The sequence below is a fragment of the Dermacentor silvarum genome, chromosome 9, assembly GCF_013339745.2.
Source record: "Dermacentor silvarum isolate Dsil-2018 chromosome 9, BIME_Dsil_1.4, whole genome shotgun sequence".
Lineage (NCBI taxonomy): Eukaryota > Metazoa > Arthropoda > Arachnida > Ixodida > Ixodidae > Dermacentor > Dermacentor silvarum.
Window position 1 is genome coordinate 10,521,118 of NC_051162.1, and position 62,888 is coordinate 10,584,005.

Genomic DNA, 62,888 nt, shown 5'->3' on the forward strand with positions numbered 1-62,888 from the left:
GCCCGGCTGGCTGTGTGGCATGGCTCATTGCCTTGGCTGCCACATAGTTTTTGCATTTTAATTGCCAGGAGACCAAAGAGCCTCTACTGACACCTGAGTGAATGGAACGTGCGACTTTAGTGGCAGAAGACAAGCAGTGCACCTTCTCGTACAGGAGCAGAAATAAAAGTTGCATGTCGAGATACGCTGGAATCATTCTCGCGAGCTTGTAAACGGCTCACCTTCGTCATTGCACATGCCGGTCTGGTAACGAGCGACAACCAGCAGTGCAAGCAGATTGGACAGTGTCCCACCTGGTTGCGCCGACAGTTGCCGTTGAAGATGAGCAACTTGCATTGCGAAGCAATCGGGTGACGCAGGCATCTGCTGCCACAGCTGACACAGCCACATGGACTACCCGGAAATTTAGCGTTGCCTCCGTTCCAACCTGCACATTTTTTTTTTGTTCTTTCAGGGGCCGGTAATGCGTAGCTCACACTTGGTGTCCCTCTATCTCTCAATATGAACTTGGTCGGTTTCGTGTGCATTACCTTCGGCAGCCACTTTTGCAGCGCCTTTCCACCCAGGTGGCTATCAACGTCACACATGTCGGACCATGTCAGCACGTATGCTGGTCTACGATTTGGGAAGTTACCGCAAAAAAACACTCCAGACATAGAAAGAGGCAACACGAAGCGGTACTGACAATGTTGATTTAATGAAGCGAACGCCAAGCTTATATAGATCAGACACACGTGTGCACCTGAAAAGCAACGAGAAGGCAATTAAAAACAGAGTGACCTTCAACTGGGGTGCGATACAAATGTTAAGATAAACGCTAATAGACTACTGAGGCACCTAAACACATGTGTCTCACGTGGAAAGCACCAAAAGTTCTTTCTGGGTAACAACAGATTATCAGGGGAAATAATGGCGAGCTGGAAAGAAGAGACATTGTAGCGGCAGTAGTCATGCAAAGGATGGTTATTGCATTAGTTCACCGGCATTTGCATTGCTGCATAGGCCGAGCGAAATCACAACGCTCATCACACCAACTTTCTGCAAATAAACAGCTTTATTATAACAGCATCGATGTTTACATGAAATAAAAGGCATGTGAATAGCACTTCATAAAATATAAAGCTGCATAACATGCATAAGTGTTCATGTGCGAAAAGATACTATGTACAGTCCCACGACACATTTCTTTTGGACACAAGCTGTGAGCCGCTGAATGAAGAAATACATCTGACCACATAGAGCCATTGCAGGCTGGCATGTTGCTAAAGTTCCTCCACTTTTGTAGCTGAAGATGTCACACCACTTCGTACACAATATTCAACAAACTGCAGCTCAATTTGAGCACAAACACGCAGCTTTCACTAGGGCGTATTCTTTTGCGACTGTTCATCTTTTTTTGGTCCAGACTGCCTACTCTCTTTCTTGCCATTACCCATTCGAGAAATTGTCATGATATAAAACAGTTTAAAATTTAACACTGAAATGTTTTTGTGTATGCATTGGTTTGAAGCGTTAGAACTAAAGTTTACAATATAAAGGCTCAGCGGCCACTTCGATTACCACTGCCGGCAGTGCGCTGTCGTCGTTTCGATGGTGGTGACGTCCCAATGCTTGGACGTGAAACACATCACAGGCTTGCTGGCTACAATGTTTCAACAAGCAAACGTATTTGTGAGGGCTGTGATGAAGACAAGTTCCCAGGCTGAAGCTTCCCTTGCTCATCCATTATTGATTGGCTTAATGTTAAACTTCACTTACTATTCTGCAAGTATATTTCAAAAACTTTGGGGAGCACACTGCGCTCAGGTTTGTCATCTGCTGTTTGAAAGGAAAGAAAGGATTGTTTTTAGTGATTCGTCATGTTTGTGGAATGTAGAGTAGGCTGGTTGTGTGATCTTGCCTTTGCTAATATCTCTTATCTTACTGTGCAGGGCTAGCCTAGTAATTGATTTCATGCCAACTGTTAATGAACCATGTAAGAGTGACTGCCAGATATTCAGTCAATACAACGTGTCATTTTCTCAAAATTGCATTGAGCCCTTTTGACCATTTTAAAATTCTTTGCATTTTCATGTAAGAAATTATCATTGTGAGGGAGCATGTGATACTTGGTGGTATTGCCCACCAAGATAATTTGCAAAGAGCAGATGACAGAGTTTGTGCATTAGCAAGTACGAGCTTGCTACCTTGTTCCTGTTCTAGTTGTATAGTTGTAATGACAAGAAAAGAAACAAGTTATGACTCAATGTGTTACTTCTCCGTTTGTAATAAAATGCCCTTAAAAGCAAGTAAGCTTGCATTTCAAATTTTAGCTTTCTCGCTCGGTATGATACAAAACTGTAGACTCCTGCTTTCCTGATAGGGCTCGCATCCCCCTATATCTGGTAAACTTGCGAACACTTCATGGTTCGAAGGACCTGTTGTCATTATGGTGACTGTTGAGCTTTTTATGCTCAACATCCGGTGAGGGCAGCTTGCAGACCAATAATCTCTTTTGTCCATCTTCCTGAAACGAGAACTTATGAAGCCATGACAAACATGCAAGCAAAAAATGGTGAAACAAAAGTTCACGGTTATAGTTGAAGTGTTCAGAAATTTACCTTGCGAGGATTCTGGCCCTTGATGTTACTTCCAGTGGTGACGCATTCACTGTTGACTTGTACATTCAGAGACAATACAGTCCAAAGAGGTAAACAAATGTGAGAAGTGTCTTGGAGGCTGGAGTCGAAGAAAAAAAGAGCCTCAATTAGTACGGTGGAAGTGTAGGTGAGCTTGTCATTGATGTCTGACCTTAAAACAGTGCTCCGTGACAGAAAAGCACACCCACACAACGCTGTTTTGCGTTTGCATTTCTTTCAATGGTGTCCTTGTGTGGGCTGTGCTTGGTCAAGCCTCAATTAGATGACAGTTGTTTCTTCCAGATACTAGTGATGAACACAGTAATTTTATTATGTCTCAAATGCAGTTAATCTAACTGTATCACCGGAAGTACATTTGCCACTAATGTGCCGTGAATTTATCACGGTGTATCATTTATGCAGATGTAGGCAAAACTATTTATTATTTATGTGGTACTTCATGTTAGGAAATTTAGCGACGTGGCAAAATAGCAAGAGCCTTGTTTGAATTGCCATTGAAGTGCAATGACTATCTAATTTTAATTATTTTCCAGTACAAGATCAATCTGTCAAAAGCACCATCCAGAAACCAGGTGCACACCGACCACTGCTATAAAGTGCAAGCACATAGCGAGCCTCGCCACTCCAATCCAAAGGGAGGAGGGGAAGAGGTATATAGACAGCAGGGCTCTACCGTTTGTTTAAGTGTGCTGAAACAATGCGTAGTTTAAAGTATGTAGACTTCTATGGAGATAGTGAATCCAAGAGCCACATGGCTGTCGAGGCTGTATGTGGAGTGAACAGCGTGCAGAAACTAAAGTGCATTAGACATGTACAGAAGTGTGTTGGATGCCACCTGTGAAAATTAAAAGACTGTTCGTGGACTTTGAGGCGAAAGAATGTTAAGGGATGGTTCGAATCAACCAACGGCATAACTATTGTGGTATTGCCACCAAATCGAATGTCACAGACCTGCAAGTGATGAAGCAAGCCACATTAGTGAGCCTGTTTCAGTGTAGTTTTACAGATGAAACTCCGAGGCATGGTTTGTACCCTCTTGGCCCAGGCCTTGGTGCAGGTTTAACCGCAGAACTGCACTTGGTAGCGGATGCTACAAGCACAAGGGAGGCCTTTCCAATGAGATGCATAATAAAGTGAAGCCTGTGTATGCTGACCTCTGAGTGCCTGCATGGGAGAACCCAAAACTCCAATCCTGTGACAGGATGATTTGGCAACAAGTCCCCAAAGACCTGAGCCTTCCCATCCTTCTGTTCGGCCTATATAATGCTGTATGTCACATCAACAAGGGGAACAGAGGTACAGCAAATACTTTGATTGAAGCAGGCATTGAACCGGGCCACCACACTATGGTAGCGTGTTGTACGAGAGACCCAGTACCATGTGAAGGCGCAGTGTCAATCAACCAGTGATGATCTCTGCAAGTAAACAAGAGCAGAAACAAAAGCAATAAGATAGCTCAGGACAGCTAAACAGGTCCCTGGTGCATTTTATCCATTCTGGGCATTGTGATCTTGCTTGCACAAGAATCGGCAAACTTTAATTTCCTTTTTCTCTAAAGTTCATTTTCTGCACCCTTTCGTGGGAACATTCATAACTTCGGAATGGAAAAAAAAATTATTAAACTTTGTATGCTCCTTCCTTTATTATTATTCTGTGCAGTGAACTAAGATTATTGAAAATAGACACAGTCGAACCCGGATATACCGAATCTGAAGAGATCACAAGAAAGTTTGATATATAGATTAATCTATATTTAAAATAATAGGCTGTGAGCCAAACGGCGGCTTACCGATTGGTGCATACGAAGGCCGCTAAGTTACTGCACGCAACTCTGAAAAAAAAAGCAACCACACTTTATTTACCTGCGAAAAAATTGCTGGATTACTTTCAACTTCATTGCAAAGTCCAAGTTCTTTTGTTTACATTTGCAGTGGCCGTTGCTTGCAGAAAATGAACTCACGAATAGGCAAGGCACTCAACCCACGTGACGACGCCACGAAAATCGGAAAGAAGGAATGTTGACATTTGAGGTAGCACGCGGGCTAGCCCAATAGCTCAACGGGGCACAACTGACGGCACATTCTCTTCTCCAGGTGCCAGAAGACCTGAAGGTGCACAAAGAAGTGCACTTTGAGGTCTTCGGCCTGGCTTTGCGTTCGATATATCGAATGTGCCAGTGAACAGGTGTTCTGTATACGCGTGCACCAGCTCTATAGATTTGCATGAGATTTTCAAGGGGATTTTATAGCAGTTCGACATACACAATAATTCGTCATATGTGGGTACGATATATCCGAGGTCAACTGTAATACGTTTTGATGCATTTTTAGTTCATTTCAGACGCTTTTTCGTTTTTTTTTTTTTTTCACTTTACCATGCTTCCCACTTATTGGATGGCAAACATCATTGCACAACTGGCCACGTTAGTGCAAAAAGGCTTCACGTTCCCACACTCCATTTGCAGGCTATGAGTAACTGCCCAGTTTGGGAAATTTCTGTCAATAAAAAAAATTAAATTATAAACTTTTTTAATGTTTAAAGCACTTGGATCTCATTTAAAACTGTCCTTTAGAAGGTAAACACGATATAATAATCTTAAGCTTAAAATTTACACACAATATCACTCTAAAGGCACTGCAAGCTGCATTTTGTTATGTTGAATAGTTTTTGCCATAAATGCTCAAGTCCGGAGGTTGGTGAAAGCAAAAATGCTGTTTTTTATTCCTAAGGTTCTGATTGCCAACAATGCTTCAAGCTAGGTGATACTACCAGATGTCATTCAAAAGTGCAGAATGTAAGTTTACTAGTGCATTATAGCTCACGTCTCTGTAGTGCGTGCAGAAAGCACAGTGCATCCGCCAACACTGTCAAAAATGTGGTGCACGCACTGCTAGAGTGGGACCACCACCTTAAGGCAAATATCCTAATCTCATCTTTCGTTATCAGTAAACATGTCATACAGTACATACCAACTAGGCCAAGTTCAAGTTCTAAACCTATTTTCCCGTCTTCCCTCATTTCACCAGTGTGCCCGCGAGGGCGTCTGTGTGAGCAGGCATTTGGTGTTGCGACACCATGGATCCGCGCACCTGGGGGTTTGACCCTTCCACGTGTAACTGTGTTCGGATTGGTCGTGTTTGTGGAAAAGGGGATCCTGGGGATTGAGCCGAAGCTGAGTGTTTGGACCTTTAAGGCCCCTCAGCGGAAGCAACACAACCCTTTGGCCTCTACTTAATGCAGACGGCACCTCTGGACTGACCCATCGGGGTGAAATCAGTAGTTGCCTCTTCCTATCCTGTTCCCGAATCTTCGTGTTGCTCTCTAACTCTCAATTTTTCCTGTCTTCTCCTCACTTCCTTTTACTTCCAATTTTGCAGGCAGAAAGGATAAACCTTGGGTGTCTAACCCCCCTTTGTTATACATATTTGGTTATAGTAGAAACATACAGTTGGTGTTTGTAGGGCCTGTCTTTGCAGGTCCGACAGTGTCCCCTTGTTGGTCTCCACGATGGGTGACCGGCATTCCTGCCGAAACAATAATGTTTTCACGGCTCGTTCACTTCCTGCATTTTTCGGTTGCCCCCAGAAAAAGGAGCACACCGAAGAAGTCTTTAAATTTTTCGGCTACCACAAGAGCAACTTGCCCGACTAGCATGTGATCCAGTGTATAACCAGACAAGGTAGTGAGAACCATTTCTCCTTTCCTCGTTGCAAAGTGCTTGACAAAGACTATAAGAACCGGTTATAAAGCTATAAAGTTGGCTAGCGGAGACTTTCTTTTTGAACTCCGAGATAAGAAACAGCATGACAAACTACAGAACCTAGTATCAATTGGAGACGTTCCTGTCACTGTGACCCCGCACCGCACTATGAACACCAGCTGTGGTGCGATTTTAGATGATGATTTGCTGGAACTAAGTGAGACTGAACTCTTAGAGGGCTGTTGTGACCAGAATGTTATTAATGTCAAATGAATTAAGATGAGGCGTGATAGAAAAGCGATTCAGACGAAGCATCTTATTTGAACCTTTGGCTCGACTGTACTGCCCGAGACTATTGAGACAGGCTGCATAAAGATGCAAGTCATCGATGCTTCAAATGCCGGAGTTTTTGCCACAGTTCACAGAATTGTTGAGGTCAACTGACTTCCGCCAAATGGGCAGAGTAAGATAAACACGAGCACCGACTCCGCTGCAGTGCGAACGCCGGGGTCCTTTGCTCTTTCCCTCCGCTCCTCTTGATGCTTTCGCAGGTGCTTCCCTTCTGCTGCCAGCCAACTACTCTCCTTGCGTAGCGCTGTCTGCCGAGGTGCGTGGCAATCACTCAACAGCTTGCTTCCATGTGCGTTGCAGAGGATGGCAACGTGGAAGGGGCAGTGCGGCATGCATAGAGCGTGTTGTCTGCTGGAAATGCAGGCCCTCAGCTATGGTACCTGAGCCGTCTCAATTTGACAGCAATCAAACACAAAAAAAATATATGTGCACCGATACTAAAGTGCAAATAAACATACGGTACCGCTTTTTCCGCACATATGCAAAACAATTTTTACATGTCTCTAGAGGAAACAGACGATAAATAATGCTGTACAAAAAGACTCAACAGCAGTACTTGTTTTTCACGCCTCAACGTCTGTGAGGGAGTGAGTGTTCGAAATTTTCGTGTTCCACGCTTTCTTTGTTTGCCATGTGTGCAGTATGTTTTTCATGCCTGACGGAACAAGGTTGTCGCAGAAACGAGACGAGACAGCTGTGTTCGATGCGAACAAAATCAAGATTCTTCTTTTTCTTTTCTTTTTATTGCTTTATTAGCGCGCGCGCCTTTGGAGCCCGCCGTCTTCTTCTTTCTCGTCTTGTCCGCTCCCATGAGTTTCAACAGCTTCCGGCCGCGAAAAGTTTCCTTCTCATCAGTAGAAGCAACCTTCGAGTGTGTAAAGGTTTTGAACAAGTCTCCGAACGAGTTTTCCTTTGGATTTTAAGAGACAGGAGCGCGGCTTCCCGTCGACTCCAGAATATACTTTAATGACCTTAGCCAGGTTCCAGAAGGATCTAGGAGTACGTGCACCGTTCAAAACGATATCTCCTTGGTTCACTGTCATTTCTTGCTTTTTGGTGTTACACTGCTCTCTCAGTTCTTTCAGATATTCCTTGTTCCATCTCTTCCACCAATCTTTCGTAATTTTTTGCTTATTTCTCCACATTTCTTCTATGCTGATCTTTTTTCACCTTCTGTACTGTCTTTGATCCTGTGCTTTCCACCTTTATATCAGCCGGCAAATTAATAGGTAGAGGCTCATCCGGTTCGCTGTATACATAGGTCAACGGTCTGTTATTAAGGACAGCTTCAACTTCAGTTGTTAGTGTTTGCATCTCTTTTCTTGATAACAGTCTTTTTCCAATAACTTTCCTCATTGTTGATTTCATGCTTATTGTTGATTTCTCCGTGTTAATCACTGCCGCATTTGAGGTGCATGTGCTAATCGCATAACTTTCACCATGCTCAGTGTCGTCTTCTGCTTCAGTTTGTTCTGTAGTTTTCTTTTTCAGAACTGACCATTTTGGACCATGCCACCATAGTTCTGAGTTTATCAGATGCTCTGCGCTTACACCTCTGGTCATCAAATCAGCTGGGTTTTCTTCACTTGCAACGTAATTCCACTCTGACAGTTTCATTTTTTCCTTTATCTCCTTCACTCTGTTTTTGACAAAATTGTTGCGTTTTATTGCGATAGCAATTATATGGACACTTCAACGGGATTTTTGCCGTCGGCGTCGCCGTCAGGTTCCGTATAGATTCCAAGGGCGATAAAATCGTCGCCGCGCGCCGTACGAGTAAAAGCGCGCGGGGGACGCGCGCTACCACGGAGAGCCAACGCACGGCGGAAAGCAAACGCGATTGTCGCCCAAAAGGCCGTGAGGGTATGGGGGCGAGGGAGGCGGGGCGACGCTGTGCTACGGCACCAAATGCTTATCTTGCAACCCAGCGCAAGGAGAACTGGCAACGCAATCTCCCACGCGAAAGCAAAAAAACTCTGCCAACAAATACGCTTGCACTGGCTGTGGTGCCGTGGCCCACACCGTCTCTTGTCTCCACACGGCTCTGACCTTTGTAAATGCCGCTCAGTTTCTGTTGAAGCGATAGACCGCACGATTCTTCGCCCGCTGCAGCGGCCGCGCCACCGTTTTGACAGTCATTGTCTGCGGTCATTCAGTGTGATCTATTCATGTTTGCTTGTGCGCGATGACACCACGCTTGTCAATTCAGTTAGAAAGCGAATGTGTCCAAGTTTATGCGGCCGATAAAACTACTCTACTATCCCTACTCCGAATAGCTCTCTACCAATTTGCTATCGCAATTGATGCTTCGCCTTTCGGGCGAAACTGCGACATTTTTTTTTCTTTCCGCTTAACCAACTGAGAACAATGGTTGAGTCTGTCCAATATCTCATTTCGTTGAGTTTTCTTACAAATCCTCTTCTGATATATTCAGAGAGGCGTGCAGATAGCATCGCAGCCATTAGCTTGAGTCTTGGCAAAGACATTTCTTTCATTAGAGCTATTCGTCCTTTTGCTATGAGTAGCTCAGACTGTTTTTGGTTTTCGTAGGTATTTATCAAGTAGGCGGCTGTTCCGTAAGTACGGGCTTGCATCGGAAAACAAATGAAGATCTGTGTGAAGAGGCTGGCTGCCTTGGTTAATATCAAACCATTTAGGTATGCTGAAGTCTTGTATGTAACAAAGGCTGGCTGCCTTGGTTAATATCAAACCATTTAGGTGTGCTGAAGTCTTGTATGCAACATAGGCCTCGTCTCGCTGTAAATCTTCGGAATGCATGTATGAATGCTTCTGTTGAATCCAGTTCCTCCACGACGCTGTTTCATCATCTGGTAGTGGATCATCCCAAGATGTTCCCTTCCTCCACATGTTTTGTATTTGTCGCTTAGCTGTCACTGTGAATGGAGTGAAGACGCCCAGAGGATCGTATATTCTTGCTGTTAGCTGTAGCATTTGCCTCTTCGTAATTGGACCTCTCGTATCGATGTCCTTTATGTCAAAAGATGGGAGGTACAATTTATCTTCCTCGTAATTCCATCTGATGCCAAGTACCTTTATCTGGGTTGAGGTTTCCATGCCTGTGTATGTTTCTCTTGTATGTTTATAGTTTGCTATAATCCAGGCTCATTCATTTTGAACTTTCTGAGTGTCATTGACGCCTCTTGAAAAATGTCTTTTGACTCTTTATAAAGTTTTTCGGCTTCTTCTGGTGAGTTGACTCCCAGTATCACGTCGTCGACGTTAATGTTGTTCTTCAGCTGCTTAATCGTTTCCGGAAAGCTATCTTCCAACTTGCTTAGGTGGTTTTGTACAGTTGCTGCAAGTAAGAAAGTACTCGGAGCTGTTCCAAACGTAACTCTGGACATTCGCCATGTCACAACTTTTACGTCACTACCACTTGGAATTCTGTCCCACCAAAGAAAACGCAATGCATCACTATCTTCTTCGTGTATTGAAATCTGCAGAAATGCTTTCTCTATATCAGCTGTCATTGCTATGTGATGGTGTCAGAAGTTCATCAGCATATGCACCAGATCACAATTGAGATTCGGTCCTGTTTCGAGGTTATCGTTTAAAGAAAACCCTTTTATTGACGATGAAGACGCATCAAATACAATTCTTATCTTTGTGGTTTGTCGATCTTCCCTTATTACTGCCTGATGCGGCATGTAGTAGCAGTGTGTCATCGGTCGACTTTTTTCGTCAACCACTTCTGCTACTCCACTATTTAAATAATCTCTGATCGCACTGTCGTAGCGCCGGAGTATGCTTTCGTCCTGTAGCCGTCTAGTGAGTTGTCGTAATCTGTTCATAGCTAAGATCTTGTTTTATTGCGATAGCAATTATATGGACACTCAAAAGCAGATTTCTGCTGTCGGCGTCGCCGTCGCCGTGAGTTTCCGTATGACGTCAATGGAGATGAAATTGTCGCCGCGCGCCGAACGCTGTATGTGCGAGTGAAAGGGCGCGAGGGACGTGCGCTTTCACGGGGATTGAACGCACGGCGGAGAACTAATGCGCGTTCTGCGCTGTGCTCCCTTAAGGGCTGCAGAAGTAGGCGTCTCTTTCCTCCTCTACAATCACCATATATGTAGAGCAAACGTGCCTTCTTCCGACGCACGAACGGCCGTGGGGGGGAGGGGGAGGGAAGGGAGGCGACGTTTAGCTGCGGCACCAAGTGCCTATTTATATCAGAGGCTCCGGCAACAGTCACCAACGCCGCACGCATTTTGAGCGAATGCGGGCAAAACGCCGACGGCGTCGACAACAGTTCTGCGTGTTGCCGGTGCTGCTGCATGTCCAAGTTTATACAGCTGATAAAGCTGCTATCATTACTCCGTATAGCTCTCTTCAAATTTGCTATCGCAATTGATGCTTCGCCTTTCAGGTGAAAGTGCGACAACTTTTTCATCAAGTTCCACGTTATCTTTCCATGGAAGTCTGGCAGAATATCGCTTCTCTTCAAATTTTAGATTCCTCTTGAAGTGCTGAATCACTTCTTCTTCTCTCCTGGTTTCTTTCTCAGGGCACTTTATGCCTAGATTTTCAATATCCCAGAAATGGCTGAGTCCTGTCTGTATGTCGCAGTTATCCACGTTGACGTTAAGTACCATTACGGTTGACTTCTCCATTATTGTTGCTGATATCCTAGCTTGACCTTGTACTGTCCAGCCGAATATGGTTTCTGCTGCTGTCAACCCTTCTTGTAGTCTTCAGATCCTACCTGTCATTACTTGCCAATACTGGTCTGATCCAATAAGTATTCCAATTCTATGCATGATGTGCCTTTACATGAACCGTCAGCCAGCTTGAATCCGTCCTCTTCATACTTCTTTTGCAGTGAGATAGGCAGGAACGGTAATCTTTCTTTTGAAATTATGTGTACCTCCAGTGCTTCCAGTACCACTTATTCACTACTGGAGGTACTTTTCAGTTTAACTTCAACTGAATTCATGACTCTTTCATTTTGACCTCCTCCGAATGAGCCTATCGCGAGTCTTGCTTTTCCTTTAACCTTACAGCCAAGTTTCTCAGATAGGCTTTTCAGTATGAATGATCTTTGGCTGCCAGTACACGACAATAACATGACTGCCTTCTACCTTCTGCTAATGCAACTGCAGTCAGCAGAAATACACTTGATGAGTTGTTCATAAACTGGCAAGTAGATGTTTTCTCTTCCTTGTTTTCACTTTCACCAAGAGTAGATGTTTTACACTGTGCTGTCAGTTCTTTGCTTCGGCACATAGATGTCGCATGCCATTTTCAACATATCTTGCACCTAATGTTTGCCTTACATATTTTAGCAGTATGGCGAGTCCTGGTACAGCAGAAACATCTGTTTGCCTCTCTGAGCTTCATTTTCTTGTCTTCATAAGGCATTGTTTTCCTACAATCATCAGTATAATCAGTGGTATTTTCGCAAAATATGCAAAACTTTGCAGCTGTACTTTGAAAATTAACAGTTCTTGTATGCTGCTTACTCTCAGTCCTGTGGCTGTAGCTTTCTCTCGTTTCTGTTGACAATTCCTCTCTGCACTCTACTTGATCTTCGATGTATTTCATCAAGCGCCTAAGAATATCTTCTTGACGTAAAGCCACATTCTGATCTCGTGATGAAGATCCACTGATCGCTTCTCTTTGTTTTAACTGGAATCCAATGTACATATCCACTGGCATAGCTCTTTTCAGGATCGGAAGCAACATCGATGCATAGGACTCGCTTTTCAATCCTAAGGATTCCAATCCACGTATGTGCACTTGCAGCTTTTGTGACAGCTTTCTTAAACCGTCATTGTCGTTGCAGCTTGCTACTGTATTCAAGTTAGTCAGTTCTTTCATGTGCATTTCTACCAGCACGTCATCTTTTCCGTACCTCTGCTTGAGTAGATCAATGGCGTTGCCATAGTTACTGTCGGAAAACTGTAGTCCCTCCACGGCAGCTGCCGCTTTTCCGGTTAGTGATGACAGAAGGTACGTAAATTTCTGATTTTCGTTCAAGTCGGTTCTTTCGTGTACAGCTGTTTCAAATTGCCACCAAAATCTCTTCCATTTCATTTTATCACCGTCAAACTTCATTAGTTCTAGCTTTGGTAGCTTCACTATTGTTGCTTGCTGCGGTTGTCTAGCTTCGGCATTAAAGTTAGGTTGCTCCCTCACTGTTTGCCGTACTTCTTGCCGAGAAAGGTACGCGTTGATGTTGTGCAGAGCACTTATTATCTTTAACTCGTACTCATTTGTTTTCCCAAACTCCGAGTCACCTGTTTCGGGTGTTATGAACTGCTCCATCTGCTCGTCCGCTTTCTTTAGCGACTCTGCAATACCTTTAATCAGGCTGGCTATCAGCGACATCCCTGTAGGATCGTGATTCTCCTCCAGTTTCTTTTCAGCATCGCTCACTAGGTTTGTTATTTGCGTCCTCAGCATTTTTCGCTTCTTCAAAATCACTTCTCTGTTCATCTTGAATAACTGAGGAAACCGCTGGTCGCTTACAGATTCTAACGGCGAGGCGTCATCCGAATCTTGGTCGCCCTCTGTGTCCGTGCCGCTCCTTGCCGTCGATGTCTCGTCTCGTTGCCGTTGGTTCGCTCCGGGGCCTCCTCTTCGTCCCTCTTCTGTGACCCTTCCGTCGTTCTGGTAGTCCGTGGCCAGTTGGAAGAGGAGTAGCCGCTAATTCCTGGTCACGGCACCATGTCGCAGAAACGAGACGAGACAGCTGCGTTCGATGCGAACGAAATCAAGATTCTTCTTTTTCTTTTCTTTTTATTGCTTTATTAGCGCGCGTGCCTTTGGAGCCCGCCGTCTTCTTCTTTCTCGTCTTGTCCGCTCCCATGAGTTTCAACAAAGGTATCTTGCTATGCCTGCAGAGACTGAGCAACAGGACAGGAAACGATGCAGTGTTTTGTTTCCGGCTTTAAATCTGGGTATGGAAAAGTACGCGACAAGTTTTCGCTCTTCGCAACGCCCTCTGATCAGCTACTGCACCATTGGTGACAAAAAATTCCTGAAAGTAAGCAAGTGCTTAAAGCAAAGGACAAAATATATGTGTGCGACACTTCGAGGAGCACCTTATTTTTGGTAGTTACTTCAGTGAACACAAAGGTGATGTCCTACTAGATGTAATGAAAATGCCTGGACTTAGAAAGGGAGCCGTTCCTTCAATTTTTGAGGGAAGTCTGGCGCAGCTCAGTGATGCTGAATGCCTGGAGAAACCAGAAGACGCCGATGCAGAAGGACGGAACGAGCTCAATTTGTCTACAACTACACAAAGTGCAGGCGCCTTTCTTTACACAGACAGGGGCCGTAATGAAAAATCTCAGCCTTGCCTTCGACAAGATTCCCGCTGTTATGGAGACGCATAATTCAAGCTTCCCTTGTGAAATTCATAAGCAGAATTTTTTCATTATTATGTTTTAATGAGAATGCAGCAATTTTGCTCGCAAGAGGACCGGGCCACATGAAAAGCATCGTGAGAAAAAAGAAGCAAGCGAAGCATCATTGCACTCAATGGATGCTCAGATAAAAAGAGTGATGAACGTCACATTTGCATTAAAAGCTTCTTTTCACTGTGGTCTGTCATTACTTTAGACCGGATGAATGGCCGTTATATCCTCTTCCCCTTTTCCAAGTTTTACTTTCCGTCTTAGTAGTTTCCATAATTCATTTATTTCCTGTTCCTGTGCCTTGTATAGTTCTATGTAGCCCACCTCACAAATGCCTTGCATTTGGCCTGTATAAAATAAATGAAATAAAATGATACATTACTTGTTCCTCCCGCTAATGTCAGTCCGTGAACCGCAAGAGCTATGTGCGCTACAGGCGTCGGGTCATGCGCAGAGCTGACGACAAAATGGATTTTGGCAAGCAGGCGCCATTGCTATAGCAATGACAGAGAAACCCGAGCTTTTTTCTTTTTTTTGCTTAGCCCGCTCGCGTCTCTGGGCCTTAGGTTTGTTGGATGACCCGCCTCCCCCTCTACAGTTTTTCCTCATTCATAGCGCCGTCTGGCAAACACCCTGTAAAGCAGGCACCAGCGTTGCGGAATGTGGCCCTTCCAGACGAGCAGAGTCAGCGCTCCTGTCTTATCTTACTTCGTGGGCAAATGCAGTGCTCATGAACACCCGTCTGAATCCTGCAAGAACACTCCACATTCTGTTAACTGTGATGGGGATCAAGCCAAGTGCTCATGGCCCTGCCCATCTTGGAAAAAGAAAGAAATTCTATCAATCAATGTGAAAGAGAATGTATCATTTAAGGAGGCACGGAGGCGGGTGTCAGTCCTGCAGAAGTGGCACGCCAGGGGCCAGTGCTGCAATGACTCCCGGCAGCTGTCCGGCCCACACGCAGTGAGCTGGCGGTGTCGTCGTCTGCGCCCCTAGTGGTTGCAGCCAGTGCTGCTCCACCGCCCCACAAAGCGCATCAACCTCCAGGTTGGTGGTCTCTAGGGTCTCATCTCTTGAGGCGAGGCCTTCAAGGGAAACAAAGCACTTGCTACAGTGCATGTCCAGCACCCCGCTAGAGACGACAGGCATATCTTCCAGCCAGACTGCACGGCCAGCAATATTTAGAGGAGTGCTACGCAGTCTAGATGATTTCAAAGAACTGTACAAACTTAATTCAAAGGTGCTGTGTATTCAGGAAACGCACCAAATATCAACACAGACAGACTTTCTCAGAAAATGCGCCACTTTTTGCAAAGATCGCGATGACGCTGTTGCTTCATTGGGCGGTGTTGCCATAATAGTCTATAAAGGTGTTACTTCCCAGCAATTGCACCTCTGAATGCCCCTTGAGGCAATTGCCATCTGAGTGGTATTGTTTGATAGACTAGTTACAATTAGTCCTCTATACATCACTTCTAGCTATCAACTTTCCAGAACAGCATTTGATAACATTATCAACGAACTTCACGAACCTTATGTAGTCATAGGAGGTTTAAATGCACACAGAACTCTATGCGAGAGGTTGCCCGATATAAAATTTTCTTAATAAAAAATGCTTAATAATAAAAACCCTACATTCTATAGCGTTGCACACAAAACATATTCTTTCATAGACCTAAGCATAGTATATAGGCTCATGCCGTACCTCACGCCGTAACTCATGCCGTACCTCGAGTGGAGTGTCATTAAGAATCCGTACGGAAGTGACCACTTACCGAAAAAAACGGGATGATTGCTGCTAACATGTTTCCCGATGGAACGTTGACTCGGACTGGTGGGAACTGTTCTGAGTACTTCCATCTTTAAGCTGGGATGACATTACCTCTGGTGATGTAGATGGTGCTGTGGCATATTTAACAGGCTTTATAATTGAGGATGCCACGAATGCATTCAGAAAACTAATGAACCAGCCTATAAATGGCACCTCCCGTGGTGCAACGACGAATGTCAAAAAGCACAGAAAAATCAAAACAAACCTTGGGGACGACTTCAAGACTCTCGAACAGCCAAAAACTTAACTAATTTGAAGCAAATTAAGTCGTAGGAAAAGAAGAACACATCGACATACAAAGCGAGAGAGCTGGGAACAGTATATCTGCTGTATTGATTCTGAGACTGATGAGAAGAAAGTGTGGAACAGGGTAAATAAATTAAATGTCCTGGAATCGCATTCCTTACCATTATTAAGTACCCAAAGCGAGAGCCTTGAAGATAAAGAAGATTTTCTAGGCGAACACCTTGAGCATATCTCTAGTGTGTTATAATACACACAAACTTTTATGCAGTTCAAAGAACATGCAGAGCAACAGCCACTCCAATGCAAGTGTGCGCAAAATGAGGCATGCTATTGTCCATTTAGTTTAGCTGAAATCCAGGCACTTTTCAATAGTTTTAACAAATTGGCACCAGGTGGCGGTTGTATTATTTATGAAATGATCAAGTACTTAAATCCAGAAACCCTGAAAGCACTCCTGTCTCTTTTCAATGCCATGTGGGTGGCTGGGCACATTACGTCTTCTTGCAAAGCAGCTATTGTAATCTCTATACTTAATTAAGGCAAGGACCTGTCCTCAGCGAGCAGTTACAGGTCAGTAGTTTTGACAAGTTGTCTGTGAAAGCTCTTTAAAAAAATGATAAACTGGCACCTAATCTATTTTCTAGAGAACAACAAAATACTAGATCCTTTTCAGTGTGTCTTCAGAGAATGGAGGTCAAATACAGACTACCTTGTCTGCTTTGAGGCATATATTAGGGCTGCCTTCATACATAAACAGATTTTCTCCTAGTATTTCTTGATTTAAAATAAAGTGCATGATACGGCATATTGCTTCAGAATTCTCCGGGACCTTTCTGCCATGGGTGTCCATGGCAACATGATAAACATAATCAAAAGCTACTTGTCAACTGCACCTTCCTTGTAAGGGTAGACCAGGAGGCTTTGTCCAGGTTCTTTAATCAGTAAACTGGTGTTCCACAAGGTGCCATCCTTAGCTGTACAGTTTATTGTTAAAATGCATTCTCTAACACGATGCAACCTTACCATCTACGAACGGCATGTCCAGGCTATATAATGTGACTAAATGGGCTGATGAAAATGGTTTTAGGTTGAGTGTACAAAAATGTGTGTACATTCTCTTCACAAATAAGAAAGGAATTGTACCACACCCTACTATTCAGCTCTCTGGAAGTACCCTGTCTGTAACCCGCCGTGGTTGCTCAGTGGCTATGGTGTTGGGCTGCTGAGCACGAGGTCGCGGGATCGAATCCCGGCCACGGCGGCCGCATTTCGATGGGGGCGAAATGCGAAAACACCCGTGTACTTAGATTTAGGTTCACGTTAAAGAACCCCAGGTGGTCCAAATTTCCGAAGTCCCCCACTATGGCGTGCCTCATAATCAGAACTGGTTTTGGCACGTAAAACCCCATAATTTAATTTTTTACCCTGTCTGTAGCCACTCAACACAAATTTTTAGGCATCATTTTAGCCTCGAAACATATTCATTCCACATACAAAATACTTGAAAGCTAGCTGCCTAAAGACAATGAACTTATTGAAACTTCTATCCCGACATCTGACTTCTTTTACAACTGATCTTCTGTCAGAGAGTTCTTCTCACTTCGTGTGAGGAAACTGAGGGAAGGGTGTTGTAAATGGGTGTCCCACTTTTAGAACATCGCCTAATGCCTCTAGCGAAGCTGCTACCACCGTGGCAGTGGCAGCTGGTTTAATGCAACCGTTGTTCGTCGAGGTCACGAAACATGCTCCACAAGCACATATCCAAGTGCACTTTTTAGAACTTTAGTCGAAATACTCATGCCTGGAGTATTGACACATCTAGGCCACACATGCCAGTGTGTCTTATGCAGCACTCGGGCTATCTTTTTTTTGATGAGATGTTCTGCACGCTGAAACGAGTATTTTAGCGGCTGAAGCATATGCAGGACTGTCGGCTGTGAGATATATCAAGAAAACAAAGTTACAAAAAGACTTTATATTCACTGTTAGATCCTTTATGTTGTTCTTTAAATGGTAAATGTCCTTTAAATGGTCTTTATTCACCCCTCTGTATGGACACAATATCTAAGCACCATGTAACAGTATGCTGAGTGCCAGAGCACAGAGGCATTCACGGCAATGTGCTAGCAGGCGAAACCGCCACATCCACAGCAACAAGAGCTTCCAATTCTTCTCTAGCTGTACCCACTATAGATTTAAAGCCCTCGTTCTTATAACCTCTTAACCTCTTACTGCTAGTAACAGTAAGAGGTACTAGCCAACATTTGTCGGATGGTGAAACCTTCTAATAAACTTTGTACAATAACGATACAGTTGGGCACTTTGACGCCCACATTAAAATCGCGACAAATTGATATGTTCTTTTGTGAAGTTATAGGGCACACATATGGCACACGCCATTACTTGCATACTGGTGGCCAACTTCCCGTTTTTGGTAGATGTGGTTGAAAGGCTGACATCCTCAATGTTCTTATGTAGCGTCGGGAGGCAGAAGCTGAACGGAAAAAGCACTTCCCTCTAGCCTACCGGCATCATCGTCATCATCAGCCTATATTTATGTCCACTGCAGGACGAAGGCCTCTCCCTGCGATCTGCAATTGCCCCTGTCTTGTGCTAGCTGATTCCAACTTGAGCCTGCAAATTTCCTAACTTCATCACCCTGCCTAGTTTTCTGCCATCCTCGACTGTACGTGCTTCTCTTCTCTTGGTATCCATTCTGTAACTCTAATGGTGCACCGCTTATCCATCCTACGCATTACATGGCCTGTCCAGCTCCATTTCTTTATCTTAATGTCAACTAGAATATCGACTATCCCCGTTTGCTCTCTGATCCACACCGCTCTCTTCCTGTCTCTTAACGTTAGGCCTAACTTGGTTCAGTCCATTGCTTTTTGTGCGGTCCTCAACGTGTTCTTGAGCTTATTTGTTAACCTCTAAGTTCTGCCCCATATGTTAGCAACGGTAGAATGCAATGATTGTACACTTTTCTTCTCAAGACAGTGGTAAGCTCCCAGTCAGGATTTGGTATACTGCCTGCCGTATGCACTGCAACCCAATTTTGTTCTATAAGTTTCCTTATCATGATCAGGGTCCCCTGTGAGTAATTGACTAGATAAGCGTACTCCTTTTCAGACTCTAGAGGCTGACTGGTGATCCTGAATTCCTGTTCCTTGCCAGGCTATTGAACATTATCTTTGTATTCTGCATATAATCTTCAACCCCACTCTTACACTTTCTTGGTTAAGGTCCTGAATCATTTGTTCTAATTCGTCCCCAGTTTTGCTAAACAGGACAATGCCATCTGCAAACCTACGGTTGCTGAGATATTCGCCGTTGATCCTCACTCCTAAGCCTTCCCAGTATCTTTGTAGATATTTGCCAAGATATTCACGTCTGCCTCCTGTACTCCTTGATTAGCAATGCCTCTATGACTGCTGGTATCTCTACTGAATCAAATGCCTTTTCATAATCTATGAAAGCCATAGAGGTTGATTGTACTCCACAGATTTCTCAATGACCTGATTGATGACATGGATATGATCCATGTAGAATATCCCTCATGAAGCCAGCCTGTTCTCTTGGTTGGCTGAAGTCAAGTGTTGCCCTGATTCTATTGGAAATTACCTTGGTGAATACTTTATACAATGAAAGCAAGCTAATGGGTCTATAATTCTTCAATTCTTCAACATTACCTCATATCCCCCTTCATTTGCCTTGTTCTTTGGCACAAAACAGTTTTTTTGAAATGGAAAAAAAAATTTCAATTTCTGCATGATGTTGTGCTACATATGTCATCAGCCCAAGACATTGTAGAGTACTGCCTCTGGGCCCTTGCATTTTAGGGCCTTGGCGAGGCTGTAATGCTACTGCCACTAACTCATTTAGTACATCGTCCCTTTGTAAACATACATATTATAGTCATAGTACAGTCATAGTATAGTAATAGTAGAGTAAAGTGCATAAAATTTAAAGTATTAAAATAATGACAATGAAGGTGGAGTCCTTTATCGTCATTATTTTAATACTTATAATATTACACACCTTAAGCGACAAATTTTAAGCTTTCTACAGCGATGTTTTCTTCTACCTATCAAAATTCATTGTTCCATCTCATGAAACCGTACTGATAACCGCTCACCACTAGCTGGTGCTGTTTGGCCATATTGGCAGTTGCACCCTAAACACTACACACATCATCATTCTTCACCAGTGTGCACTGTTGGGTGGAATAAAAATTGATTGATTAATTGGTTGGTTGATTGACAATTGTCTTCCAGCCAGTCGTGGAACCCTTGTGGCGAGAAGAATGCAGCAATTCGGTACCAGGCAGGCACGCTGGAGATTCTCGACCAGCTGGGCCCCATGAAAGCTGCTACCTAACGCTGCCCGATGCTGGCGCTGCTGGGAAGCCATCCTTCTATGAAGGTGAGCCTGTAGGGTATGTTATTATTATTATCATTTGGGGTGATTGCCACACTGATGCTTGCTCGTTCGTGCATTCCCAAGATGTCGTTTCAATAAATGTGCTCAAAGTTCCTTAAATGTAAGAACATACCGAATTAGGTGATTTTCTCACAATTTGTGCACGTCAAGGTGACTCAGGGCGGTAATTAGACCAGTAATTATGAAAATTAGAGATACCTATTACCCGAAAGTGGTACGGCTGATTCTAATGCGACTTGAAATTGCCATCAGAGGAGTTGATAACTTGCAAAAAGATGGTGCTGTGAATTTTCGCAAGGAAGTGTATTCGGTCAATTTGCAACAAAGCCTAAACTGAGCTGCCGAAGAGTTCAAGTGTCACCACGTCCTTAGCAGATGTCCTTGAGTCACATGACTGTTTACACCTTGCTCTTGGGCAAGCATGGAGTGAGCGCCTTAAGTAGCACTTTCATGATCTAGTGCTGATAGTGATGCTGTTAAATTTCACAAACAGTTACAACTTTATATGGGCTAGTGTGGTTCACAATAAAGCTTAGTGTTAACAGGAACGCAAGGAGGAGACAGGACACCCAGGGCGCTTCAAAAATGCATTTTCATGTCAACTATTTCGTATAACAATACCAATTCAATTTTGTTCGTTTCTGCACTTGTACACCTTGCTCTTTTTTCATGAAAGAATGTAAGTTTGGGCATGTTGGCATTCCATTTAGCCTTTTGGGGCACAAAAAGTACACAGGTACAGTATAAGAGTGCTTTGTGTGCGTCTTTTATACCGACCCTGTGTATTTCTTGTGTGCTGAAAGGCTAAATCTTTTTTGTGTCCTTGCTTTATGTGAACCCACTAAGGCAGCAGCAATGGAAAGACAAGAGACGAGGAACGTAAAACTGGTGCCACAGCACTCGTGGCATCGTTATTGCATTTATTGTGTCCTTGTCTTTCCTGCAGTGCTGTTTTAGTATATTGAAGCAACTAGCCAGTCAACTTGTGCTTATGTGAATGATTCTGCACTTGTCACGCAAATTGCTACTCTGGGGCCCTTAGGGTAGTATGAATAAATAAATTAATAAGTAGTCTTGCCTGATAGCTAGAGGAGTGTGGAGCAGGGAAAACTGCATATTTGGGAACCCTCATTTGCTGGGTAGGGCCCCAAAACTAGGTGAAGGGCTCTCCCTGTGATGGATGCATCCAGTCCTCACAGCTGGCTTATCGTCATGCTGTTTAGTGCACCGGCACGATCCAAAGGAAAAGACTCTTTTGGCCCAACCTTGGTCTCATGTACCGAGGCCAACAAAGGGTTGTTTGTACCAGGCATGGCAAAATAGCTTGGGTTGAGCTTAGGAATTGACATCAGCCCTACGTTGCCTGACTGCCTGGGATGCATTTGTTGCGCCAGCTACTGGCCAACTTCTGCATTGCATGGCCCGACATGAATGTTGGATGGGTCTGATCTGTCCAGTGGTTTATCTGAAATCAAGAGGGCTTTTGGGTGGACTTGGACGTTTTGTTTTGATAGACATTCAGTCCTAAAGTGGGGCACTTGCACCACGACCTACATTTGTTTTTCGAGCAGCACATATGCCGGGGACGATGCTAGTGGCTGCCACGAGACCCTTAGCTTAAACGCCATGCTCCGACTCACGCCATCTGAACAGATTTTATAGGCATACATACAGGGTATCTTTTTTTTTCGAAGGTCCAAAAATTTTTAAAATCGCCTGTGTCAGATAGCACAATTCTAATCCTTCATCGAAACTATTTAATGAGGCAGCCATTACTTCTACGAGAATTCAAAATGCCTGATTAAATAATTAACATAATTACCCTAACTTTTTATTTAATTATTTATGCCACATATTTCAATTACAAATTATAGCCAGTGAGTTTGCAAGGCGTATCCACTTAAAACAAATTTTCTGGACTGCACCAGTTTCGAGATATTCATTTTGAAAGTGTCCGACAAAATGCATTGGTGTTCCAGTTACTTTTGTGCTTCAATGCATAAAACAGAGTTTTCTTGAACTCCGCCTGCGTCACAGGCAGTCGAAAGGTTTCATTTTCACTCTGCGCCGTCCACTCTTTTGTGTTCAGTAGTTTAATCATCACATAATGCTGCGCTGGTTTTGCTGGTATGCGATGCTCACACAAACTGCAAGTAGCAGAGAATTCCACTTCCATGTGATCTCACGAGATGCCCGAATGCCACTTGACAAAAGCAGCTGCAGCAGTGAATCATCCGCTCTGTCTTGGTCAGTTTCTCCTTGGCTGCATGTTTGCATGTTGTGTAAAAAACTGTACCGCCGTCTGTCGGGCACCGTTTTACTCACCGACGGCAGCTAAGCTCGATGATGGTGTATGCAATGTCACCACTCCCCGGTTGGGTGGTGGGAGATTTCAATTGCGATAAAGGTATTCGGACCCTTCAGATGCAACTTTCTCATAAATTAAGTCTTTTCTTGGCACGAAACAAGCATTGTGAGTTTTTTTTTTAATGGTATTTAAACAGTCCATGTAGACTTGGTATCGCCCTTAGTGTCCCTTTAAGGCGATACCAAGATGGCCTCGCTGCATCAATGGAAAGCTGTGCTTGTGTGATGAGCGGTAGCGATAGCACCTCTAGAAGCCCTATTTCCTTCCCCATTTCGAGGACAACACTCCAAAAAAGTGCATTTATCTAAAATTTTGCTGTGTATGTTTTCCAAATATTTCACCATGAGATAAAGAAAGGTGTTAAGATTGTGAAAACAATTAAGTTAAATAATTTGAAATTTTGAGCAAGTCGGCTAATAATTTCCGATTTTCCTATTTCCAGATTTTTTACGTTTTTGGGGAATATGAATTTTGGGTGATATGAATTTTTTCATTGTCCCATGAGTTCATATGATCCAGATTCTACTTTAGTGATATTTCTGCTGACTCTGTTTCTTATTTATAACACTTCGGGCATCTAGAGCAGACGAAATTGCCTTTCGTCTGGACATGACGTACTTCATGCTTTTCATTTTTGAGATGAGGCATTGTTGTAGCTTGCCATTCTCATGTGAGAATTTTGCTACTCGTCCCAAATGTAGGTGTCCTTATCCATCTTTAGATTATCATGAATTAGGATGACTCTTTTTCTTTAATATTTCATGGCTTTTGCGCTGTCCCAGAGCAGTTTCAGATTTTTATAGTAGATAGTGAATAATTGTTCTTTACATAAATACTCGAGCCCTTGAGCTTCTTTGCATTTTAATATTTGTGTGTTTTTTTTTCCCAAGAATTTGCAGGTATATAATCACAGGTCGCTTCCCTTCTTGATTTCCGAGTCAGTGCATGTGCCTAATAGAATCGTATTTAACCTCGAGCTTGTCCTGCAAGACGTCCTTTACGGTATTCTTCTTTAGCTCCAACTCTGATTCTTCAGAGGCCTCAGGAATGCCATGAATGATTAGGTTTGAGCGCCTGGCTATGATCCTCAAGGTCTGTAAGTTTTTTGTTTTGGAATGACGTCACATGCTCTAATGATTTCAAATTGGTTTGGCATTTGATTAGGTTAGGTTAGGTTGGCTAGGTTAGGTTAGGTTGGTTAGCGCTGTTGGCTGTTCAGAAGCCATATTTTTCGTGGTGAGCTTGAACTCATGCATCTGTTGTTTGAGCTCAGTGAATGACGTTTTTATTTCAAGAAGTGCACTACAAATTTCGGCCTGGCCTTGAAGTAGCTGTTTGAACATTTCCTTCCGAGTATGCCTTGGGCGTTGTTTGACATCACCGCAAAGTAGTAATTTACAGACAGCAAAACAGTCATACACCATCGCAACACAACGCTGCTGGCACAGCAGGACAACAGTGCCTCTAGAACCACTTCGTGTGGAGCTAGGACTGGGACTAACCTGCAACATCTAGAAAAGTGTTTCCGTTAGCGAAACGTTAGCGCTCTTTGTCCACCGTGCCCACAGAAGTCTTGCCAGTCTTCCGTTATAGCTGCGCCAACACTGCAAAGACTGAATGTGGGAACCAGTGTGGCTGTGTCGCAGGATGACGACAGCCAGAAAGGAAGGGCCTTCAATGATGAGCTGTTTTCCTCACAGCAGCGCGGGGCCGCGCGTGTCCAGGGGCTGGTAACACAGCTAGGCCCAGAAGAGCCTGCAGCACGTAGAAAATTGTTTCCATTAGCAACACGGCCACTCTGTGGTGGCTGTGCCCACTTATAATTTAAGTATTTCAATAAATATGTCTTTCTAAATGAAAATTGAAATTTCGAGCATTACTGAATACCAAAATTCTCATACTTGTTGACCATAGAGCACAACATGTTGTTATTTAACTTCGCATTCCAGCCAGTCTGTTAGAACATTGGGAAGTGGTCTTACTGTGTTCTTGGACCCAGGTCCTTGACAAATTCCTTATCAGCGTAGTTGGCCATTAAAAATGGCTCAGCTATTGCGGACATAGGCTGGCCATGGAAATCAGCAGCTGGCTGTTTCCGAACATTTTGCCAATTGTCGGCCATCAGCCAGTTCTGCTTGGGGACGGAGCTCTCAGTGTGGTCAGGTTAGACCAAAAAAGTGAAGATTGGTCTATTTTGAGCCGCAGGCTGTATACACAAACTGACAAAGATATTGAAACAGCGTATGAGATATTTGGTTATCCATAATCAAGTGACTAACAGCACAGGAACTGATGAAGGGTAGTTAATGGGGACAGACACGTGCACTTCCAGCAAACGGTATAAAGGTAAAGGTATAGCTTAACAGATACATATTGACATGTGTTGAAACAGCATATGAACGTGTTGAAACAGCATCTGTTTCGTCATTCAAAGTTTTGCGACTGTTTTCTTCACCGTCACTACTACGTGAATATACAGAAACTCATAACCACGTGAGCGTCATGACAGAAAGAGATGCTGAATATAAATTTGACCCTCGAACCAGTGGTGCTGTGGCTAGAGTTGCTGCCAGTTTTGTTGTTTGAAATTTGTGAGCCAAGGACATTTTGGAGTAAGAGACATTGTCCCAGCACTCTATGCCACAATTGTATGCTTGAGTGAAATGAATGTGTGGATGCTGCAGGTGCGAGGTGCACCTGCCATAGCCATGGTGGCAGCTCTCGGTTTGGCTTCAGAGCTGACACGAGTCAAGCTGCCTGCGAGCCGTCTGGAGCTCGCTGCCTACATACACAGCCGGCTGGAGTACCTCAAAACATCACGCCCTACGGCTGTCAACCTGGCAAATATGGCTGCCCACTTTGGAAAGATGGCCGATACACTCAGCAAGGAAGAAGGGCTGTCTCTGGAAGCCATGCGCAATGCGTAAGCACTTTGGCATATTCCTACACATTAGCAGTGCAGAGTTTGGCACAGTGTAGTTTGACCAGAGAGAAAGAATACTCTGGCACTAAGTTATTTCAGCCATATGCAGGTGCCTTGTTTATAATTAAAAACATACATTGTTATGGCAGCCAAAGTTACAAAGAAAAGAAGTAGGGGTGTGCGAATAGTGAAATTGCCAGTGGGCAATGACGTCTGGGGGGTGAGCGCAAAACCAGTGCGTGCTTTGTGGACCAAGACTTGGTTTCTTCGCACCTGTCCGTGTCTTTCTCTTGTCCGTGTTTTTTGACCTAAAAGCATTTCTAGCTGTTACTGTGCCCTGGTGGCAAAGGGAGCCTGCCACCGGTTCGCCAAGCCAACTTGTGGCACGCTGCCAACCACTCTGCTTCCCCCTTGACGAACCAGGCCACACCACCTGCTACTGCCCTTATTGTGATGCTGTGTTGTAGCTTTTTCACACCCGGCCAGCTTCTCCACACTTGGAAGACCGACATGCCCAGGACGATGATCACATGTCAACTAAGAAAGTTGCTTTGCCATATTGCTGATAGCAGTCTTGAACACCCATGTGCTACCTTTCTCCAAACTTCCAGTTTTTGCTGATGTTGTCCGGGAGTGGTCCTCCAGCCTGCGCTGCGGAACTAACAGCAGCAACTTCTGGGGGGTACATTTCCAACTGTTGAGATGCTGAAGAGTCTCCCCAACCGCCGTGACAATACAATATGATGAATCCTTATGCCGATGATGTTGTTTTGCCGACCTTAGCGTTTCTGTTGGTGGACGTCATGTGACAGCCTTTGTGGGCACTATCACGGACTTCTTGATTCAACGTCAGGAGCTCACTGACTGCCTGAGAATAGTGAAAAAACAATGTGGACAGGATCACACTAAGGATTGCTTCACACGATAAAGGTTGCCGGCAGGCAGCTAACGACACCAAGGGTAAATGTACCACCAGCTTCCAGATCGGTGATTTCACCTTCATCGTAAAAATGGATTTTTCGCGGGATTATGCCGGCGGTTACAAATATTGTTACGGGGAGATTTACAGAAAAGGGGGTTTATTCACACTATGTACAAGAAGACTAAATGTTGGGGAACAACAACAAAGATGGCGAACCACAGTTCATCTTCCTCGTCTCTTCGGCTCTATGCTTCAGCATCTTCTTTGTCTGCCGGACAACTGGCTCATAACACTACCCTCCGGCGGCGAAAGCACCGACTCGGTGCAGGTGAACGAAGGATACATGAAAAAAAAAAAAACAAAAAAAAACTAGCACACAAAGTATTAAGGGGTCCGGGGCACGATAGGGCTTGAGACGGACAACGTGTACAATGTCCTTGCGGAGAGGAGCAGAGGATGACGAAGGCAGCAATGGAGCGATTTCATAAGTGACATCAGTCACTTGGCGGCACACGCGATATGGACGGTGTACTGGAAGAGCAGTTTTTCGGATAAGCCAACGCGTCGTGCTGGGGACCACAGGAGAACGAGCGATCCAGGGACAAAGTGGGTGGTCCTGTGGTGGCTGTTGTAGCGAGACTGCTGGAGGAGTTGGGACTCAGAAAATCGAGTGCGAGCAACTTGACGTGCAGGTCGGCACGTGCAATGGTCTCTTGAGCATATTCAGTGGGAGGGCACCCAGAAGAAGGCACCAGGGTGTCCATAGGCAATGTGGGTTGCGACCGTATAAGAGGAAGAACGCGAAAAGCCAGCGGTCTCATGCCTGGAAGTGTTGTACGCGAATTCACAAACGGTAGTGCAACGTCCCAGTCGTGGTGGTCTGCAGACACACATGGCCAACATGTCAGTAAGGGTGCGGTTCAGGCGTTCTGTCAAGCCATTCGTCTGTGGATGGTAGGCTGTAGTCAGTTTATGTTGCGTCGCGCAGGATCTTAGAATGTCATCGATCACCCTGGACAGGAACTGTCTCCCACGGTCAGTAAGCAGTTGCCGAGGAGCTCCGTGCTGGAGTATGACGTTAGGCAGCAAGAAGTCTGCAACGTCGGTGGCACAGCTAGTGGGAAGTGCCGCGTAATGGCAAACCGCGTCGCATAATCTGTGGCAACGGCGATCCACTTGTTCCCAGAGGTGGATAGGGGAAACGGACCAAGTAAAATCGAGACCGACGGTGAAAAGGCTCGTAAGGAATGTCCAGAGGCTGAAGATGTCCTGTAGGCGGCAGAGTCAACTTTTTTCGGCGCTGACAAAGGTCGCATGAGCCACGTAACGGCGCACTGAGCGGGACATCCCAGGCCAATAGAAACGGCGGCGCGCGCGGTCGTATGTGCGTGACATGCCAAGATGTCCCGCCGTTGGTGCGTCGTGGAGCTGCTCCAGGACAGTGGAACGGAGGTGAGCCGGGATGGACTACAACAACAGGTCAGGACCGTCAGGGAGTAAACTGCGACGATATAACGTGTCGTTTTGGAGTACAAAGAGGCGGAGGGAAGGATCAGGAGCGTGGGAGTGCAATTTGTCGATGATCTTGCGTAGAATCGTCAAGGCGTTGTTCGGCAGCAATGTTGAAGAGTTGAGAGATGGAAAGAACACACGGGCTGGAGTCGCTCAGGGCAGCGTCTGGTGGATCTACTGGGTATCTGGAGAGGCAGTCGGCATCCTGGTGCAGGCGGCCAGACTTGTAAACGACGGTATACGAGTATTCTTGAAGTCGCAGTGCCCATCGACCAAGGTGACCAGTGGGATCTTTGAGAGAGGACAGCCAGCATAGAGCATGGTGTCAGTAATAACGGTGAAGGGTGGCCCGTAGAGGTAAGGGCGAAACTTGGCGATGGCCCAAACTAGAGCGAGACACTCTCGCTCTGTGATAGAATAGTTTGCTCAGCCGAGGAAAGAAGGCGACTGGCATAAGCAATAACGCAGTCCTGACCATGCTGACGTTGGGCTAGAACTGCGCCGATTCCATGGCCACTGGCGTCGGTACGGACTTCTGTGGGCGCAGATTCGTCGAAGTGAGCCAACACTGGTGGTGATGTCAGTATTCCTATCAGCTGTGAGAAGGCGGACGCTTGTGCAGGACCCAAGAAAAGGTCGCGTCTTTCTTAAGCAGGCAGGTGAGGGGCCGTGCTAGTGCTGCAAAATCTTTCACAAACCGCCGAAAATAAACACGGACGTCCTGAGTAGAGAGGTGTCGGAAAGTTGGCAACGGCGCTAACTTTGGCAGGTCAGGCCGATACCTGTAGCATCGACAAGATGGCCAAGTACTGTGATCTCGCGGCGACCGAAGCGGCATTTGGCAGAGTTAAGTTGAAGGCCTGCATTGCGAAGGATGCGCAGAATAGCCGAGTCTACTTAGATGACTGGAGAACGTAGGCGAGAAAATAACGACGTCATCGAGATAGCACAGGCAGTAGACCACTTGAAACCACGAAGAAGGGAGGTCCATCATTCTTCGAATGTTGCGGGGGCATTGCACAAGCCAAATGGCATAACTTTGAACTGGTAGAGCCCATCGGGTGTTATAAAGGCGGTCTTCCCTGTCTTTTTCGTCAACGGCGATTTGCCAATAGCCGGACCGAAGGTTATAGAAGAAAAGTACTGTGCGCCATGCAAAGAGTCGAGGGGCGTCAATCGCGGCAGAGGGTACACGTCCTTTTTAGTAATCTTGTTTAGGTGGCGATAGTCGACGCAGAACCGCCAGGTGTTGCTTTTTTCCTGACCAGCACCACAGGGGACGCCCAAGGACTCGTAGATGGTTCGATGATGTCTTTGTAAGCATTTTCTCGACTTCGGATGAATTACGCGCCGTTCAGTCGCAGACACTCTGTAAGGACGTCTATGGATGGACTGGCGTTGCGGTGTCAATGCGATGAGTCACAACTTTTGTCTGGTTGAGGGGCGAAGCAAAATCGAAAAGTCGCTGTAAGCGGCTAGCAAACGACGAAGGTCGTCAGACTGAGCAGCGAAAGGTCGGGGCGATCATGGCGTCAAAATGTGCATCAATGAAGTACTAGTGTCAGGCTTCCAGAAGACAGGGGCGCATCCATAGTAAGGGCCACAGGGTGTGTGGTCTAAAGGTGCTATATGTCCCAGCGTGATACCTTCGGGAAGAAAATGTGGAGTTCCGTCCAAAGTTCAGAATAGGGAATGCCCGGTTTGCGACAACACGGCACAACAGAGGAGGGACGGGGCTACCTGCCTTGTTAAAAGAGCGTCTAGGGATTAGGGAGATGACGTAGTCGCCGTCACAAATGGCGGAATCAGAGGTCAGTGTGACATACGTCGCGGCGGCTGGTCGAAGGCGAACAAACTCGGCGACACATAAACACGGCTGTGACTCGGTGGGGAGATCGGGTACAAAAGGAAGTTCCAACTGGAGAAGGCCAGAAGAGCAGTCGATGAGGGCAGAATGGTACTCAGGAAGTCGTGGCCGAGGATGACTTCATGTGGACACTGCTGCAGAACGGCGAATAGTACTGAGGTCTGGTGACTGGCGAAGCTCACACGCGCAGTGCACATCCCAACGACGCAAGATGTGCCGCCGTCGGCTACACGAACGACAGGCGACGCCGCGGGCGTCAGAACCTTGCGGAGACGACGAGAAAGGCGAGCGCTCATAACCGATAATTGCGCCCCCGTGTCTATGAGCGCCGAAACAGGCACGCCGTCCACTTCTATGTCCAAAAGGTTTTGTCGGGTGGTCAGGGTCAACAGAGGATTTCCGGGTCGGTTGGTCAATGCAGCATCACCTCCGGGAGCTGCACCGGTCAGTTTTCCGAAGAGGGACGGCGTGCCTGTTCGGCGCTCATAGACACGGGGGCGCAATTATCGGTTATGAGCGCTCGCCTTTCTCGTCGTCTCCGCAAGGTTCCAGGCTGTTAAGTTACATTCTTCGCAAACTCAGATGTGGGCACCAGCCATGAGGGGTAGTGCAAGTGTTCATGCGTAGCCAATGATGTGACAATGCTGTCGCAATGCAACAGGCCATAGCACGACGAAAGAATGCCGCACAGATTAGCATGCTATGGCTCACACAGGGCTCGCAAGGGGCCTTCTGGCAATAACACGTGGGCTTGAAGTTTGGAGATTGTTTTCTATAACATTTGTACATAGTACTGATCAGTCCGCATAAGCACAAGTGCTTTTGTGCTGCAGATTTTGTGCTCCTCAACAGCCTTGCCAACGAAGACCACCACATTACTAAGGCACCTATAAATGTACACTGCAAATGACATAGCACAAGTAAAAGGCTGTTTTTTTTGTGCAACCTGATGAGATGACGGTTCTGGCCACGGCACCTTTGTCTGTCAATGCTAGCTCCAGCCTGTTGCCCTCGAAAGCGATAAGACAGTTCCAGGACTGTTTTAGTTGATGTTAAGTGTCAAGGCAAACACCTTTAACCAAGCACCAAATATCACAAAAGAGACCGGAAGACCCAGTCAGACAAAACACTATCACATGGCTCCAAAGGAATGCAAAGAAATACAAGAGCATGTAAACGAAATGCTTGAGTATCACATGATACAGCCTCGAAGAGGCTTGGGCATACCCTGTGGTCTTAGTTAAGAAAAAGGTAGCAGGTTGCCCTTCTGCTATGACTACCGCAAGTTAAAACTAGTAACAAAAAATTTTCACCCTGTTACCACGCATAGACGATTCATAATAGATGCACTGAGCCATGCACATTATTTTTCATCAATGTACGTATGAAGCGGATATTGGCAGATAGAAGACAATAAAAGGAATCGTGAAAAAATTGTCTTCCTGGTGCCCGATGGTCTTTATGAACTATAAGGTCATTTCAGATAGTGAAAATTGTCCAAGGCGCTGTGAGCACTTACGAAAGCAGTGTACAATTAAGTTGCACATGCAGCCATAGCTGTCTAAGTGGCTTACATCTCACTATTAGATGTGTGTTATCTTGGATGAGTTGTGCACACTGACATGCTTAAGTTGTGAATCAGGACGATGATCACTTTGGAAATGTGGCAAACGCTGTGTGTGTGGTGCATCCGAGGGCACTACCGGCATATTAAAAAAAAAAAAAAGTTAAAGTAGTCAGTGCCTGGCATTAAAGACTATCCTCCTCTAGCTATGATTCTCTTGATCAGTCCTGTACAACAAGCACAACATGTTGACATCATAACAATATGTTGTACTTGTTTATTTCGTTAGGCAATTCTTTATTGATTCTCCAGAGAAGACAAAAGCTTTTTTCACTGTGATTGTGCAGCATCTGCGCTGAGGCAGAAGGCATGCTGGCTACAGATGTGGCTGCAAATCGGGCCATTGGCCGACATGGGGCCGAACATATGGTGGCAAACTGCCAAGTACCAAATGTTAGCAAGCTTGGTGTCCTCACTCACTGCAACACGGGCAGTCTGGCCACAGCAGGCTACGGAACTGCACTTGGTAAGACGTGTTTGTCTTTGCAAGGGGGGGCACACGTTACAATTTTTGCCGCTTTCTTGCTTAAAAGAGCAATTCAGGCAGTTTTTTCAGCTGTACAAATAAAAACGAAACTTGCATCATATATTTGTAGGGAGCACATGTGCTAACATGTGGCAACCATGCCACATGTAGCACAGACAAATCGGTTTAGTCGGCTATCTTCACTCGGTGCAGCATGGCGGAAAGGTGGCTGACACGTGCAGTGTCTTGCTTTAATATCTGGAACACATCTATAGTCAAACACGTGTCTTCATTTTTGTGGATGAACAAAATTATGCGACCATCAAAATGTGTAGTCCATCTTCACTCCCTCCAGTGCAAGGACGAGGACCTGTTGGCAGGGACCAGATGCAGTGCAGTTGGTGTGGTTCATCTTTGGAGAACTCTTAGTGTACTTGCATGCGATATAATATCCCTTCCGCAAAAATAACTGACCCGCCCCAACCCCCTTATTCCGGCTTCATTTTTGGATTCACTGCTGCATGACTGCATTAGAAAAAAAACACAACATAAAGCACTCTGCCAAGTAGCATGCTATTGCAGTTAAAAATATGGCCGAGGGTCATTGAGAAGGTATGCCGTCATTGTAACTGTGCGCCTGTTGCTTTTTCAAGCTCTTCTGTCTTCCTGCTGGTTAGCAGCTTCGTGTACTTTTATTTTTGTCTGCATTATTGTGTGTCTTCACAGAGTTCTGGCAACCATGTGATTTCACGTATACCAAAACACTTTGCACAGGTGTTGTGCGGCAGCTGTACGAGAGTGGTCAGTTGGAACGTGCATACTGCACAGAGACACGCCCGTACAACCAGGGCTCCCGCCTGACGGCCTTTGAGCTGCTGCACGACCACATTCCAGCCACACTCATCTGTGACAGCATGGCTGCTGCCCTGATGGCCACAGGAAGGGTCAATGCGGTCGTGGTTGGTGCGGACCGGGTCACCGCCAATGGCGACACAGCCAACAGATCGGTATGGCTAAGCATATCCAGATCATATTACTCTGCTATATTTCCGTTTATAAATTTACTTCAACGATAATCGCCTGTTTACAAATTCCCAATTCGGTTTTAGACAAGGCTTATCTACAGAATCTGCGCTACTTAAACAAAAATAAAAAATTTGCAAAACATTGAAAATAAATTTTTAACACTGGGCATTTTTGTTGATTTCAGCAGAGCATTTGACTGTATTAATCATGACATTCTTTAGATAAACTTCATGCATACGGTGTAAGAGGCAATCCACTTGAGCTGATGAGGTCATACCTTGAAAAACGGCAGCAATCTGTATGTGTTGATCGTTGTAGCTCCAGTTTTGAATATATATATATATATAAGATGCGGAGTACCGCAGGGCAGCATCTTAGGTCTGTTTTTTTTAATGTGCATATTAACGATCTTGCCCATATCTCTAAGAAAGCTAAATTTATAATATATGTTGACGACACTAGTTTATTTTTATCTCGAAACTCATTGAATGAACTCCTGCTTGAAGCGAACATCATATTAGAAAGCCTCTATAACTGGTCACATGCAAACAGCTTAAGGAATAATTGTAATAAAACAAAGGTGGTTATTTTTCGTTCGATAAATCGGAATATTACGATATCAATCCCACTGTTTATTGGAGACTACGCCATCGAAATCATAACTAAATATAAATCTCTTGGCATAATATTGATGAACATCTTAAATGGGCTGATCACTTTTGTTATCTTTCTTTAAATTTCTCAAAATCTGTATTAGCTCTTTCACGAGGTCGTGACTTGTTTCCTGTGAAAGTCAAAAAATGAATATGTCATTCATTATTTCATTCTCAATAAGCTACTGTCATCTTGTGTGGGGAACTCCTGTTATAGGCAAAGTTTGGCTGCAGTATGTATAAATAAAAATGCGGTTCGCGTGCATCTAAATTAATTGCTACTTCTGCAAAAAAAACTATCTGCATAGTTTCTGGCTCAGATTGCGTAGCTCATACCAGACCATTGTTTATTAAACACAAAATATCTCCCATCCATCATCTGGTGACGTTTACCATACTTCGCGGTATGAGTAACTTGAGCTTACCTCGGGCTAAGTTCATAATCCAACTCTCATTGGCTATGACAAATACATCTGCACCAGATGCAAAGAGAAATGGCATCTACCCCGACTTTGCACAATGCATGGCTCCCAAATGTTGCATGAACACCCTTAATCAAACAACTGGTACACAGAAAATGTGAACCTAAACAAAAAAGTAATTGTTCAGCACTTTTTTGAGCATGTGATGGGCTCAAAACTAAGAATTTAGGGTAGTCTTTTTTTTTTTTTTTTGCAGCGGTATAAAAGGAAAAAAGTAATGCCATGTATTTTGTTTGAACTTCATTTACTATATCGTAGTGTTAAATTGCAATTATGTTTTAAACCTTCTGTTTCTTCTATACCGTCGTTATTGCTTCTCAGTGCATTGTATATTTCAATTTTGCTTTTGTTTTATTTTTAGCTTAATTCTGCACTGATGTTCGGTTCCTTGATTCATGATGTACGTGAAATTGTATTTTCTCCCCTCACTACTGCCATGTTGTAAATGGGCCCCGGACGCCGTAAGACTTGAAGGCAGCTTTTTGTCCCGGGCCTTTTTCTCTTGAAGAAATAAATGAATCTTGAATAGTCACACTTATTTGCCGATGTAATGAGGAGGTAACCTCCACTTTTCTGGGAATTTGTCCATTCTGAAAAATTCAGGGAAAAAAAAACTGAATTTCACCCTTGCCATTTTGAATCAGCACAATTTGTACCTACAGTCGTTGTGGAAATGCTAGTGGCATGCCAGAAGCAAGCCAAGTTTTCAACTGAACCTACGCAACCTGCAAATAACAGTATTCTTTACTGGTTTTGTGGGAGCTTGGCCGGTTGAAATATAACGAGACACATGATTCAGTTAAATCTGATAGTGCATTACAGCTTGCTGGTAGTAGTAGTTGAAAATTATGGGCTGGCGAAGTAACTTGGCAAGCTTAAAACCATCATTTCGTTCCTTGTGTCTGAACCTCCCACGTCATAGACTGCCAAGGAATGTTTATAAATGCAGTCGGGCAAAACCTGGGATAAGTATGGAATTTGAAAGTGCCAATGTAAGGGACACCTGGTAATTGTTCCTGCAAGAGCATTTGTAGAAATGCGCTCACACAATAATTGCAGGGCCTTGTGGGTTTAACACAACATTGCAGTTCTTCGAGACATATTAAAGATGGGTTCTCTCTTTGACTTCTTTAAATTTTGGTGTTCCTTGGTCATTACTGGCCTTTGCACTACAAAACCCTATACATAATCATCACCTCTTAAAGTTTGGTTGATATATATAGTCCAACCTTGATTTAACGAACTTTATATACCAAAATTCTCGATATAATGAAGTCTAACTTTATATATAACTTTGTTTCCATAGACCATCAGGTATTTAGAACCTCAGTATAATGAAGTGTGTTTATACGCAATTTCAATATAATAAAATTTCACTGCTGCGACGAAGGAATACTGAGACAATGAATGGGAACTTCCGTGGACGCAGATTGTCAAATGGTTATATTACAAGCAGCTGCTTTCAAATGCACCTCTGAAATTGTGCGCCCTGCAACTAAGAGCGACCGCTGAAGCAGAGTGGCGTCATGTCTGGTATAAAGTCTAAGTGCGATAAGATCTTATTGCACCCCGCGCACTGTATGCTTTGAATTTCAGTGAAAGCGTGTGAGGGTGAGCTGAGAAGGACACTGCATTGACAAGCACCGTCTTGCCACACTAGCACGGAGAAAGGGTGGAGGTGAGCGAGCTCGCAGCAATGCGATCAAGCTCATGCGAGGGGGGGAATGGGAGGTGGGTTGGCTCGGCGTCTTTTTTTCTACTGCAGCTGCGCATGGCTGTCAGCACTGCTGAGCGCATACACGGCTAGCGCACTGTTTTAGAGGTAATCTGTCGCGTGTGCAAAGAGGGGGCATGTAGAGAGGGCGTGGTCTTTCCGCCTGTTTAGTGCTGGAGGTTGCATAATCTGAACGATCGGAGAGGCGAAGTGATAGGTAGACGAAGCATTCGCTCCTCTCTGCCTACGCATGATAGCGTCGTCCCATTGCAAGTGACACTACCAGCTGCGGAGGCAGAGTGGACGCGAAAGCATGTCTGGCTTAGCTTCGTACTGCCGATGTGAAGATATCGTTGACATGGCATGAAATCGTATCTTTTGTTGCCGACTTTCAAATTCAACGAAATGAATTATTTTCTCATTCAAATTTGCTTTTTTCAGTTGTCCAACAATGCGGATAATTTTGCATCCTCTCCTGTGTAAGCAAAATCTATCGGCAGCAGTACTTAATTACAGGGTGCGTACAGGTCCTTGAAATCCTTGAAAAGCCTTGAAATTGAAAAGTGCGTTTTCAAGGCCCTTGAAAGTCCTGGAATTTTTTTCCTTCCTTGAAAATCCTTGAATTTCGTGAGCAATGCACTCTGATATCGACATTGCGACCTCCTTTCTGTGGTAGATTTGCGTCGATCTAACTCTCTATTTCAGAAACAATACGCCGGCGCGAGGGCACATGGTTCCGTTTTGCAGAACTGTGCAGAAAAAATAAAAGACTTCACCGTGTCAAACCGTGAACGAGCGAGAGACCCGTGCCGCGCTTCGGTGCTGGCTTGGATGGCAGTGGGCCTCTTCGATTATCTGTCCCTGACAGTCCCGGAGTACCCGAGGCACTGCTTTTAGCCAATGAGCGTTGCGTGTGCAGCTTCTCGGACAGTCCGGGACTGTCAGAGACAGATAATCGAAGAGGCCCACTGTTTGCACTGCTTTCCTCACCCTATCATTCGTTTAACTCCTCGCCCGTCGTTCTGCCTTGTCCCACTTTCACTCTTGCCCGCGAGGTGAAGCTAGTGAAGCTAAAGACAGCTTTAGTGGAGCAACTTTACCACTGATGCTCAGTGCCTTTGGGTGGCAGTTTGTTATATTATTTATGATAATATAAGTGTAATAACATTACCATATTTTTTGGTCTGTAAGTCGCACTTTTGTATAAGACGCACCCCCCTCAAATGGCAGTTTTTTCCGGAGAAAAAAAAGATGTATATATAAGGTGAATAAGATGCGCCTGGTCTTTCGGTAAGCGATTAAAAAAACGTTACAGTGATGTTTCACTCCGTGAACGCAGGTCACGTGCAAGCGTATGGGTGCCATATATTTCCACTCCAGGCGTATTTCTGCCGTCGTGGTTGTCGCGATGTTCCGTATAAAGTCCAAGGGCGATAACATCGTCCCCACGCGCCGCATGCTGTATGTGCGAGTGAAAGCATGCGATGGTGAGCCGAATCGCGCACAAGGGAGGAAAGCGGGAAGGCTGCCCAGAAAAGGGGGGGGGGTCTGCCTGTACCCTCGTAGCAACTGCTCAGTTTGTGCAGCGGCCCACGCGGTATCTTGACAGCGATCTGCAGACACGACGACTTCGGGGTCGATCGACTCGCGGTCGACCTACCGCTTGCGTTGCTGCTCCATCCTTATCACACGGTGCTCGGGAACTTGATCACGAGAACCCGGCACCTCAATAGCGTGCACAGAACCCGTAGCAATTAAGTCAACCGGCGCGCTTCGCGTGGCCATAACATAGGATTCGATTTTGACAGCAGTTTTCCCTGAAAAAAAAAAAAAAAAAAACGTTTACAGGTCGCGCCGTTCTGAGACGCACTGACAAAAATTCAGAAAAAAAAACGTGTCTTATACACCGGAAAATACGGTATGCTGAATGTTTTGAATATGTTTGATGAATCAAACCAGCTAATACTGCAGAAGCCTGAGCAGCTGTTGTGAGTGTTCGTTGCCGTAACTTTTAATATTGCGGAGTTGAGAAATGATCAAGACAAGACATGTTTTACAGGATTGCAATATACATCTACTTGTTATAAAGGATGTTTAGCAAGACTACACTGAATGGTTTGGAAATGTTCAGCAAACTTGCCCAGTTAATACTGGAGAAGTCAGAATAGCTGTTGGGAGCATTCATTGTGTTTTGTGAATTATTTTTTTTTGTATTGTTGTGAACTTGCAAAGTGATCAAGGCTAGACATTATTAACATAATTGGGATATACATTTATTTCTTTTTATTTTAGTGCAATAAGCCTTTGCTAAATATTTTAAATAATTTTGGTGAACTTTACCCAGCATATACTGGAGAAATGTCAGTCGCTGTTGTAAGCATTCATTTTGTGTTGTGATCTTGAGTAGTTATTAAGGCTAGACATTTATTATAGTTGTGGTATACATTTATTTATTGTAAGTGCAGTAAGTGCAGTAAAACTAGTCATTTTTGGAAATGTTTGAGTAAAGAAATCCTACTTTGGATGCCACTTTGAGACCTTGAAAAACCTGTGACATGTCCTGGAAAGTCCTGGAATACCCTTGAATTTTTGCCTTGGAAACCTGTACAAACCCTGTTAATTACAAAAAAGGTCAAATTTCAATTTAGCCTAATTTCGATATAATGAAACAAATTACCAATTTACCAACTTCGTTATGTATTTAACTGGATATGCGATGTGAATGCATATCCAGTGCTTTTCAAGACAGTGAAAGGTCAATAAGAAGAAAATTATAAATAAGTTCACAAATAATCTTCGTAAGCTTCACTCGCAGCGTTTCTACTAACTTCACGACGGGGTAATAGATGACATAATATAATCAATCCTGCCATATTTTTGTGGGGTAAATTGCAGTAGCAAAAATAACTCGAAAGAAGCTTTTCTTGTTATAAGTTGTGAAATTTTCAAGAAAACAAACAAAACAAGAACAAACTATTGCATGTTGCGTTTCTAAGGTCTCCTGAACTTTAAGCTTCACAGTCTATGTAGAGGCTGCTATAAATTTGCCACATACAAATTACATCTTTAGCTGACAAGAAATTTTTGATTCAAATACTCTTGTAATACTTAAGCATACTTAAACAAAAGAAATATATTGGTTCAAGGCATTCATTTTGGAAAAATGTGCCTTTAATTGTAGTGCCCACTCCATGTTTTTTTTATCATCATCAGTAGCAGCAGTAATGAGGCTGTCCTCGTCACTACAGTGGACTCGCTCGAGAAGCCACGCACAGTCATGTGATGGTGACGTGGCAGGTTGTTGGACAGTGCTGTAGGCTATGTTATTAATGCGATCGGCAATCCTAGGATATTTCACACGCTTTATTGTTTCTGCTGCAGAATCTCAATGATACGGTCATGCCTGATACGGATTTTGGTATGATACGAATTTTCCAGAAGTCCCGGCGCAAGTTCATTAGCTTACAACGTGCTGCATTTTGAATGTTGTGAACTGCCTTTTGCGTTGCGACAGGTGATACTGACATAGGTATAAATTATTTTTTGTTGTCGGTGAGCATTTTTCACGAGTCACCCTCTGTTACGTTGTCGCTTGGGGCAAGACTGTATTGCAAGTTCCTCAAATGTTATCGATGGTTTTATCCATTGTCTGTTGTGACCGAACCTTGTGTAATCTGATTGTATGTGACGTGAATTGTATAGTACTTTCTGGAAGGCACCAGCGATTACTCAGGAACCTTCCACGAGTCATGTATAAAAACCGACGAGCTTGACCCGCTGATCGGATTTTGACGATCGCTGACTGTGCTCACCGCTATCGTTTGCTTTGAGTGCCAATTAAGTTTTGCTGGGCACAGGTTCGCCCGATAAAGATTTAACGTTTTGAAGTCACACTTTTGACGGTGTGTTATTCTATGCCGTCACAACAATGTGACAGTATGTCTAAATAAACAATATAAATATATCAAAGTGAACGCGCTTGCCCCCCAGATCACATTTTCGACGATCGACCACTATCATTGTGCTGAGTGTTACTTTTTTGCTGGCACAGGTTTGCCCAATAAACAGTTGGTTTCTGAACTTGCGTTTTGCCACTGGGGTTGTTCGCCGTCACTACTACGTGACAGTACGAACAATCGAATAGCCACGCAACCCCTAGCGAAGCCAGCGAGGGGGCCCTGGCAGGCCAACAGAGCAGCTGCACCAATAGTGTCAGGGTGACCTACGTCACTCCGTCATGACACCACCCCGCGCGTCCCTAAAGAAAGCTTTTGCTTTGTGCAGTATTGCACATTGCCTGGTCGCCTTAGTGGACTTGGGGGAGCGGCAGCCGTGTGCGCATCATTCAAGCACCCTTTCTGCATTCTTGCGCAGCTTAGTAGTACTACGTTCTTGTACTTTAAAGAAACAAGCAATGCTTGTTTGCTGCTCCTCCCGTGTACAAAAGTTTTGCGATCAACTTTGCCTAAATTTGTATTTGTCCCGAGTAGCTTGTGGTGACGTCAAGTACAATCCTGGGCCCCCTAAGTTCGATCCAAGTACTTTTGAGCTATTGCTGCTCCTTCCTCAAAATTTGATTTGCGGCATAGGTAATTAATGGAAGCTCTTGAACTAAAAAATAACCAAGAAGCTCTTGCATCGAAGTTATCCAATTTAGCAGTTTGCCTAGCCACGGTTGAAGCATCTATTGAAGTAATAGAAGGCGAGCAGTCGTGCACTGATGTGCCATGCATTTTTGCTGAAGCAGTGAGCAAATAACAGGCCACACTGCAGTCCTACCTCAGTGATCTTTGAGGGCTGTTCAAGGCGTGAAAATCTACTATTTTATGGAATCCCCAACACTACTTCGGAAAATTGGGCACAGTCGGAAACGCAGGTGTGCAATTTCCTTTCCAGCCAGCTGAACTTGAATATGCAGGAGGGACAGATTTCGCGGGCACATAAATTGGGCAATTTCGTCGCAAGCAAAATGCGGCCTATTATCGTAAAGTTTTTGTCTTCAAAATTAAAAGACAGCATTCTTTCCCAAAGAGCAAAGTTTAAGGGTATCGGTGTATCCTTTGGTGAAGGTTTCTGCAGGGCCATGTGACAATCGTGGAAACATTTCATTAATTGAATTTGGCAAAGCAAGCCGCTATTCTTACACGCTTCGTCATAACAGGCTAGTTATGAACGGAAAAAGGTATGTGTACTGCACAACTACAAACAGGGTTTGTGAATCTGGGCCTGCTTCTGCAACACATACTCCACCTAACACATAAGCAAACTCGCCCCCCCCCCTTCCCCGCCAGCTCATCCTAGCTAATATAGCACTCTAATACCAACACCATATCGATCCTGTTCACGAATATCAGAAGTATCTTTAATAAGCGAGCCGATTTATTGTCCGTCGCCGATTTTCGTTCAGCAGACATCATTAATCTCATTGAAACGTGGCTATCGGCTAAAATAAACACATAGAAATCTTCGACTGCGAAAAATCCTACAATATTTATAGGTATGACCGTGACATTCGCTCCAGAGGGGGCATGTTGGTTGCTATTGGTGTCTCGCTTGTATCTTCACCTGTTGCTATTGTGTCCTCACTGGAATTACTTTATGTACGTGCTCAAGCTGGTGAACAAGAAATTCTGTTCTGTGCATGCTATCGACCTCCCACTGCATCCATGTCGTTTCATAATGAACTGCACAATGCACTTAACAGCATAACCATCCGATTCCCCAGCCTGCCATTGTTCCTCCTGGGTGATTTCAATTACCCTACCATTATGTGGAGCGATCAATCCACTACTCTTAAGCATAATTCTTCACAGTGTGTTCATTTCCTTAGCCTTTATAATGATTTTATCCTAATCCAACTTGTTCTTCAACCAGCCTGAACCACTGCATCTGATGTAGTTAGCCCTCTTACATACCTCCCTGGCATAAGTGATCATTCTTTGATTCACTTTAATGTCAAAGCACGGCGCTTATCTGACAAAAAGCATAGTAATTCACGATTACAGTCGGGCGTATGTAACGTCGATACAATCTCAATTGCAGTACAAATTGTCAAGCTTATTTTTCCATATTGCATTCGCTTTTGTTGCTTTTACTTTTGCATGAGAAATACAGCACTGCGGCTACTAGAATCTCCAGTCTCTCGTGCTTACGGCGATACCAAGATGGCTGTGCTGCGTCAACAATAAGCCATACTCGCACTATCAGTGGTGCGATAGCACCTCCCGAAGCCCGATTTTCGTCCCGATTTCGAAACCAACACTAAAAAAATGTGCAATTTACTCAAATTCTGTTGCGAACTTTCTTCAAATATTTTGCCATGAAAAAAAAAGGTCTTCAGATTGCGAAAAAGAAAAAGCCTGAAATTTTCAGCAAGTCGGACATTAATTTCTGATTTCCCTATTTCCTGTTTTTTTACGCTTTTGGGTGATACAAATTTTGGATTATGCATATGTTTTTGCCCTCCTGAGAGATTCATATCATCGAGATTCTCCTGTATTAATCTATGTCCGAATCTGATCATTTTCCTTTCATGGCAACTTGGACCTCGCTGGGTATGTTCCCCTCTTTTATCTGGGGAAGCGTGAGGGAGGAGCCCCGTTGTATATACGCCTGATGCATGATGAATTTCGGTGGTGGCAATAGGGTATGTTGCTACATTGCTTCAATATTAACGTTGACAGTCAAACCGAGATGCTAGAATTTTTGGCACTCTTTAGTGTCGGCATTCCTTGGTGCTGTGAAATGTGGCACTCATGGCGATCTTCTCAAAGAGCTAGTTGGTGCTGGCAGTGCGTGTAGTGTGGCCTAATGGTATCAAGCTACTGTGCCCCAGACCAAGTTGCAATCTCACCATCAGGCATGTAGCTAAATTCTTTTTTTGAAGTAGAAGCCATTCAGCAAGACAGCAGCAGCACCCTGCAGCCATGGACCAGGAAGTCTAGGAGGTTTTGCAAGGAAACCTTCAGTTTAAAATTCTGGAAAAGCATTTTGGCACTGCAGCGACAGACTCTGGCAGATATCAAAAGGAATAGGGGGGCATATAACATTTACATATTCCTGTATATAACAACAAACATTGATTTATTTTCTTTTCAACTTACATTTAGACATGTCGATACAGTTCCAAGGGCAGAAGATCAGGTGCAAGAGCAGCTTGAGGTGTAGTTTTTTTCCTTGTTTGTGTTTTTGTATGAACTTTATGCATGTTGGCTTTACAACTGCACCAACGTTTTTGGGAAACCAGCGGCCACGCCAAGAGCTGCGAATGGAATCTGTAGGTTTTGACCACGAAAATGACGAGCAATTCGATGAACAGGACTGGGCCGTAGTCCGGCATCACTTAGCGACGAGCCGAAATGTCTGAAGGAAGGAAGGTTGGTATCAGCTGAAACAGCTATCTTTCGATTTGTGGAAACGTCAACCGTGGGGGGACGTGACAGGGGGAATGACTTCGTCATTTGCATAATAAATGTCATTGATATAACGGGCAGAAATTGTCACCCCGGGAGGAACAGAATACAGTAAAAACATCTTTTTATAATGGAAATGCTGTACAGAATGCTTCTACACTCTAGAGCTGAGTAATTGGTTTTTAATTTTGATGTAGGCACTATAGAAAGATGATTTAATGATGCTGCGATACTTTTGATATCATATTAAAGAAAGTATTAATAGGATAAGCCAAGCATAATGAAAGGCCAACAGCAACGAAATTTCACTTTGACTTAATTGGTTACAAGTGAGTAGTATGTACAGTATAGACCACTTATAACGTAACCGTTTATAGTGCAGAATTGGCTACAATGCGGCCTTTTCCGACTGTCGTTTACCCTCCCATAGCACTCCATGTGCTATGGGAGGGTGTGCTATGTGCTACGCATACTGCTTACAGTGCAGCCGCGTGAGACGAAATATCGGTTATAATGCAGCTTCCGCGGGAAAATCTCGCCAACAAGGGCGGTAGCGAGCACGCTTCTCAACGAGGTGCGCCCACCGATGGGAGAGGCGATCAACGAGGGCTATGCGGAGGAGGAGCATGAGACGTGGAGCATGAGTCCAAGAGCGATAAAATCATCACTGTACGCCGTATGTGCGAGTGAAAGCGTGCGGAGGACGCGCGCCTTCACGGAGAGTGAACACACAGCGAAGAGCAAACGTGATATTCTGTCGCGCGAAAGGCCGTCGGGGTATGGGAGGGAGGGAAACGGGGCAACGCTGTGCTGCGGCACCAAATGCGTATATTGCAACCGGGCACATAGGTAACTGGCGACACAATCTCCCACGTGAAAGGAGCAAAGCGGGAGGACAGCGTGGGAGGGAAGGAGGGGGGAGCGGCTTCTACTCTGCCAACAAATGCGTTCTTGTACTTTGCGCCTGTGCCGGCTGTCAGTGTTGTCGCGCGCACCGTATCTTGAAAGCAATCTCCACACGACTCTGACCTTTGTATGCGCTGTGCTTACACCGCTCAGTTTCCGTTGAAGTGATAGACTGCAGGAACCTTTGCTTGCTGCGGCGGCCGCACTTCCCCACGCCCGCGTTTTTACAATACCAATACAGATTTATTTCCAGAAATGCAAGAGTTCCGGTGGATATCATAGGCTAAAAGCTGTTGGTAAACAGCTTGACTAGGCCTATGGTCCTTTACAAGGCATACATGGTGGTTACATCAAAAATAGCAAGTTTGTTAGACACTCAAAATAAATGAATTACATAAATGCATAGAAACAAGACAGAAAAACTAAAAAAGAGACTAAGAGAAGATATATTAGATACAACTGAAAAAAGAATGACAGTGGTTGTCTGCGATCATCGAGTCTATTCATGTTTTCTTGTGCGCATTGACACCACGCTTGTTAATTTAGTTAGTAAGTGAATGTGTCAAGTTTATGCAGCCGATAAAACTACTATCCCTACTCCTTATAGCTCTCTACTAATTTGCTATCGCAATTGATGCTTCGCCTTTCGGGCGAAACTGCGACATTTTTTTAATGATTATTTTTTTCTGCTTCATGCGAAGATCGTGGGTACTTGGACATTAACCTTTCAACGTTCGTAAAACTCCTAGTCACACGCTTCGATTATCGAATATGCACGGCTGCTTGGTCTACATGTTTTGCATAGTGCAGGGCGTGAAAATCGTTGTTTTGGTTATAGTGCGGTACCGCTTATAGTGCAGATATTCACGACTCCGGCGACTTACGTTATAAGAGGTCTACACTTTATATATGTACAAATGAAGCAATCTTGGCAAAGCCACAGGGCTGGTAATTGCACAATTTTCATATTATAAATCTCTAGACATCACCTAAGTAGATGACCTGTGCACCTGGTGCTTAGCAGCTATTATGTTAGTCGCAGTATTTTGCCTGTGCAATCTTTCAGTGCTTCGCGGGCAGCAGTGGGCATTGCCTAATCTCGGAGGTCATGCCAAGGAGCTGCTCGGTCATAGGTCACGCATAAATTCCGGCAAGCGGTAATGGTGGCGTTTTTTTGTCAGTTTTGGTATTGAAAATGGCTACTTTTGCGAGTTTCCTGTGACTGTTACACTCATATTTCAAACAAAGTTTTGCACGGAGTTTCCTCTATGTATACACTATTTCAAACTAGGCCTCTTACATGGTCCAAACTTTCGTTATGGTTGGCCTTTTATGTGACAAAAAAGGCCTGTGGCTGGTGTCTCATGTAGCTGAATGCTGCAAAGAGTTGTTCTCTTTCAGGCACTTACCAGCTGGCTATCTGTGCCAAGCATCATGGTGTGCCATTTTATGTGGCCTCGCCTACCACCACTGTGGACAGCAGTCGAGCAACCGGTAGGGAAATCCCCATCGAGGAGAGGCCAGCACAGGAGATGACGTCTATACAGGGCATCCAACTGGCACCTGCAGGTAGGCACTGAGCTTTTATTTATTTATTGTAGCAAGAGCTACATTGGCCGCCTTCTCGCGGTTCCGCTGTGGACGGTGGCTGCACCAGGAGCTGAGCCATTGCCTAGCAACTGCCGCAGCTGGCAGCGCCGCTCGCCTTGCCATCCGGCATGACATCAGAAGAGGGGCCGGTGAAACCGCGAGCTGAGCCATTGCCTAGCAACCACTGGCATTCCATCGGCATTGCATCACCGTAGGAGCCGGCGTTGCATCTAGGAGTGGCTCGGTGGGATTCGTCGGCAGATATGGAAAGAGAGTCAGAGAGACTGAAAGAAGCCAGGCTTTGTCGTCGGAACGAATCCAAGAGGAGGCAGCGAGCCGCAGAGACGGAGGAAGAGCGAGCCGCACGCCTCGAGAAGAGTTGTAAGTACGAAGCGGCCAGGCGAGTGCATTCAGATGAGGATGGCTCGTCGTCTAGTTGGGCATCTCGTGCCATGGCCACGCATCAACGACGGAATGAAACACCAAGCTAAACAATAACATTAACCGTACCTCTTGCTACGCACGCCCAGGCATAGCTGAGTTAAGCCACAGCCAATTTTTTTCAACGTGCTGCAGCCCCAAAGGGCACGAGTGAGGACTACAATATACAGATTGCACAAGATACAGCGCAAAATCGATTGTTAACAATATATAAAAGAAATTCAACAGGCGATAAAGATTTGACGTAATGAGGTAAAGCATTCCAGTGTTCTATGGCACAGACAAAAAGAAAACTACATAAATGCCTTGGTGCGGTAATATAAAGGATATGTATTCAACTCATGTTGGTGTCTAGTGAATGCATGTCTAACAGGTGTGATGTAGTTACTGAGTAGAGGAAACCGTGAAGGGTTAATCAGAGCATGAAAACTTTAGGGATTCGATATGGCAATGGGACGAGAGTGTGGCAAGCTGAAGACTGCAAAGATGGGAACTAGATGAAAAATACCTGCCATAGCCACGGTAAATGGATATTATAAGCCAATTCGTCTGTTCCACGGCCACTTTATGTGTCGTCGTCCACTCGGGGAAAAACATACCTACATGTGCAAGATGTTGCAGTGACAGTTTTATGAAAGACGAAGCAATGACAGGTTTTGTGTTGCGCTAGAACATCTCAGATGGTGTTCTAACTATGCGCGGGTGTGGCATGTTGGTGTGATCAGACTGACAGGGACTGGCAGCATTAGTCAGCACAGCCAGTGAAATGCTAGCTTGAAGTTTACTGCCCGTTCTGCTCATACACGTAGCAGCTTATCAGGAATATGCTGCTGTGCTTATAGTGTGCGTGTGCACAACAATCATGCCTGCAGCAGAAGGCAGAACACTGGCCTGACTCCAACACTACATTGATTGAGCAAAGCGTTGGCGGTATGTACACTTCGCTTGATTGTTTTTGTAGCCAAATGAACTCTGCATCTCTGGAAACTCTCTTACTCTCCATGCATGGGGCGTGCTTGTGCTGTTGGTAGCGTGACAGCACGACAGTGTTGACCTGAATGCTGTTGTCCGTATGAATATGCCGTCCGTTGAGTGTCCGTATTAATTGCCGTCGCAATAAAAACACAGCTGCTGATCTATCTCTTCCTGTGTACAGGCATTGAGTGCTGGAACCCAGCGTTCGACGTCACCCCAGCCGAGCTCATCACAGGAGGCATCATCACCGAGAAGGGCGTCTTCCCAGCATCGCGGGTGCTTGACAGTCTCGGCGCCTGAAGCGTCTAGGGCACAATATGCTTGCTGGTGCCGTCTTGGATCGATGCCCTTAAGCCTGTTGCACTTGCTGGCTTGAAAATATAAATGTGGCCAGCTCGTTGGTGCATTGTTAAAATGCTCGCAGAAAAATAAACACACCTCAAGGAGCATTGTACCGTCCCATCTCCTGCATCATTCATGCTGTGTGGCATAACAGACTGAGCTATTTGGGATTTTACCATGTGTGAAGTAGGGCGAAATTAGGTGAATATCAAAGTGATAAAGTTTCTGCTCTACAGGAAGGTTCACTCCGTTTACTCAGCTAGGTTGGTACGACAGCATAATGTGGCAAACAGCACGAAAACAGGGCTAGTGGCATCTTCGGGTGGTTGTGTTCGAGCACTTGCCCTAAGGCACTCCTGAAAGACCGATCTTGTTCGGATGGTCAGAAAGGGGCACTCTGGCTACAGTTGGATGAACCTTTCTAATTGTCCAGCTCCAGATCAGAGCGCCGATAAGAATCTGGTCGGTTTCTGGTCACATGATCCGGCCGTTTTCTATGATTGGGCTGGCTAAGGGGCACTTCCACTCCATGTAATCACGGCGATGACGATTATCATTATCACTGGTGGTGGCACTGGCTGTGTTACCGGAAGTTACACTCAGCTTTTGTTTCCTTCCATCTCACTGCTTTGAAAAGAGCAGCTGGCTGTTCGGTTGGTGCAAGATATCTCCTACTTGGAACCGGAGTACTGCCAGAATCGGTCCGCTCTCCATTCGAGAAACACCGTAAAACTGAATTTGACGCTTGTCAAGCGAGCGTTTGCGGCCGTTGCGCACGCAAAACAACACAGTATTGCCCTAAGTTCCCAGCGCCACGGCTGTGCTACAGCCGCTCGATCGAGAGGCCGTGGCTGTGCCAACGTGTTGTGTTCGGACTGATCGGACTGTTTTGCTCCAAGTGTGTTGTTTTTAACCGCTGTACGGACATGTTCTGTGGCTAGTGTCACGCCTGACTTTTTTTTTCTTTCCTCCGGCTGTGCGCACGTGGATGTTCGGACTGTTTTTTTTGCTCGCTATCTCCGAATGTTTTGTTTTTAACTGTTGTACGCACGTGTTCTGAGGCTAGTGCTAGGCCTGACTTATAAACATGCGGGTCACCAATTTGTGGGAGGCGACGCAAACAGGTAGCCGCCGTGCCCACGGTTTTTTTACACCGGCCAACCATGGTACCGCTGGATCGTGGGAGCGGGCGATACCATGGCTGCTCGCCATTCGAAGCCTAGCGGATGGACAGTCTCTCCGCGCTGATAATGCCTCTACCATAGTGACATACGGGCTTCGTTCACTTCCCACTCAACACATATTGGTTTATAAGCCGTCTTCAGACGTCTTGAGAAGATTAGCAAAATGTATTGAAAACCATTTTGAATGTTTGCAAGACGTTCTGGCAAGATATTAAAAGCTTCGTTAAGACATCTTGCCAAGACTGGTGGATGGCTTAGAACGTCTTGTAGCCATCTCTAAGATCGCCTAATGCACCGCCAAAATTGGGATATCAGACGTCTTACAGGGCGTTCTGAAGACGTCTTAAAGACATCTAGAGGACGTTTTACAACACGTCTCGTAGACGTTTTATAATTGGCTAGAAGAATTCTTGCAAGTCATCCTGGAAACATTCTAAAAACGACTACGGAACGTTCTGCTGGACATTTTGAGGATGTCTTGAAAACGTATTCAAATGCTTTAAACATCGTCTGGTAAACGAAGGCATGGCCTTTTCTAGTGACTCTTATTTAGCTAATTCAGCCCTATTTTTGATGATGACATTTGTACAAGCCATTTTAAAGCTCCAAAGCGGCAGCACAATGTCTCATTTGAGTGTTTTGACACCCATTCAACTGCCGCAGAATTTTAAAACTTACAATAGAACAAACACCTGTCAGGCATGTCAATTCATGGTGGAAGAGTCCAAGGGGAAACAAGCACGAAGGCGGCTGTTCCCGATTTGGCAGCAGCAAGAATCTAATAAGCTGAATAGGTTCCTGCCCAACAAAATGGCACTTTGCTTGCTGCCTGCAACGGCATACTCTGTACGCTGGAATCCCCCATGATCAGTTTAGTTAGTTTTTCAACAGATTACCACATTGCATATGAAATTAGAGCAGTTCACCGCACTACGCTGCTATATTTTTTCTATTTAATTTTACCATGCACACAATTGGATGAGAAACACAGAACACTGCCATTATTCCTTAGATCACATTAATTGGTAGTCTGCCAACACTGCAAAATGACCACACAAAGCAATAGGAATGCTCTCAGTTCTTGCATTCTTGAAGACGGTGTGGTCATTCCAACAGTACCAATATCCACGGTCAAATTTGTACACCTCACTGCAGCGTTGATTGTACAAAACCTTTGAAATAAACATGTGGATTCCAGGTCCACATTTGACTTAATACTTTATTGCAAAAATGAAGGGCTTTCATCAATTTTTAATAAGCCAAATTATAAAGTGAGCCACTACACAAGCAAACATTTACTAATGAACATTGCTAAAAAGTATAATGCACAAAGCAAGCAAAATGAAAAACGTAAACACGACACAGCAGCTCATTCTGACCACACAGTTACATAAGCAAGACACTGGAAAAAGCATAATGCACATATCAAGGGAAAAAACTGTCAGCTCTTCCACTGGGGTGGAGATGGAAGACCAGCGAAGCTGTACTATGGTGGGAATTATGTGTTTCCAATTATGACTATAAATTAAGATGTGCTGGTGTAATTGGTTATTTGAACTATTAAAAATGATAAATATATATGATCCGGTGGTTTTCATTTATTTAGTGACCACAGGGACCACAGGGCTGTCCAACGGGCCCGCGACGCGGCGGAGAGGCGCGGCCTCTCTGTCCCGACGTGGGAGCGGCCCGCTGCGCGCTAGCGCGCGCCCTAAAGGACACTAATAAAGTTCATCCATCCATCCATCCATCCATCCACAGGGACCATGGCCTTATGGTCGCTACGGTACACCGCCATAGGGTGTACGGCAAAGGTTGGCACGTTCTTCATATACACGTCACCAAAGCCGTGCACGTTCGGTGCTAACGCGGGCATAACACCGCCGCCGTCGACAACAGTTGTGCGCGTTGTTTGTGTGACCGCACACAACCGCTGTCTAAACGCTGGCTACGTGACGGAATGGCTAAACGCCCTTGTCGACACTGTTAGGGAGAGGCGGGCGAGAGCCCAAAAATAGTCGGCGGCACAGGCCGGCAGGGCTGCGCGCATGCGCCGCAGAGGGAGAGCGGGCACGCACACGCGAAGTCTAGGGCAACGTTTATAGATACTTACTATAAACGTTGGTTTAGGGTGCCTCGATGCCCTCCTCGGAACGCCAACTTGACCGGCGGAGCGAGCGGACGCACTCAACATCGGCTCCGTAAATTTCGACTCGGAAAGGCGGTTTAATTTTCGACCTAGAATGGTCTGACTCCAGCTGCAATCGGTCAGTGAAGGTGTTCTACACCCGTTTCCACCATTTCATGGCCAATTCTGGCCCGATCTTCAAGTCCTGAACCTGAACTCTTTCCTGCTTCGAGCCGAACGCGGACCGCTAGGCCTCGCGTTCATCGAGCGGCGGTGGCACGAGAAGGACTTCGGCCATCACCTCCAAGCGTGCGCTTGGATTCTCTGCGAGCAACGCGCTCCAGGAATTGCACATGCCCGAGTGTTTTGCAATTTACACGTGCCACGTGTTCGCCGCTGTGCGTGCGCCTTGTGTGTCAGGTGTCCACGCTCCGCGGGTGCGCGTCGTACTTGCACCCGGTGCTGTGCCACGTGCATTTTGTGCACTACGTGAGCGTCGGCCTTCTCTCGTGCACGTGCTCGCGCGGTGTTTGTGCAGCTTGCAGTAGCCCGTTCCCGTGTCCCGCGAAGCCCACGCGATATGGCGGAGTTCGCGGCAACCTACTGCCGACCTTCCCGCAAGGGACATCGGCGTTCGGCAAGTGCGACGCTCGACATGCTGCAGTCCTTGGGCCTTGAGCTTCGGCATCGCGATACCGCACGGGCAAGGCCTGCGGACATCGTCGACCAGTGGGTGGTGAAGCGCGGCGCGGCCACCCAGCGCCGATCTGCCCGGTTGCGTCTGTCGCTGATGTTCCGGTCCCATCGGGAGAGGTCCCAAATGATCTCCTCCAGACCACTCCAGCTTCCGCGACACTACAGCTCACGGATACCTTCGAGCCAGTCACGGTGGAACTCCCCGTTACCTCCGACGAGGAGGTCATGGACGAGTCAACCTCCCGGAAGCGTAGCCGAGACAGCGAGGACGAGGAGGAGGTTCCCAAGCAGTCGAAGGGCCTCGGTGCCCTTCCCGACTCAAAGCGGAAGCCTTTGACTCCTCCATCGGGCTCTGCTGCTGGCGAACGAGCTCCAGATGCAGCGACGGCGGTGACCGGCGCAGTGGGGCCTGCAGCTACCACCCCTACTGCAGAAAAGACCGCATCAACTGATGTTCCTGGGAAGTCGGCTACTACCCTCACTGGAGTTACTGCTTCCCTGGAGACGGCAGAACCTCGCCAGCCTGAGCCTCACCGAAAGGTGCCGCAACATAGTGCAACTGACTTCCTGAATAGGAATCGGCAGTAAGCCATAAACGTTGCAACGAAAAAGCAGAAGAAAAAGAAAACAGCAAAGGCCAAGCGCTCCCCTCCGGCTGGCGCACCCCTCGCTGGTTCCAGCTCTTTGTAGGATGCTTCAACGTCTACCCCAGCAACCCCACCCCCCTCTCCCACAGCAGGCTGACCACAGATAGCCGACGCCTGAGGCCATGACCAGCCGGGCGAGGGCCCACGAGCCTGCTGGCAGCACCCCTGAGGTTGCTGATGACTTCAGCCTGGAGATGTCGCGCGCATCCCGCCGTCGCACCAGAGCCACCGTGGCCCTGGCCTCAGATCCTGCCGCAGGAACGGTCTTGTTCCGGCCCTCTGAGAAGGGCGGCTTCTTCGTGAAGGAATCGCGCCTTGCACTGGCTAGTGCACTATCGTCTCTTCAGGGAGTGACTGCGGTGTGCGTAAACGCGAAAAGGGATGTGGTTGCCGCGGACGCAGCGTCAGAGCTGCCTTGATGTGCTGCTGGCCACCACCGAACTCCGTGGCATCCCTGCTGCGGCCGCTTACCCGTGGATCGCACGCGGAGCACAGGGTTTGTTCACAGAGTCAATGGAACGCACAGCGAAGCTGAGCTACTGGAGGGCATCCAGAGCAGAATTCCCGTTCTTGCTGCCACCCGACGGGAGAGCACGGTAGTCCTCCGGTTCGCCGGCCCGCTGCCTCCTGAAAGCGTCAGCATTTTCAAGCTCCGCTTCGCAGTGCGGCCAGCCCGCCCCCGGCCGCTCCAGTGCCAGCAGTGTGGACGCCTCGGTCACGTGGCAGCCACATATGTAAATGGCCCAACAGCTGCAAGAACTGCAGCAACCGGGCTAGCTGCCCCAACTGTGGAGGCAACCACCCTGCCTGTACTCCTGCCTGCCCCAGATGGCAGGAGGAACACAAGGTGGCCACCATACTGGCGGCTTCCTCAGTTCCACTGTCCAGGCCCGCAGTCCGGACGACGGTACGAGAGGGCACCCCTGCAGCCAAGCCTGCCAGCACTTATGCTCAAGTTGCTGCTGGCCCCCGGAGACCAGGCACCCCCCCCCCCCCCCGCACTCCAGTCTGCCGCGGCCCCCTCTAAGTAGCCTACCACCCCTGCTGCTCGACCACCAGCCAATGCAGTACAACCCTTGGCGACTCCTGCCGCTGACCCGAGACACGCCATCATCGCCTCCCTGCAGCTCACTCTCCGAGCAATGGGTGAGCTCCTCCCAACGGACAGCCCGCCGAAACCCTCTGCCTCCAGGCTGGGGGACTGCAGGGAGACAAGAACCACCATGGCTAGTGACCGAGGGAACAACCGACGCCCTCGAGTGCTGCAGTGGAACGCGAATTCACTGTGGTGGCGGCAGGCGGAGCTGTGTTTATAACTACTGCAGGAGGACTACGACGTGCTCGCCCTGCAGGAGGTGTACGTAACGGCTGGAGCTCTACGCTTGCCAGGGTATGTGGGTCACCTAAGTACCACATCCTGCACGCTGGACACGTGCAACGAGGCACCCTGCTGGACGGCCGGCCATGTCCAGGGAGCTGCCCGATGTGCCGTCTACATTCGGGCGAGTATCCCCCATGCTGTGCTCCCTGTGGATGATCTGGCCGGTGGCGCGATGGAGTGCTGAGCGGTCACTATCCGCATAAGCTTGTGCGGCACCACAGTGACCAGCGTATACATCCGCCCCCGTCTCGCCTGGAATGCCTCCAGCTTCCTGCCGCTGGCAAGCCGCCTCGGGAAAGACTTCCTCCTGCGTGGGGACATGAATGCCCACACACAGCCTGGGGTGGAAAACGCTGTTGCACTCGTGGTCGTGCCATCGCGGACATCAGCCTACGTGCAGGTCTCCCGACCTACGTCCGACGAGATGTGCGCACGGCAATAGACCTCAGTCTCGCGACTGAACGCAGTGCGTCCACCTGGACAGTTTGTCCAGACACCTGGGGGTCCGATCATTTCCCCGTCATCCTCTCTCATGACGCTGGTCGGGCCCCCCGGAGTAGGGTCTGTTCTATGGTGAAGTGGACCCTCTTCAGGAGACACTGCACAGGCGATCCAGCAGATGGCGACTTCCTCCAGCACATAAAAAACAGCGCCACGGCAGCCACCATAGTGACGCGAGTGCAGCCAGGACGCCCTGTTGCTGACCTCCGGCAGTTGAATCTCCGGGCCTCAAGGAGGAGGGCAGAACGTCGGGCCATCCGCACGGCCGACCAGGAGGATTGGACACACCTGTAGCGCTGCACTGCCGATCCGAGCAGCATTGCATGTGTAGCGTGCGTCGGAAAATGTCGTCCGACTATTACTAACTGAATGAACAAGCGTTGTGTGAGCGCGCACAAACAAACATGAATAGATCACACTGAATGACTGCAGACAACGACTCTAAAACGCTGGCAGCAAGCGCATACGTCGCAGCGGGCGAAGTACGTGCGGTCTATCGCTTCAACGGAAACTGAGCGGCGAATGCACAGAGCATAGAAATGTCAGAGCCGTGTGGAGATAAAAAACGGTGCGGGCGAGCGACAAGCCCCCCCCCCCCCCCCCCCCCCGCTCCCTCCGGCGCTCGCTCTCCGCTTCCTTGCTTGCGCGTGGGAGATTGAGTGCGTTCGCTCTCCGTGATAGCGTGCGTCCCCGCACGCTTCCGCTCGGGCATACGGCGCGCGGCGAAGATTTTATCTACACGGAACCTCACGGCGACGGCGACGCCGACGGCAGAAATCCGGTTGAAGGGCCCATATAATGGCTATCGCAATAAAACTTTTTATTACTCGTTACGTGGAGCGCCTTTTGTCTCTGCCTGGGCCCCTCCATGCTGGTCAAGCTCCGGACCAACCCCCCCCCCCCCCCCCCCACGCCCCCATGGTCCTGGATGCACGGTATTTAAGAACACCGAAAGCACAGTATACACGAGCGGTCAAGGATCCCTCGCCCATAAGAACGCGGCCGCGAGAATCGTACCCGCGACCTCGTGCTCATGCACAGCAGAACCCCTTGGCCACTGACAGCCACCGCGGTGGTTCATGTTTACAGCTGCTTACAGTTGCAGCAAGACAGGTGACGTTCCCTGTCACCCATTACCACACCACGAGGACAACGGACTCACATGTTCGTCTGCACCGATCCATTTTTTTGAGAGCCGTCGTAGAGCAGCGGTGGCGACCCTGCCCTTGTCCTGTTGGTCAAGTGGAGTCTGTGAAATATTTAGGTGTAGTATATGACGGTTCCCTCAGCTGGCTCGGCCATATTGACCATATAGTTAAAAAAGGAGTGAGAGCCGTTGGTATGCTTCGTAAGCTGTGCAACAGTCGGTCCGGAATGCGGAGAGATCCACTTTTAATGATATATAAAATGTATGTGCGGCCAATTTTAGAATTTGGATGTGTATTATTTTCTGGTGCGCCAGCTTATAAATTATGTCCCCTTGTTCTGCTTGAGCGGGAAGCCCTACGACTGTGTTGTGGATTACCCAAATGTGTTGCCAATAACATACTACACCAAGAAGTCAGGTTGCCCTCAATATTGTGTAGATTTCGTTTACTGACGGTGCAAACAATCTTAAAATTGTGTGAATCCCCTATTACAAGATTAGAATACTTATTCATTTCCCAGCCTGCACTATTCTTCGGAATACACTGGCCTCGTTTTCATACACCCCAGGTGGTCTTCGTACAAACATAAATCAATCCCTTAAATGTACGTATCTGGGAGGTGCCGTCTATTTGTGATGTGCGAGAAAACCTACAAATCATATATGATGACATCTACCCAAACAACGCAAAACTCCTTTCTTATAATATATTAAACGGCCTATTACAAGACCATTTATTAAGTTTATCAATAAGTACGGTCATTGCGACAGACGCCTCACAGTGTGAAGAAAAGTCTGGAATTGGCATTTTCTCTCCTGCTCTAGATTGTTCATTCGCAATCAGGATTCCGGACTTCTTTTCCGTATTTCTGGCTGAATTTCTAGCTGTAGTTCTAGCCCTACGCAAACTAAATTCATCAATATCAGCGGTAGTAATAATAACAGATTCTTTATCTTTATGTTCCTCGCTCACATCAAATAGTGTCACTAACCTTTTACGTACATTTCATTTTCTAGTGCCTGCCCACATAAGTTTAATTATATTGCTTTGGGTGCCTGGACATAAAGAATTAGTCATGAACGAAATGGCTGGCAGTCTCGCGAGAGCGGCCCTCAGTGGCCCTGTATTACGATTACTTCCTACAATAGCTTACCTAACGACTACTAGATTCAGGAGATATTCAATTATTCAAGACTTCTTGAACCCGGCTGTAGCTAATTTCTCAGAATATCGACACCTCCTATTCCCTTGGCCCAAAAATTCCTTTCACACCAGAAAAACTGAAGTCATCTTTACCCGATTACGTTGTCGGGTACCAATATTAAACTTCTATCGTCACAGGGCTGGTCTTGTGCCCTCCCCTCTGTGCCCATTCTGTGGAGAAGATGAAACAATAGATCATTTTTTCATATTCTGCCGACGTTTTTCTTCTTTAAGGAAAAATATTCTAGAATCAAAATTTACACAGCTTGGTTTAAGCTTTTCTATTCTAAACATCCTTTATTTAGGAGCCTCCTCTCTTGGAAAGTGCCACAGGGACATTTGCTCAGCCGTGGAGGAATTTATAAATGCTTCAAATAGATTTTCTTGAATTCTTAAATATTTTATTTTTGTTCATTTTCTCCATTTAGCTTTACCGATTTTAGTATTAAAAAAGATTGCCTAATCCCATCCAAATCTTGGCCAATCCCCCGCAGTGGGTATGCGCCATCAGATAAGGCATACCATACCATACCATACCATACCATACCAATCTTGGCGGCGGTCAAGCGGTTCAAGCAGGAGCAGCGTGCAGCTGTCGAGAACAGTCGCGGTCAGCCATGATTTCGCCCGCGTCCCCGACCAGCTGATCGGCTCCTGCCTCGGGAGTGGTCAAGTATCGGGCGGCAGTATTATACTGTTCGTTTAACGTCTCGGTTGTCCTTTTGACTTATTTATTGTTTTTTTCTTCACCTTTCGGTTTATTGTGTCGCCAGTGTAAGCAAGTCAGACTAACCTGATGCCTCTTTCTTCCCCCGGTCAAGGGCATCTTCTATCCCTCCCCGAGAGTGGCCGATAGACTCATTTTTACTCAGTGGCAACAAAAGTGTCCCTGTGGCTCTTGTGCCTACAAATGGGGTATCGATACAGATGAAGAATCCGAAAGCGATTCAGGTGGAGCTTCGAAAGGCCTCCTCCCAGTTCCAAAAGATCACCGAGGCCCGCCAGTTTGGTCGCGGTGGTATGCTTTTCTGTTCATCGGACCAGGAGTGCGTTCGAGACCTTCTAAACTATTCTGAATTTGCATCGAATCCGGTGAGCCCGTTTATTCCACCACACCTTGCATGCTCGAAAGGCTTAGTCCGTGAGGTCGACGCGAGCCTGGACCCCTCAGAAGTGCTAGACTTGTTTTCAGTTGCTGGAGCGGTATCCGTATAGCGGTGCAGCCGAATTATGTAGAACAAGAAGTCACCAACGGAGTCGGTGATTGTTACGTTCGCGGGAACAGTTTGTCCAACTGAAATCAAGGTATCGCCCCTGATATACAGAGTAGAGCCACTTTCCCCAAGACCACTACAGGGCTTGAAATGTTGGCGCTACGGACACACTATAAAAGGATGCAGGTCGGTTACTCGATCCCGCCTATGTGGAGAGAATCACGAAAACATAGAATGTAAGTCTCGGGAAGAAAACTGTTGCCTATGTAATGAAGCACACCCTGCAGACTATTCGAACTGTTCTGCGAAGGAACGAGAATTAAGAATACTAGAAGTGGTGGAACGCAGATGATGCTCACGTAAGGCAGCAGTTACAGAGGTTCAGGGAAGATCCCAGGCTACGCAGGCGTAACAACTCGTCGCACTGCTAGTATGGATGTTTCTCTATCCAAGGCCATAGCAGAGGCAGTAGCGGAAGCTATATATATGGAAAAGGCTATGGAACGACTTGCAACAACTCTTTTTGAGTCCTTGGCACAAATGATGTCTAGCCAGATGGCGCAGGTCATTGGTGCAGCCTCTACCCAAGCTCCTGCACCCCAGGTTACAAATGTACTAAACCTAACGCAAAAACAAACATCGTCGTCAAACTCGTTAGCTGACTCCCCGTGCGCAGGACCTCCTACTCATGTAGACCAGACGGAACCGGAACCCCTAATGGAAGATTATGAAGACTACCAGGATGTAGACATGGAACCCAAAAACATGGAACCCAAAAGTCACACCTACCGCCACTAGCTGTAGGTGTGAGGGAAAGCGTGCGAGGGTGAGCCTAGAGTGTACTAGACCATATTCTAGTAGACTCTAGGTGAGCCGAAAGGTATAGTGGCTTGCTGCGCGCCGTTTTCTCTCATGCTGAGTTGTGCGCGCATAGAGGGGAGGGAGCGGGGCGGGGACTGGGGATTGAAGGTGAGCGCGTGGTAACATGATCAAGCGCGCAACCATAGAGCGGACACTCCCATAGAGCCTAAAGTCCCTATATAGGGATTTTAATAGAGCCCAGCGGCTGAATTGATGGCAGCGCGCCAAGCGGTCGGCATCAAGCACTTCCGTTTTCGGTTTTCGGCGCGCGCATTTTGAACGCTAGCTAACACGCCGGCTGCGTTTTATTGCGATAGCAATTATATGGACACTTCAACCGGATTTCTGCCGTCGGCGTCACCGTCGCCGTCGCCGTCGCCGTGAGGTTCCGTATAGATAAAATCTTCGCCGCGCGCCGTATGCCCCAGAGGCAGCGTGCGGGGACGCGCGCTATCACGGAGAGCGAACGCACTCAATCTCCCACGCGCAAGCAAGGAAGCGGAAAGCCAGCGCCGGAGGGAGCAGGGGGGGGGGGGGGGCACTTCTCTGCCAACAACCGCGCTCGTCGCTCGTCCGCACAGTCTCTTATCTCTCCCACGCGCAAGCAAGGAAGCGGGAAGCAAGCGCCGGAAGGAGCGGGGAGGGGCGCACCTCTACGCTGCCAACAACCGCGCTCGTCGTTCGACCGCACCGTCTCTTATCTCCACACGGCTCTGACCTTTATGCGCATTCGCCGCTCAGTTTCCGTTGAAGCGATAGACCGCACGTACCTTCGCCCGCTGCCAGCGTTTTGACAGTCGTTGGCTGCAGTCATTCAGTGTGATCTATTCATGTTTGTTTGTGCGCGCTCACACCACGCTTGTTCATTCAGTTAGTAATAGTCGGGCCACATTTTCCAACGCACGCTACACATGCAATGCTGCCCAGATCGGCAGTGCAGCACTACAGGTGTGTCCCTTCGCACGCGCTGCCCACGGTAAGCGCTTCTCATCAACAGCACCGTTTCACACGCACCTTCTCGTGGTCATCGAGTCTCTCTTCATGTCGGTCTACTTACGCCGCAGCACACCTGCTTACTTAATCCAGCTCATGTTTACTACAATTCATATTGCTACCAAAGCCGCTCACCTTACTTCGTATGACATTGCTGTGTTGCTATCGCATTCATCGCTTCGCCCTTAGGGCGAAACTGTGACATTTTTTTTGTTTTTTATTTGCCCGACCGCGCACGGTCTTCGAGGGGAATCGATTTATTATTGGGTAAAAATGATTGCGAACGAACTTGGTGGGCTCGGCGGCTGTGCACAGACGCGGACCGCTAATCCTTTCACTCTTGTCATGCAGGTGTTTCATCGCGCATTCGTGCGCCTGTTGCTTCCAGCCTTAGTGACAGCTTCCCTGGCAGCCCCGCTGCAATATCGTGCTTGGTCAGGTGAACATGACAGGATTGCCTGTACCCATCCCTGATGTGCACCTCTGGATTTACACCGCATTTAAAGCCCCTGGATTTCGTCGGGAGCGGCAGATCGGCGTTTTCGATGACACCGCTACCGAAGACGGTGGTGCTCGATGCAGCGTGGACAAACCTGTCGTCATCAGCATCAACTCCCCGGTCAACTATAAAAGAGCAAGCAATACCGGTGGCGCCTTGTGGGCTCGGCGGCTGTGCACAGCCACTCTTGCCATCCAGTCACTCTTGTCATGCAGGTTAGTAAAGCTTAGTCTTTTATTGCGATAGCAATTATATGGACACTTCAACCGGATTTCTGCCGTCGGCGTCGCCGTCGTCGTCGCCGTCGTCGTCGCCGTCGCCGTCGCCGTCAGGTTCCCTATAGATAAAATCTTCACCGCGCTCCGTACGCCCGAGCGGAAGCGTGCGGGGACGCGCGCTATCACGGAGAGCGAACGCACTCATCTCCCACGCGCAAGCAAGGAAGCAGGAAGCCAGCGCCGGAGGGAGTGAGGGGGGCGCACTTCTACGCTGCCAACAACCGCGCTCGTCGTTCGTTCGACCACACCGTCGCTTATCTCCACACGGCTCTGACCTTTATGCGCCGTGCATTCGCCGCTCAGTTTCCGTTGAAGCGATAGACCGCACGTACCTTCGCCCGGCGTTTTGACAGTCGTTGGCTGCAGTCATTCAGTGTGATCTATTCATGTTTGTTTGTGCGCGCTCACACCACGCTTGTTCATTCAGTTAGTAATAGTCGGGCCACATTTTCCAACGCACGCTACACACGCAATGCTGCCCGGATCGGCAGTGCAGCGCTACAGGTGTGTCCCTTCGCACGCGCTGCCCACGGGAAGCGCTTCTCATCAATACCACCGTTTCACAAGCGCCTTCTCGTGGTCATCGAGTCTCTCTTCATGTCGGTCTACTTACGGCGCAGCACACCTGCTTACTTAATCAGCTCATGTTTACCACAATTCACATTGCTACCAAAGGCGCTCACCTTACTTCGTATGACATTGCTGTGTTGCTATCGCATTCATTGCTTCGCCCTTAGGGCGAAACTGTGACATTTTTTTTCTAAGAAGTCTAGCAATCGTTTCCTGCTTCAGCTGCCGAGCCCGCACTGCTGCCTTCTTGTCGCTCTTGAGTGTTTCATGTAATTCGTGCTTTGTTGATGGTGTCGGGTGATGTCGAAAGCAACCCGGGCCCGGACTCCGGTGCTTTACTAGCTGAATTGAAGAACTTGTCTGCTGGACAATCGCAATTAAACAGTCAGGTTCAAGACCTGAAAACTCATTTATTGTCGACGGACAAAGCTATTGGTGATATGGGCAGGCGCATGACTGATCTAGAGGGGCATTACCAAAATCTTGTCTCCCTACGCTCTGACCTCGAAACCGTGAAAACGTGTACCGCTCAAGTGGCCACCGTGGTGCACAGGCTTGAAACGCGTATTGATGACGCCGAGAACCAGTCACGACGCAATAATCTTATTTTTTATGGCCTCCCTGAATCAAATGGATCAGAGACGTTTGCCCAGACCGAGCAACTTATCATCAAGCACTGCCACGATCATTTGAATATTTCTATCGAGCCTAAAGAAATTGAGCGCGCACATTGTTTCGGTCATCGCACAGGTACTAACCGCCACCGTCCTATCATAGCGGAATTCACCTTCCATAACACAAAAGAATTGGGTCGTTCTAACAGCGGCAAGTTCAAAGGAATCAGCTTCAGCGTTGGAGAGGATTTCTCTCGTTCCGGTACAAACCGCTCGCAGGCATCTCGTTACTTTCGCTAAGAAGCAAATCATTACCTTTTTCTCTGCGATTCAAAACACTGCATATGGGCCATAAGCACCACGTCTACGACGAACAAACACAGTCTGTCAAAGAAATAATATAGGAATTTCCCCGTCGTAAAAATGTCCGTTGCACTGTTAAGCCCAAATCTAACATATCATTGTCTGTAATCTTTACGAACGCACGCAGTTTGCTTACCAAACGTGATGCTTTTTCCAACCTTGTTTTATCATCCAACCGTAATATAATGGTGATAACCGAAACGTGGCTAACAGATATAACAGATACCGAAGTACTAGCCGACCTACCGGAATTTCATGTCTATCGAAAGGATCGCAAAGGCATGCGGGGGGGGGGGGGGGGGCGGTGTACTGATTGCTGTGCACCAACAGTTATCGTGCTCCGTAGCCAAAAACATCACTTCTGATCTTGAAGTATTATGGCTAATTATTCACGTTTCCCCCCATACAATCATTCTAGGGGTTCGCTACAGGCCTCCAAATAATATTCCAGATTTCACATGTAAGCTTAATAACAGTTTAAGTGACCTTAGTAATCAACACCCACAAGCAGAAGTCCTCATTTTTGGTTATTTTAATATTCCTCAAATAGACTAGAGCAATGACGTCCCCATAACTATGGGCAGTGAGCCTGCCAGAGATTTTGTGGATTTCTGCCTTAATTTCAATTTAACTCAACTTGTATCAGAACCTACACGCGTTCGCACTCAGCACTTCTAGCATCTTAGATCTCATCCTAACCAGCAATACGGAAAGCTTATCATCAATAGCATATCTACCTGAAGTCAGCGACCATAAAGTAATTCACGCCACATTTTCGTTTCAACCCGTAAGACGC

At 46.4% G+C, this 62,888-nt stretch overlaps 1 protein-coding gene across 1 annotated transcript; it reads left to right on the forward strand.

Moving 5' to 3' along the window:
* The first annotated feature begins 20,535 nt into the window (after positions 1-20,535).
* LOC119464998 (methylthioribose-1-phosphate isomerase) lies at positions 20,536-47,933 on the forward strand. The gene is made up of 7 exons (XM_049656334.1): positions 20,536-20,571; positions 24,604-24,687; positions 25,642-25,880; positions 32,093-32,271; positions 33,046-33,278; positions 45,850-46,033; positions 47,652-47,933. Exons 1-7 carry the CDS (start codon positions 20,536-20,538, stop codon positions 47,768-47,770), a joined length of 1,074 nt encoding a protein of 357 aa, XP_049512291.1. The 3' UTR covers positions 47,771-47,933.
* The last annotated feature ends 14,955 nt before the right edge of the window (positions 47,934-62,888 follow it).

Excerpts from the sequence above, each read along its gene's own strand:
- LOC119464998 (XM_049656334.1), top strand. The coding sequence starts at position 20,536 with ATGCTGGCGCTGCTGGGAAGCCATCCTTCTATGAAG. Across the intron at positions 20,572-24,603 it reads GAAGCCATCCTTCTATGAAG|GATGACGACAGCCAGAAAGG; the intron begins GTGAGCCTGTAG and ends GCTGTGTCGCAG. Across the intron at positions 32,272-33,045 it reads AGGCTACGGAACTGCACTTG|GTGTTGTGCGGCAGCTGTAC; the intron begins GTAAGACGTGTT and ends CACTTTGCACAG.